Consider the following 72,089-nt stretch of genomic DNA (forward strand, 5'->3'; position numbering starts at 1 on the left):
TATTATTTCATTTGAAAATTCGGCAATTAGTCGCATTTATTTAAAATTTGCATTAAAAATTGAAATATGTGATTTGACGTTTTTGGTGCTTACAAATTTTGAAGCCCGGGACCATTGCTCTCTTCACACGGCTCTACCTATATATGTACAGTGCCCGTCAGAATTAAGTGGACACTTTTTATGTGTACACAAGAACGCGGTTTTCTCAAAAAGTATTTAACATAGAGCATTATAGTTTTCAAAAATTAAAAGGGTGCTATTTTATTATCCTAATTTAGACATTTCGTTTTTTTCGCTTTATAGCTGTTTCGTTGACATTGCCGCATTCGTCACAATTCAAAAATTGGGTCGTGCGTTCATGCGGAACGAATGTGTTTGGGACCCTGTATTTCAGTTACTACTGATACGATTTCTTCAAATTTTTTTGTGTTTTATCATTCTATCTTTTGAATTGGTAGTAGACAGTTGTTTTGTTAATATTGTTCCCGTCTAGTGTTGTAAAAATAAAATGTCGAAAAAAATCTGAAATTCATGTTTAAGTTCGAAAATTTGTGGTAGAAGATGATAAAATTGGTGTGAGTTTTTGTGATATCGCGAGTAAATATCGTATTTCAAAGTGCTGCCGAAAAGATTTGGAATAAATTCAAAAACCATGACACTGTTGAGAATTTACTGGGAAGAGGAAGAAAAAAATGAACAAATCGACGGGGTGATCGTCTGATTTTTAAGAAAGTAAAGCAAGAACCGACGAAAACTTATCGGGAAATTAAAGAAAACCTGTCGTTGAATATCTTGGAGAAGACAGTGTCGCGTAGATTAAAAGAAGCTGGCTTAAAAAAATGTAGAATGCGGCGCAAACCTTTAACCAGCAAGGTGAACCAAGCGAAGAGATTAAAATTCGCCAAAAAATATATTGCGATGCCTTTATCGTTTTGGAAACGAATTTTGTGGAGTGACGAACGTAAATTTGAGCTGTTCGGCACAAAAAGTAAAAGAAAAGTATGGAAAAAATTCAGTGAAGCCCTCAAAAACAAGTGTGTTGAGAAAACGGTGAAATATGGTGGTGGCTCAATTATGATATGGGGCTGTATTTCCTGGAAAGGCGTCGGAGTCCAGCCAAAATAGAAGGAATAATGGACTCCGATATATACATCGATATAATCAAAGACAATTTGGAAGAATCAGTCGAAAAAAATGGGTCTGGGGAGTACTTTCATCTTTCAACAGGACAACGACCTAAAACACAAATCGAAGAAAACAATGAAATTTTTCGAAGAAGATACAATTTAATTAATTGAGTGGCCTCCCCAATCACCAGATATTAATTCCATAGAAAATGAGTGGTCTGTAATGGACCAAAAAATTTAAAAAATTAAAAATAAAAATAAAAAATGTTTTTTGATGAATTGTCCACTAATTGAAAAAATTTAGATGCTGACACACCAAAAATTAGTTGAAAGCACACCCAATAGACTGCAGGATGTAATTAATTCCAAAGGATCTCATACAAGTTTTAAAAAATATATATATCTCAATTTCTCTCTGTCCTCTTATTTTTGTCTTTACTGCTCATTTTTCCGTATTTTGCTCATTTTTTTTTTTAATAAACGATATTGTTTTTTCAAAATATTTTTGTATAATTTTTTAAACCATGAATTTATCATGAATATTACTGATTAATTTCTCCACTTAATTCTGTCGGGCACTGTATACATGCATAAGAATAAGTAATTGCAGATCGCGCGGTTAAAAGGTCACACGGTGAAATTACCATAAATCAAGCACAGAGACGAGGTTAGCTTTGGCGGAATCCAATTGCACTCGAATTTCGTATCTCACATTTACTTGTTTTTCTTTAGTGGTTTTGTCTAACTAGCTCGATAGAATACCGGGACAACTGGCCGGGACACTGATATATAAACCGGGGCATGTCCTGGTCTACCGGGACGTGTGCAGTCCTACATTAGAGTGATCAAAATATAAAAATGTACGTTTCCACAAACATTTATGTTGATTAAATTACTAAAGATAATTTCGAAGGGTTTAATAATACATTTATCACTCGGTATATGGAGGACAATAGTAACGATCGCCACTGCCTTTAATTAGCGAACATAGTAATTTTGACACGTATAAAACCTTAGAACTTTCGCTCTGTGTGTTACCCATTAGAATAGTTTTACTATATGTAGGTGCGAAGAGACACCTCTGTGAGGGACAGTACATATGTATATGTAAGTTAATTATAAATTTTAGAGTTAAGTAATAAAGATGTATTTTTTAAATTAGCTTGATAGCTAAGATATATATATATATATATATATATATATATATATATATATATATATATATATATATATATATATATATATATATATATAAAAATAAATAAAAAAATATACATTTTGTTTGGGTTTGGTGCAAACGATCGAAAAGCCTCAGACAGATTGAACCACAGATTAACTGGATGGCTGCTTTAAACGCAATTCTCGACATCAAGAATGAAAAATTGTACATCAGATGACGAGCAACCTTTCGATGTGCACAGATGCAATTATTGAAATGGTAATTATTAAAATTGAGTTGGATCTTTCTGGCGAATTTTTAATAATTTAATAAGGAAAAATTCGGAACTAAAGTATCAGAAGCACAGAACGTATACAGGGTAGGTATGTCGGGACTTCGGGTAGATTTCGCTTAGTGTAAGTGCGAGCAGTGCGCACGCATAAGGTACACGTGTCGTTAATCTGTGGTTCAGTCTGTCTGGCGCTTTTCGATCGTTGGCACCGCATCGATTTTGTTTGTATCAATCAAACAAAATAATTTAGCTTTAGGCATTATTACAGTAGTTATTAACCTTTTCGAAGCCACGGTGCACTTTTGACCATGAGAAAAAATTGCGATGCACCAGAATACAAATTAAACAAATTACATAACAGTTAAAGAGAAAAATAATTAAAGAAAAGATATATATATATATATATATATATATATATATATATATATATATATATATATATATATATATATATATATGTACATATACGGAAAAAGGAGTTCGGTCTATCGTGTCATGCGGGGAAGACGTGCTTCTGCGTTCTCCCCGCTACTACTCGCTTAAACCCGGCTATTGCACGAAATTAAATCTAAAAACTTAACCATCCACTCACTTATTTTACTAATTGCATCCTAGTATAATTTAAGTGTAAAAATAATCAGCAGATCGGTCGTAAAGCGTATTTATATCAGTGAATTCGTAAAATTTTGTCATATTAGTTTTTTTTTTTTGTGTCTAAAATCTGTGCAAAGTCAATACGGCCGGGGTATATTCGTAATATCTCCCTACCTGAATACAAAAAAAAAGGTCCTTTCCCATCAGTCAATAGTTTGTCCCACAGAAGCAATAAATCTTCCACATAATTGCTTCCAGCAAAATTTTTAACGAACTTTATTTAATAACAAGCAGAAACAGTGTTTCCCAACTGTCTATCAGTTCTTTTTCAAATTTAAATTATATCAAAGCAATTCGTGTAATTTTATATTCTTTACTAAATTTATTATTAAAATATTAAATTGCAAACCGCACTCACACATATATAAATCCGTTGTCTCCAAAGAGGCGTCTCACGATAAAGATCTGTAAAAAAGTAGTATTACAATTGCTAATCTATTATTATCATAACTAACTACTTTCACTTACAAAGTAACCCTGTTAAATGGCATGTAATAACTCATAAGTGAGCCAAGTGATACCTAGGATGACTATCTGTCAAAGCTGACCACAGAGAAGAGTCTATGGCGGTAAGAACTCACTCCTTGAATGGAAATCTCTCTCAAGTACCGCCTTTTTCTCAACACATCTTGGATAAATGCGAGAAAAATAATATCCAAACCTCCAACAAGGTAAGAGTGACGATGGATGATAGCTTAGCTAATAGAAACCTGTATTTAGCCACGTACAATGTAAGAACGTTATCGAGTGAAGGAAGTGTGCTTGCATTAGAGAATGAATTAGAAAGTATCAAATGGGATTTAGTAGGACTTAGCGAAGTAAGACGAAAACAGGAAAACCAAATAATCCTAAAAAGTGGTAACTTTATCTACTGGAGAGGGCTACCAAATGGTAGAATAGGATGAGTAGGGTTTCTTATCAATAAGAGAATAGAAAGAAATATTATAGAAATAAACGACATATCGGAACGTATATGCTATGTAGTATTAAAAATCTCGAGCAGGTACACTTGTCAAATCTTCCAAGTGTACGCCCCCACATCTAGCCACCCAGACGAGGAAATAGAAGACTTCTACGAAAAACTACAGGGCGCATACGATAATAGCCGCCACCACTTTAAAATAATCATGGGCGACTTTAACGCAAAAATAGGACAAAAGGCAAACACAGAAAGAGCAGTAGGCAATTTTGGTACCGGCCAAAGAAACGACAGAGGCGATCGCCTCATAGAATTCGCAGAACACAACAGGCTCTTTCAACTAATTCATTTTTCAGGAAAAACACCAACAATAAGTGGACTTGGGAGAGTCCTAAAGGAGACAGAAACGAAATCGATTTCATCCTACCAAATGCCCTGCACTCCGTTAAAGACGTTAGTGTTTTAAGTAAAGTAGATATAGGTAGCGATCACAGATTAGTCCGTGCCAGGATAGCCATTAATATAAATTGCGAACGTTGGAAATTAATAAAAGGATGCAGTAACTCTCCAGATTTCGCTCAACTAAGGTCTAGGAAAAAGGAATTCGAACTCGAACTTGGAAATCGATACGGGAAATTAAACCCAGAAGCAGACATCGAGGAATTGAACACTGTAATTAGTTCGAGTCTAGCCTCAACAGGTAAGAAATTAGTTGGACTCAGGAAACAGATTAAGCTAAGCAAAATTTCAGAGGAAACCAAAAATCTAATTAAACATAAAAGGAAGTTAGATAGGGATAATAATAAGCAAGAATACAATCTAGTAAATAAGGAAATTAAGAAGAGAATAGTCAGGGATGTCAGGGATTTTAACAGCAAGCTAATAGAAAATACCATTAAGAATAACCGTAGCCTGAAAAAGTGCAAACAAGATCTTTTCTTAGGCAAAAACCAAAAGATCGCAATCAGATCAGAGAGCGGAGTAATAATTAGGAATAGAGAAGAGATCATAGACAGAGTTTATACGTTCTATGCAAAACTTTACGAGAACAACAACGGTCAATTTCCCGCTCCGGAATCGACACACGGCCAAAGGGTTCCTGCAGTATTGCCTAGCGAAGTAGAGGCCGCGCTAAAAACTGCAAAAAACGGTAAAACCCCAGGGGAAGATAATATTCCCATTGACTTACTAAAATGTGGCGGCCCCCCCCTAATTAATATCTTAGCTAGGCTTTTCAGCAAATGCATCCAGAACCAAGCTATACCAGAAGGATGGAATAACGCAACTATCATTTTAATACACAAAAAAGGCGACAAAAGCGATATCAAGAACTACCGAGTAACAGCCGGAGTAAGCATCAATGGTCGCTTTTTGAGTCACCTTCGGTTCGCAGACGATATAGTTTTAGTAGCTCGTGATTCAGCTGACCTACTTATCAGACTAACACAGCTGGACAGGGAAAGTAGAAAAGTAGGATTAAAAATTAACGTAGATAAGACTAAACTAATGTTCAATAGTTATTGCATGCCTGATAGCATCCCCTTAGATGATAAACCAGTAGAAGTAGTAAATAGTTATTTATATTTAGGTCAAATAATTGACATGTCTGGTAGTAAAAATGAAGAGATAAAGAGACGTATGAAATTAGGATGGAGTGCATTTGGACGGATGAATGCTGTTTTTAAAGCAAAAATGCCACTCTGCCTGAAGAAAAGGATCTTTGATCAATGCGTTTTGCCAGTGATGACGTATGGATGTGAAACTTGGACACTGAACGCCAAGATGCAAAATAAAATCTAATGCACTCAAAGAAGTATGGAACGCTGTATGCTTGGCATAACGAGGAAAGACAGGAAGCGGAACACGTTGGTGAGAAATATGACAAGGGTAGTGGACATAGTGGATAGAGTGAAGAGATTGAAATGGCAATGGGCGGGTCACGTAGCTAGGAGGATGGACGAAAGGTGGACAAAAGAAGTGCTTGAATGGTACCCGAGAGAAGGCAAAAGAGTAAAAGGAAGACCGCAAGGAAGATGGGTGAACGAAATTAGGAAAATGTGCGGAATGAGATGGATGAGTGTTGCGCAAAACAGAGACGAGTGGAAGCGTGTTGGAGAGGCCTTCATCCAGCAGTGGATGGCGAATGGCTGTAAATGATGATGATGATGATGATACGGAAAAACTGTAACTAAAATTTCTCTTAACAAAATGGAATTTATTTGATGTAAAAATCAACTAATGTGATAATGTGAGCTTGTCGGATGTTGCAGATTTCAAAAATATTAGGTGGAATATTTGATATACAAACATTGCTACCCTCAATTCTTCGTCTAAATTCTCGTTTTTTAGTTTTTATATTAGTTATTGTTGAGAAACCGAGCTCACCCAAATATGATGATGAAAACTGCAACAGAATTTGTAGTGCCTCATGTAGAAAACTGGATATTCCTCTTGAACATAAATTCAAAATTCCTCCATAGTCATTTCGGAAAATTGAATTTTTAGGGTACGGATCTGTCCACATTGTGAACTCCACAAGGAGACCAATTCTTTTTCTTCTGGGTACGATAATACACAACTCAATGTATCAATTCGAAAGAGACTTTGTAAGTATGTATGTAATGTTGGTCGGTAACAACGAAAACAAATCAATATTTCTATGACAACGATTCGATTTTTTTTTTTCGATTCAAATAAATTTATTAAAAAAACCAATGAATATATATTATTAGATTTGCCATGTTTAAGCTTTTTTTAATACAAATACTGAGCGAAGCCGGGTAAAACAACTAGATTTCTATATTTAAGGAAGGAAAATAATATGCACTATTTATTTTCTTTCAATAAAGTTAAATTATTCCCTCGGCAATTTTTCCTTTAAGTGTAGGAAACATCGCAACTTCGCAAGTGAAGGAAACATATCTACTTTATTTTTCTCTATTATTTGATTTTTCCGGAGTTTTTTTTTTCGAAATCCTGTCAATTTGTCAGTGGATGTCAACATTTTTCGTTTTTTCCTTGAACGCTCGTATTAACGTTATTTAAATAATTAAAAATATCTGCTAAATATGCCATTTTAGCACACCAATCATCATTCTAAAGACATTTTAAAGCCAGCAGTTTGGCTTAATGGTAGCGTATATATTTAGCACCACTGCGATCGCTGGTTCGATTCACGAAAAAGCTGCTGGTTAGATTTGGGGGTTTTGTGACTCCAAATCGATCGTTTCTCTATCAGAGTTTGCCAATTTTATCTGATCATTGTTGAAACGATTCCTGAAAATTGTAGAAATTATGCACAGAAATCTGAAATCTATAGATGTCTCTATAATTTCGTCTATAATTTCGTGTTATTGTACACTCGTCGCATTAGAGCAATCTGTAATGACGAGTGTACGTACATATGTAGATTGATTGTAATGAAAATAAAATAAAATAAATTTTACGAAATCATCCATACCAAGGCATTTCGGAAAAAGATTAACAATTCGTTCATAAGTTTTGATTTTTAAATGCTTTTTATTATTACGAAATTATGTTCACAATACATCTTATATCTATTTTAATAGCTACTGATCATTTTCTATTTTACAATTTTAATTTAATTTTTTTATTAATAGGAAAAATAGCTCAAAAACCTTTTTACAATATTACCCCTAGATAACCACCCGACTTAAGTGTGAAAAAGCAAACATTCGTACTTTTTCTCAAACATCCTTACATTCGTAAGTTTTTTTTTTAAATGCGTGTTTTTAAAGGTTTCAGTGTGATGAAATTTACCATATTTACAACTTGGTCTAGTACAGGTTTTAGTGTTGCTTTTTTCGAAACTAGAGATTCTCTATGTAAAGAACAGTGCGTAGATAAAATATTAGGGTTTCTTGTCTTTGCAAGGGTAATAAATCCTTTAAATAACCCTACCATTAACGGAGCACCATTCGTAGAAATTCCTACGCATAACTCCCATGATATTTTAAATTGTTCTAAATATGAAGAAATAGAATCAAAAACATCTTGTCCTGTCGTACGCTCGGTAAGTTCTTTGCAGCATACATATATATTGATTCACTATTTTGTTTTCATTTATGAAACGAGCGAATCCTATTTTCACTATTTCGTGGATTTTTGTTTTTACCATTTTTTTCGCGGTGCACTAGGTGCCACTACATTAACCACTACATTAGTACAATGTAACTCAGGATAGTTCTTCTTGGAAGGTTCTCATACATACTACCAGAAAATAAAATAATAAACATATATAAAGACGGACGAGATGTATGTATGTTTGTGGATATGTGGCGGACGCGTCAACGAACAACCAACTCCTGATATTGAGCGCCGAGTGACGGGTGACGTCAGCGTCAGATGCGCCTGAGCATGCACGGGAGCGTACACACATCCACGAAGGCACACAAACACGTTCATTCTTCATTTCGAAATGGTGAACGGGTTGGATCGACGAGCTTGTAATGCGCGGTAATTGCATTATTAGTCACATCACGATCGCCTATCACAATTTGCCATGAAAATCGCGAATGCGGAATATTTGGCACTCAAGTTCTCGTTAGTATGATGGACTTTTCGGCTGCCAGATGTTCCGTTCCGTTTTCCGAGGTTCCGTTATAGATTTTGGGCGAGCGCTTTGTGACCAATCATCACCGAACCGTAATACGTGAGCGCGCACGCCTATAAATTACCTTACATTATATTTATGTCGTTTAATTATATGAATACTAGCTGAACGCATAACGCAAGCAATTCCCATTACCGTTTCTCGGTGTGTTTCGATAAGTGAATGCTTCAGTTTCAAATTAATACTTAATAATCAAATTAAATTACAGTAATGATAATTTAACGCTAGAAAAACGAAAAAAAAGGCAGCGAACACATTTGCAATTATTCAATTGTTTGATTATTTACCCTAACAACGCAGGTGGCGACAAGGACACATTTGAAATTATTGCGTTGCAATGCCACTCATTTCCGTTCCCGTTTTTGGGGGATTTTTTTTACAGAAACCATTGTTGGCATACACATTAGGGTTTCTGATTTCCCGGACTTTTTCAATTCCCGGGACACGGGACGGAGCCCGGTTTCGTTCCCGGGATTCCCGGGATCCCGGGACACATGTAAAAAAACATTTTTTTTATTTAATATATTTTTCATTAATAAAAAACATATTTATTTACGCACAAAATATAAAAAAGTAAACAATACATAATATATCTATTAACTGGAAAAAATGTAATTATAAAAGTAAACTTATTTAAAGTAGCTTCTTAAGAATACTAAAATATTTAAATGAGAATTCGAAAGCCTATTTTTAGATTTGGTACAAAAATTTCCAGCAATGGAAACAACTCTCAGTTTCGGTCGAAGTTTTTTATAAATTATCGGTTTTGTATATTTTAATTTCTTTTTTAAAGTCGAGATTATTTTTATTTACGTTATTTTGTATATTTGTCTTTGATAACTCCTTATTTAATTCTTCATTCATCGTCAAACACACAATTGTTTCATCTTCATCCGAATCTAAAACAGTTTCTTCCATTGTGGAATCGTCAATACAAGAAGGATATACTCGCTTCATAATAGTTTCACCGTAGGAATTCGCTTTTATTACAACATTTGAAGAATGTTTTGTTTTGTATAATATTAGAATTATTTAAAATTTGTGTTAAAAAATCAGTTTTAGGCTTCTTCTTTCTTCGATTTTAGTTTTCAATTCTGAGAAAAATTCATCGGTAAGGTCAAGTCCTTCGGTATTGAGATTTTCCAAAAATAGAATTAATAAAAAACGATCTTGTCCAAACGCACAGAACAAACGCTCATAAAACTTCCACGTTCGAGGAATGCGCTGTACTTACTGCTAAACAACAAACTTTTGAGAATATTTTACGATTCTTTGTGTATTTGATTTATTATTTCCCTATGTGCAGTCGTGAAAATGTTGTATATTTTCAAGATTTTTTAAATCGAATTCCCGGGATTCGAGATAAGAATTCCCGGGAATGTCTGTCCCGGGTCGACCCGGGTCAGAAACCCTAATACACATAGGGTTGTCAGCCGTCCAGATTAATCGGGATTGTCACCAGTTTTAAGTCTCGTGTCCCGGTGTCCCGAACAAACCTCTCGGGACGCTCAAATGTCCCGGTTTACTACTTTTTAAATTCCTACGTTTTTAACTCGGAATTAAAAAAAAATAGTGAACAAAAAGTCGATGACAGATGAAAGAAATAGACAATTGAACAATAGAAAATTGAAAGTATTCTAAAATGCATTGAAAACTATGATTTTTTTTTTTTTTTTACATACATACATATATACAAATATACCAGGAAGGCTTAACAGGTAAACCCCAAAAGCACCTTCCTGGTCCACATAATTATTACATAGATACATGTAAATCTAAACAATATCTGACATCTATCGTCAGATATTACAAATATCGTATTAGTACGATAAATAACTTTCATGTAACAATACGAATTTTATATTCGATAAACAACCACAGAGACATCTATGTATGGTGAGCAATATGGCGAAACCTAAGATATAACAATAACTAAAGGTTCGCAACAGAAAATTGGGAAGTAAACGCCAATTTTACAGGAATCGTTTCAATGAAAATCAGAAAAATTGGCAAATTCTGATAAGAAACGATCGACCTTGACAAATCAAGGTCTGGCCAATAACGAGACTCGTAACATCAAGTACGAGATAATTCAACATTCACCACTAGACCACGCTACTGGTTAAATTATTGCCTATAGATTTAAAATATTTATCTAATTAAACAAAAAATACTATTGCAAAAGGCCAAATCTAAAGAAAAATATAAATTTTAGAAACCTACTTTTAAAAAAATTGTATTTTTTTGTTTGTATTATTTGTATTTTATTTAATTTAGATGTTTATGGTTGCTTTTGTTCCTATTCGTTGGTTTATATTATATTGTCAATTGTTTTTAAATTTAATTTATGACTGCTTTTGTTCCTATTTAAGTAATTAATATAATTAAATTATTCAATATAAATTAAAAATTATTTGATCTGATTTTTATTGACGGGGGGGTATCCCGCTTTGACTTGCATGAAATCTGACAACCCTACAAACACACAATAACTCCTGTTAGTGTCATCGCAATCGGTTGAATGGTATAGGAACGCATACGTGACAAACAAACAGACATTGATTTTTTTATATACATATATAAATAACGATTGAACCGATCCATACAGAATGTATGTAGTTTTATTCCACATTTGAGCCGTTGAAACGTCGTGATCGACTGCAATCATAATATAAACATATGACGTATTGGGGAAATCTAATATTCATTTTGCCCGGCCAGTTAAATCTGATAGTTAGTCTGCACTTTGTTCTCATTTACATTTTGACAATATTCGCATTTGAACTTGTGGATCACAGTCTGCAAGCTATAATCATGGTTGATTGTGATTATACCTTGCTTCCATTTGGCAAAACATCCCTTGAGAATAGCCCCCCCCCCCCCCGTATACATACATTCACATATACATAAATGTTAACGTGTAGAGATAAAAAGGCTTAAGCATTGTTGAAGATATTTTTTTTATTGACTATAAAAAAATAATACATTTAATAAATACATAGCAAGTACAACATTTTATATTTCGCATAAAAAGAAGCAATCTTACGTACGAATCGAATGACAAATTTAACAGAAATATAAACGAAACATAGTACTATGCGTACTCGCAAAAATTACACGAGAAAAGCGTGATTATATTGCAATGCAAAATTTATAAATCATACGAGTCGGTGAAGTCTTTAGAACTAAGAATTTTGAACAAATTCGAGTGAATATTCAATAAACAAGGAAAAATTCTAGGTTGTTTGTGTGTATATAAAAAAAGAGATGAGCGTGTTTATATTGATTTCAGAGATGAGTTTGACAACGTTTGGTTTTTCAACATACTATAGATTAACTTGTACTGTTACTTACAATTAAGTTTTCTAATTTTGGGATAGAAAAAAATCAAAATACCAAATTATTCAGCAAAAATTCAACTAATGTATGATTATATCAATTTTTAAAATAAATTTTGAATGTCAACAGGGAAAACACTAGATATCTATATTATTTTTACATTATATACAACAAACCAATTTAAAAATTAAATAAATGCCTTCTCCATGTTTGCTAAATTTGAATAATCCTATGCAGCAGTCTATCATACTCAAAGTCAAATCATAACAATTCCTCTTAATAACGTTAAATCGCGTATACATATTTACAAAAATAAAGTACAGAGTATTAAATTAAATTAATATAAAGTAACAAAAGAAGCGCAATGTTCGTGACCTCACTTAAGACTAAATAAATACCACAATCAAAGGAAACCTATCAATCTTTGCATTTAAAATACACATCTTCGATAAAGTAGAGAAAATAATCTTAAAAATAAATCTTAAATATGTACAGATTAGTATTTATAGTCTTCACTTTTCTTTGTTAATCGAAAGTATGAACTCTTCGAGCTTTTCTTGAATGTGTCGCACTTTTTCTGAAATGACAATAAAATAGTACAGACAGACAATAAAATAAAATAGTACAGACAAATCGTAATACGATAAACGAGCTAATGAAAAATTTTAGACATACTTAAATCTTCAGCGAGGACGACTCTTCGACCGGTCAACAGTTGCTTTTTCCTATCGCCATCTTGAGAATATTCTTCTAAGATGTCTTTCAATTCCTTATCTAAACGACGAGCTACAATTTCACAACACAGCCGATTAGATAAACGATAAGTCTTAATTATATGAAACAATAAGTGAAACACACACCTTCTCTGTTAGTAATCTGTTGTCTGAGCGCATTTGCCGTCATCTTCATCATCTTTCTGATTCTCCAAAAGAGGATAACATCACTACAGTCCATCTAAAAAACGAATTATAATAAAAACAATTTTAATAAATAAAACAACATATTATTATAATCAATATACTAATAAAATAATCAATAACCTCTATATCCATTCCGCTTTGAACGTACAAGTAATAACCTTTTCTACAGTCGTATGCTCGGGAAAGTGCCCTTTTGAGGAAATGTCTAAAAATAATAATAAATTGAATTAAATCAAATTGAAAACACTGTCGAAGTATTTGCATCATTGCTTACCTCCTATAAACTTGATGCCATGTATCACGAATGTAATCAGAGTCTACGTCTAAATTCTTATTTTGTAACGTTTTCCTAATGGCGGCTAATTCTTCATATGAGAGTGTGGGTGGATGTTTTGCATTGTTCCTTGAATAGTCGTGCTTCAGCGTGTCTTCGAGTTGAGATATTACAGCTTTACGTCTCTCCTGTTCATCGCTGGTATTCTGCCAATAGAACCACCTGAAAAATTTAAAAAAATAGTATCAAATAAAGCTGTATATCGCAAGCATTTTTATATGCATATCGAAACATGCAAACCTTTCTTTGAAAGACGGTCCAGTCATTTCTTTGAGATTTTCCTCAGTGCATTTCAAAGACTCGTTGACGGATTGTTCCAGGAATTGAATCGCTTCGTCCCAGTGTCGTTTGCTACTCAAAGCACGATCCTGAAGAGCATTCAGTTGCAATACACGCACCATCTCCGAAGCTTTATCTTCCCATTTGTGCCTAACATAAAATGAAACATTAAAAACTCAAAATATTATCATTTAATATGATTTTTTTGCTAGTGTACCTTCGCACGGCCTCTTCTACGACGGCTCCTTTTAAATTATCGAAAACGTCATCGTGGTTTGGTGAAAGTTGAGCTTTTCTAATGAACTCTTGGAATTCTAATTGAACCGTCTCCCAGCCGCAATTCACAGACATTTCGGGAAGGCTCTCCTCGGCCCACTGCTTCAACTTAATATCAACAGTAGTGTTGAATGTACCTGGAAGAATATTCAATACAAATAAATATCTAAACATTAAATGAAATAACTAGTATTGTGGAAACTTACCGGAATTCGGAGACATGGCGGCCGGCAAATAAATATTTTCGAAGACGTGCGTCCTTGTTTTTTGCCACAGCGAGTCTAAAAGCCTCGTCTCCCATATGCTGGGAGCTACCATCGACAAGTTGACGCTCTCGTCTAAAATTTCACCACGAGCACGCTCGAATAACTCGTCACGATCGAGTTCCCTTGTTCTAGAATAATTAAAACGGCGAATTTAATTCAACGTGGAAAATAAGCACAGCTTGATGGTTGCATCAATGCTAACCACCGAGAGGTTGCCAGGAACGTTCTCAACACTAGTAAATAAATAAAAGGCGCCACTACCTTGGATAGTTGTTTTTCCATTCGGTCTCCAAATTAAATCTCATCGCTTTGAAAGCGTCAGCTTGCTGTTCAACGGAAGCGAGTACCATTTTCCAGAAGCAATCGGCGACGGCCAATGATAGATTTCTCGTTGTCAATTGACTAGACATGATCAAACCATCTCTGTAAACAAACAAAAAATACCCAGTTGCAATAGACGTTGACAAAGCTTACATTGGCCAAGTATTTTACAAGTTACATGAAAATAAAACGGATAACAACGCACGCAAATCTTATTTAAAATCGCAGTAACCAACAATTGACACGAAAATATTGTATTTTAATAGTTTAACTACACAAAGATTATAAAAATTGAAACATAACGGAATCTTTGTGTATGTTAAATCATTATGAATACAATAAAGAAATGTGACATAAATTGCTAGTTTAATAATATATATTTATATAATCGCATCGAAAGCAATAGAGGAAAAGAACATTTTATTACATCACTAAAAATAAAACAAAAGATTACTTGAAAAGTTTAGAATTGCGGAAAAATTTCTCTTCGTGCTCTTTGATAGTTTTAATGGAATCGTCTTTATGACCACGACCTGTCACAACAGCAAAGTATCCGAGGGCTTTCATTGGGAACAACTTCCCAGAAAGTATCTTACGAATCTGCAACAATCAACCACAACAATAAATTAACAATTCGTACTTGAAATACATATAATCTACGTACGCAAAACGACATAAATAATTACCCTATTAGGATCGGTCAAGTTTTCCTCGGCCATATCGACTTTGGTGAGGACAAATATGGTTCTTTTGCCAGAAGGATCGCACTGGGATACGAGATCAGTTACATTGCTCCTTTCCGCGTCAACAGAACCATCCTTTTAAAAAGAAATACAATCATTTATAATCACAACACATACATACATACAATACAAATAATACAAAAACCTTAACGCTCATACTTGTATACACAGAATAATAGCATTCGGATTGTTCATATAATCTTGCGTTATCTTTTTAATTGAGTCTTTAGTGTCCGATGCCATATCTACGGTTTGAGTCTGAAAAGATGTTCAATACTTAAAAATTCAACCTAAATATGTAAATTGTACATAAAAAAATAACTTAAATCCCACTAACGGAAATGATTCCTGGCAAATCGACGAGTACCATTCTGTGCAAACCAGGCCCTCTTACAGACATGGAAATAACGTCATGGGATACAGTCCTACCGTTACGTACACTATTCCGCATCCTCAGCTCTACTTCCCTATAAAATTAAATTAAAAATTTACATGCATCCTGCACATCAGATTTATACAATACGTTATTATCGTACCTTCTAAGTTCTGATAGATCAGACTCTTTGGTTAGGTCGAATTCTCTCGTCGAATCGCGGAATTGAGCCACATGATACGGACCTTCAGACAGTGTCACCTTGACTGGAGCACTGAAATATAATAACGCTGTCATAACATTTGTTAAGTAAATATAAAAATTCAGTAGTGAGTCAAGTTTGCATATTGATTACCGAGTCATCATTTCGCCAGCACCTCTTGGGAAGATGCGAGCCTGTGCTACCATTTCTAAGACGCTCGTCTTGCCGGCACTCTGATCTCCGACTACAACTACCCGAGGAAGTTGATCGGTGCTGCCCAAGCCACCACCATAGCCAGCCAACTCGTCCAAAACTTCCGAATACATTTCGATTAAGGATTTCTGAAATTTTAAACTCCAACATTAATTCATTTTTACGCATTGTTGTATATGTATTTGTTAAGTTTGTATAAATACCTTTGTTTTCTTTAAAGCAGCTACATCTCTACCGCCGCGTAGAAGTAAATTTTGTTTTCTCAATTCTCTATTCTCGGATTCTAGCTCGTCTAACTTGCGCTGGTAGCTGGCTTGCATTTGCATCATTTCTTCGTACATAGAATTGGACGGCTGAGGATATTCTATAATTTTTGCAGAGAAAATACGGTTCAGTTTTAATATGTATTAAAATTACAGATACATATACGACATTGATCGATAGATAGCTTACCATTGGAAATATCATGGACTTTTGCATACACTGTGCTTGAATTGGAAATATTATCCTTGACATCTGTTTAAATTAAAGAAGAAATATTCAATAATCAAATATCATTTTATACTGATTTGATAGTAGGAAGTATTAAGAATGAAAAACATTAATTAGTTAGTTTTGACAAAGTTAGAACAATGTTTTCGTATACATTGACGATTTTGTATTCCTTGTTTCGTGAATGAATAAAAAAAATGTACTAAAGAAAGAAAAAAATGTACTGATCAGTTTCATGTGAACGTTTAATCTACCATGGACTACATTTTTTGAATGATTTTTTCCGCATTTTATTACTTTAAAAATGTGTTTACCTGAATAGACTTTTGAAATTAACTCTATCCCTTCATGTGTTACACCTAAGGAGAAAAAAAAAATAACGCTTAAAATATAATACAACACATTAAATGAAAAGTTTGTTTCTTTTGAAGGAATACAAGGAGTGGACGTGGGAATTTCTATGTAACGAAATAAAAAAATTTAGTTCGATGAAATTTATAGATTAAATAAAGGACAAACGTAACCATTACTGTATACATTTATACAGCTCAAAACTATAATAGTGGGAAACAAAAATCATCAACATCATTCAATAAAATGTATACCATGTATCGCATAAGAAATATAAAAAAAAGCACTGCATATTTCACATAAAACTAGCAAAAACAATTAAGCGAGTCTATATGGGGGTTTTTAAATCAATAGAATGCGAGTGCAAAACTAGCCGATGTTTCCTTTTTTTCAAATTTAATAAGCGACAGAATGAAAAAAAAATCAAAGTATATTACTTTCAGCATTTCTCTTCTCCGCAGCTTCGATTGCATTTTCCCATCTCTCGCCAAACCACTGCTTCACTTCGTAATATTTGTTTTGACTGAGAGCTTTCAATCTGGAATCTAAAATCCAAAAATTTTGTCAGCATTGATATTTTCATTAAAAAAAAAAAACTGAAATGGAAAAAATAAACATTACCAATTTCAATATTACTGATGTTATCTCTCATCGATATGAGTGTTCCGGTAAACTTATTCAATTTTTCAGCATCGGGGAGCACATCGTCGAGCCAACTAAGATCGGGAAGATTCTCCTGCCATTCCGAGTATTTCTACAAAACAAATATGACAATTAATTAGAATTTCACAGATTGTGAATGCTCAGCCTGGAAGATATTTACCTTTTTGAGTGTGACACCACCGCCGACGGCTCCACCGAGAACCCAATAGCGAAGACGCAGAGCACCGCGTACTACAGACAGCATCGTGGTGTAGCTGAAAACAATATAATTACATATAAATAGTATCATATAATTTCTTTTTAATATATACAATTAAATTATGGATATAAATGTTCATTTATCATGACAAAAGTTGTCACAAATCCTGCCTTCTATCGTTGAAAATGGAATGTGAAAGGTACTCCAAAGTAAAATAGAGTAGTTTCTTATATCTATGTTTATTCCAATTCATATTACCCTTAAAATCAACGAAAAAATATGGAAATTACAGAATAGTCTCACGAGCAGAGTAAAGTATTGCTCTATACACTGAAGGCAAGACTGAAACAGTACCTTGACTGGCAAATTCCGGAAGAGCAAACTAAAGGCAGAGAGAGGCATGCAAGAACAAATTTTAAATGTATGACAAATAATCAAAGAAATTCTTGATCTTAAGGTTCCCGTAACACTGGTTTATATATTAAACAAAAGCTTTCGATTGTATCAATTGGAACTGTCTACGGAAGGTCTTAGAGGAGATGGATATCCCAAAACAATAACACTCATTTATAATCTACATATTTATTTATTTATTTTATTCTAAACAGACCATTGTGGCATAACAGGAATTCCTAAAGCGCCACAATGGTCAAAAAATATAACACAAAAAAAAACAAAATAATATACTCATCAATTATACATAAAAAAAAATACATTTGAACATAAATAGCCAGCAGTATGGCTCGGTGGTTGGGCTTTTGCTTAGCGCCAAGAGGATGTCAGGTTCGATCCCGATCGACCTCGATTAAAAATAATTTATTTTGAGTACTTTCTGTAATGCTGCTGGTCAGACTTGGATATTTGTGACTCCAGGTCGAACGTTTCCTATCAGAGTTTGCCAATTTTTCTGATTTTCCTGCTAAAAACCTTACTACTTATTATGTCACCACTATATGATCATATACACTGTGATTAATGTGCAATAAAAATTTATGTTCAAATTCATAGATGTCTCATTAATTTCGAGTTTTCAATGTCTCGTGATTCAACGACTTGTGTAATAAAAATGCTGCTTTGTTTGTAATTGACCAGGAAGGCGCATTGGGGTTTACCCGTTAGGCCTTCCTGCTATATTTGTATATATGTACAGAATGCGGCAACAGTACATAGGAATAGACGAGTTTCTTTTGGAAACATTTCGAGTGCAAAAAGGCATCTGATAGGGATACTTACTATCTATTGATTTTTTTAATACATATATATGGGGAATATGTAATGAGAAAAGATTTCTAATATAAGATTCGCGGACGACACAGCGTTAATGGCCAGCAATGAGGATGAAATGGTTGAACTCCTTCGTAGAATAGAAATAGAGAGTAAGCATTTGGTTTGACGGTATAGAAGTGGTGGATAATTTTTTCTATCTGGGATCACTCATGTCCAACATGGCAACGGGTAATCTTAGCAAAATCGGCAATGTCACAGCCAACGAAGATTTGGAAGAACAGAAGCATTACAACCGCCTTCAAAATCCGTCTCGTTACGTCTCTTTTTTCTGTCTGCTTTTATGGAGTCGAGATGTGGACTATAAAGGTGGCGGATAGACGGAGAATTAACGCCTTCGAGATGTGGCAGTTGCGCATGCCTTGAACCGACAGGCGCACAAATGTGTATTTATACAATTTTCCCGAGACGTGTATTACAATTCTTCGGCCATATTGCACGAAGAGGTGAAGACAGTCTGGAAAAATTGGTTGTGGTTGGTGGTGTGGAGGGCAGAAGAGGCAGGAGTAGATCCTCAGCACGCTAGAGTGACCAGATATGTACAGCGATGGGCTCTTCCATAGTGGCAAATCTTCGTCTGACCGAATCCAGAAACGAATGAAAGCAAATAGTTAACTAGACATCATAGTCACTATCCTCAGTGATGAGGCATACGACTCTTAATATACTTGGGTTGACAGATTCGAATCTCTCATATAGTCCAATGCCTTAAAAGACTATGAGGAAATCAATGAATCAATCTACCTAGGTGCCTTGATCTCAAGAGAAGGATCGGAAGGCAATCGGAAATCTGCAGAAGAATTGCAATGGTGAAAACGGCGATGATCAGTCTGACAAAGATATAGATATAGAACAACTGATATTGAGATAAAGGAATTCTGTTTGGTGCGATCTCTGGTGATCCCTGTTGCATTGTACGAAGTCGAGACATGGACGGTTAAAAATAGAAAGGAACATGTTAACTGATTTCGAAATGTGGTGTCGGAAGCGGACGCTGTGCATTCTATAGATTGCAAGGCGCACAAACATCTCCATCTCCAAAGAGCTGGCAGCGTCAGAGAGACTCTTCACAACATAAGGAAGAATGTGGAGTCTAGAAAAGCTGTAGTCACCGGATCACTAAAGAGGACGGTCTCCCGTAAGATGATCAGATCAAATTAACTTTCAACTTGGCACAGAACCGGAAGGAGTGGAGGCGAATTGTCCACTGGATTTCAGATGATATCAATGACCACGACGCTCAGCATTGAGCGAACGAGAAAGATATACAGAAAAAAGAAAAGATATACAAAACAGTATTTAGAGGTTAGGACGAAAATGCCGCAATCAAAATCACCCCCAAGAAACATGTCTCTTGTGAGGGGCAAATCTTCTGACACGTTAATACTGAAATAAAGTAGGGGAAAGATGGTTGAATAAACATCCATAAGAACAACCGTATTCGAAATATATTAATTATTTTTTATACCTCTAATCAGTATTGACCAAGCTAACTAAATAGTAAACATTCTGTTACAGTGTAAGGTACTTTGAAGATTCACATTGATTTCAATTCGCGTATGGCGAAATTCCAACCAAGTGTTTATTTTTAGTTCGAACGTATTACCAGTGTGCAAATGAGAGGTTCGCGTATTCAAATGAAGCTTTGATAACAATGATGACTGATGGAACGTAGCGACAGATTATGTCACTCGATAAGCCGTCGACATAACCTCAAAGAGCGATGAGCGAATCGATCGGTTGGGGCCATGTTTTGTGGAGTTGAGGTAAAATTTCGAAACGAAACGAAAGGTAGAACTGGTGGAATGATGGTACTTACGTGAGTTGATAGACCGCCAATCAGGCGAGAATAGTCGGTGACAGCTACTCGCGAAAACCGAACATCACCTGTGAACAATGTTGCCACACTCGGGATTCTCCAACGTACGTAGTGCTACCAACCTGGGCATTATTACAATTAACGCTTTCGTGGACACTTCAAAATTACTTGCGCCTAGCGCGTGGGACACCAATTATCGATGCATTTCATGAACATTTAAAACATAGATAAAACATCACTAAAACCCACAATTATCGTATATCGCTTATAGTCGCTTCTACTTCGCCAGAAGGCCGCCGGTCGCCGTTGCGAATGGTCGTGCTTGGTGATCGTGGTCATATCATATTTGATTTGATGTTTGATTTCAGCATGGGAAGTGGGGGGCGTACAACTTCGTAATTTTAATTTCTAATTTCTAAATAAGATAAATTAATTTTGATGAATAATTTGATTTTTGCGATACATCGACTGTACATACATACATATTATAAACATCAACTAGTAGTAAAAGTAATAATAATCAAAAGCAGTTGTTCTAACTATCTAATTTATACAAAAAATCGTATGTATTGTCGTGGAAAACAACTGAAAAACACTATTGTGAAAAACAAATGAAATACACTGTTGTGATGTGTAGGCATACCAACTTACTTTTCACTCGCGCCTGTAAGCACAGACTTGTCGGGCGCAGTAAACATGTATATGTACATACATATATAAAAAAAACAAGTGGACGGTCCGTTACAAACGGTTTCGCGACAACTGGCTCACGGTTTCGCGACAAACGGTGTTACGCGCACGAAATTTCACTCACGCGACAACAGCTCAAAACAGTTATTTTGACAAATCTGCGGATTTTCAAAAGCATTTGTTTAGTTTGTAGTACCGGTAGTTCCAAAGGTTTGTTTTCGGTCAAATACTGATACCACCAGTATCGGCACATTCGGTAATGCCCGTGAGCCAGCTGTCGCGATTGAAATTTTGTGCGCGTAACACCGTACGCACACACGGACACACGCACGCACGCACGCACGCACGCACACACACATCGAAATCAAAATCGCACGCACACACACACACATTGAAATCACACGCACGCACGCACTCACACCCACACATCGAAATCAAAATCGCACGCATGCATGTACACACACACATCGAAATCGTATCACGCACGCACGCACGCACGGATGCACGCACGCACGTACACACGTACACACGCACACACGCACGGATGGACGCACGCACGCGCAAACACACGCACGGCCGGACGGATGTACGCACGCATGAAATCACGCACGCACGCACATCGAAATCAAAATGACAACAAGTGACAAAAGTGTGTGTTTGTGGGGGGACGTAATTGTTGCAAGTTTATACAAGCTTACAAACTACATAATTGTCACGCGCGCCTCTATGGCACCGTCCACACACACGGTATTTACCGGCGTATCCAGTTCCCATATTGCAACCTGTGGTTGCTATTTAGGAACTGGTTATGGAAAATATCGTAAATATCGCCGGTAAATACCGTGTGTGTGGACGGCGCCTATGCATTATATGGCTAGTCCGGCGCAATAAACAAGTTTTATGTGACGACTGCAATTGCAGTCGTGTCCCACGAGCATACAAAAAAATGACTGCAATTGCAGTCGTGTCCACCAAAGTGTTAATGACGATTGGATGGTAAAGGGACTACTAGTCAAATGTGAACCTGTCACAGGACAACTGGTCGCTCTAGATCGGTCACTCGTGATCATCCGTCACGCTAAAACTGGTCACGAGAAAACTAGTCACACGCTAAAACTGGTCACCCGCTAAAACTGGTCACACGCTGAAACTGGTCACGAGAAAACTGGTCACACCCAAAAATTTAAAATTGGTCACACAAACAAAAATATTCTCAAATACTTTTTATTTACGAAATTTTTATTATTATCGACTAGACATATGTTCGAGCCAAAGGCCCTCGTGGCCGTTGTTTGTGGTCTTCGCGAGGAGTTCGCGGGCATCTGTCAGCCCATCTGACGATCGCATCGCTCGCATCCGAGAAGGTTGGCAATCGCTTTTGCGTTCATTTCACTTTGACAGTTCGAATGTCAAATCAAAATTTAATCTTAATTCACCGTGTGACCAGTTTTCTCGTGACCAATTTTAGCGTGTGACCAGTTTTCTCGTGACCAATTTTAGCGTGTGACCAGTTTTCTCGTGACCAGTTTTAGCGTGTGACTAGTTTTATCGTGACCAGTTTTAGCGTGACGGACGAGTGACCGATCTAGAGCGACCAGTTGTCCTGTGACAGGTTCACATTTGACTAGTAATCACCGAACTCGATTGGATACGTACTCGGTACTACGGTAATTGGACTATTCGTCACATTGGGGTGGTCACAAAGACATTTTTGCCATGAAAATCGCGAATACACAATATTTGGCACTCAAGTTTTCGTTACTATGATTGTCCGAGCCAAAAACCCACATGGCCGTGTTTTGGACTCTTACGGGCGCGCGCTCATTTTACGAGGCGCGCTCATCTGTCAAACTCTGACGCCCGCCATCCGCCGGCCGGGACGGTCTTGGCGTAGCTGGTGGCTGGTCTACCTTGCCTGACCAGCTGCAGCCAGCGTACTCATCCACAGCCCCCGCCATAAAGGGGCACAGGCGAGAGGCGTCGAGAAACTCCCCGGCTCGCCATCTACTCCTTAATAAACGAGGATAAACCGACTTGACGTGTCTAATTCCCCACCCCGCCCTGTTCCAGCACGTGCTCCAGAGCGAGCTGAACACACACAGAGCGACGACACACACACACAGCCACTGGTCACCCATACATATACACACATTACAGCTCCTGCAGCTATCGTACAATGATAGTTATCGTTAGTATGATGGACTTTTCGACCGCCATATGTTCCGTTATAGAGATTTTTGTGACTTTGTGACCAGTAATCACCGAACCCGGTACTACATAACAGGTCTACCTCACGGGACCGAAAGTGAAAAGCCCGAAAACTCAAATATCGGAAAATCGAAAGCTAAAAAAAGGGTCTCTCCCCCCGTCGTACATACTCACTTAATTTGCCCGAGCAGGATACAACGGGAACAAGAGGAACAGGCTTTTCCTCCCGCATTCTGCGCGTGCACATTAAACAAGGCTGTATGACAAAAAGAGAGATAATTTCACCGCATGCCACTCATATATATTATATAGGGCGTTACACAACATATAAATAAAGATAGACAATGGCGTCACAAAGCAGATGCGGGGGGTGCGAAGCGCACCGGGTGTCCCCATCTAGGGAGTAACACTAAATGAAAAATACACACAACTATCGTCATATTTATAATGGTAAATAGATTATCACGCATATTGCGATCGCCCAAAAGACAATCTGCCACGAAAATCGCGAATACGGAATATTGGACACTCGAGTTCTCGTTAGTATTATGGACTTTTCGGCTGTCAGATATTCCGTTATAGAGATTTTAGTGACTTTTGAGCGAGCGTTTTGTGCGTAATAATCACCGAACCATATATAATATCGCTATTCTGTTTGTCTGTCTATATGAGATAACACTCGCCGTACTATAATAGTCGTTTCGATTCGACATATGTACATATGTACGTCACAGCTAAACCACTGCCAAAACATAATACAATAACAAAAGAAAAAACTTCTATATATACTGATCGCTACTTAAGTCTCCTATAGGCTGAGAATTGACCACCGTCTTTTGAAAATGTATTTAATTAATTGATTAATTTTTCTATCGGTGTTTTATATTGTTTATATGTAGGTAGGTAGTTTTTACCATTTTTTTTTCATATTAAACAAGTAAATATAAATAATAAATTAAATATATTTAAAAGGTATTTGAAAAAAATTCGACCACGTGGGGCTCGAATATATAAATAATTATTATGACAAATACATTATTTAAATATTTTTTGTCTCAAATATTTGGACTAATAACATTAACATATTACCTATATTGAACTTATGTATTTATTTTTCTTCAGGAGTATAATTTTCGCTGTCCCCAAAAAGTCTCTTAAAATATTGAATGTTGTATGGAATGATTCAATGTTGAAATCAATTATTTCATGTGTTTTTTTTTTTGTGTTTTACATTAATAAATACGTATGGTAATTGGATTATTACGATTTTTAATACGTTTATACGAAAACCCAAAATACGATTTTTGCCATGTAAATCGGGAATACAGAATATTTGGCACTCGAGTTCTCGTTAGTATGATAGTTATCGATACTGTGATAGACTTTTCGGCTGCTAGGTGTTCCGTTTTGTGGGCAATAATCACCGAACCAATGAATATATATATTTTGTTACGATTTTGAGACGCCAGGAGAGACTCCGCTGGTTCACATTCCATCAGCATCTTTGACTTTTCGATTGTTTAAAGGCCCTCTAACACATTTGATCATTTCAAATTTTGATTTATGGAGGCTAAATTTTATATTATGAGCAAATAAAAAACACCAGTACACATAAATATCAGGAAGGCTGTCAGTAATGTGTTGATTCGTATCTGATGAAAATTTAAGGCGACCTAGGGTTTTTCTTTGGGATAGATCTAATTCTACATTCGCGAACGGCCACAGGCCCGAGCTTAATGAAACAAAACAAATAAAATAAAAAATCATGTCTTCGAATAATGTGTAAACCAAAGCTGTAAAGTTTTGTAAAATTTCAATGACTTTTTTCGATTTTAAATAACTTTTTAATATTTGTATAATTACACGATAATGTGTGTGACATTGTATAAGTAAAACGTCTGCAGTGAGCTGAATCATCAAAAGAAAAGCAATATTTTTATCTTTGTCTTTTTCTCTTTTCAGGTAAACTCGAAAAGTATGTACATATAATAAGAGTTTGCCTATCCATAATCAAACATATATGTACATACGTTTGACTTAATTCAACCATACTAACCATATCGAATTTTCAAAACTAAATTAATTTATTCAGTCATCGAAAAGATCGCCAATCAACTGAACAAATACGTAAGAACATACATAACTACAATATCGAAACAATATAATTAGTTGTGTGTACAAATATATGTATGTATATTGAATGTTATAGTATAACTGTTCCAACTATGTACATACATACATATTAATCTATATTATTTGTGTAACTCCTCATGTATGGACGTGTACAAGTACGGATAATGATTCATTTTCAATAAATACACTTGTTTTCAATGAAAAAATATATTTTGAGTGACACTTCAATGGTTACATTATATTTCTTATTATCTAATAATACTTTAAAGGTGGGGACACAATTTTAAAACTATATATATATATATATATATATATATATATATATATATATATATATATATATATATATATATATATATATATATACATATATTCAAAGTTATAATCATTTTTAACAAGTATATGTATGTATAATAATCTTATTGGAACAACTCAATGTAATGTAAGTTCACATTATTTATGGAAATTTCACTACTATATAGTCACGGTCTAAATGGGTTGTGTACATCTCATAATCTAAGACTTTGTGTTCAGAAAACAAATGCCGCAAGTATTTTGTTTTTGTGTGAGACCATACACCACATAGCTTGCACTGCCTTGAGTTTTCAATAAGGTCATTCCGAATGTGTATATTAAAAAAAAATCGGTCAAGAGCTTCCGGAGAAGTAACACGTAAATTATCTGAATATTTAGGTGCATTGGGCTCAGATGAATCGGGTTTAGAAGAATCAGGTGCCAATGAGTTGAGTTTAGAAGAACTCGGTTCTGAAGAATCCCCTTTAGAAGGATTGGGTGCCGAAGAATCTCCTTTAGAAGAACTCGGTTCTGAAGAATCCCCTTCAGAAGGATCGGGTTCCGAGTCTGAAGAACCGAAGATGTCTGGAAGATCGGGTTTAGGATAATCAGGGAGAAACATGAACTTCAAAATACTGCTGTACAATTTGCGAATATGCTGTAAATAGTTGTTATTCAATTCCTCCATATTCATGGCGTTGAAATCCTTTTGTGCCGTTTACTTAATTCTCAGCAATATCTGAAATAATTGTAAATAATAATAGGCTTGTAAAAATAGTATCAAATTGCTGATAGTGAAAATTTTAAATATTTAAAAATTTGTTTAATATATAAAAAAAGTGCCGATAAATAGTGCAAAAATTTGTTTTGACTCGTGATTTAAAATAACACTTTTGTTATACGTATCAGAAAAAAATACTGAAAAACATATCTCACCCGATTGTTCCTTTCTTTGTTTTAGCGGAAACCAAAAACTATCACAACTCCGTACTCTAGAAATCAAAGCTGCAAAAAAAAAAAGTTTTGATATACAAAAATCACAATTATTGCTATAGTTCTATTTTGTTGCAATACGCATTGGCGTATTGCAACAAAATATTTATATTTAAATAGGATACACATATGTACACAATACAAAATAAACCATTTCCATTCGCAATGCCAAATTTCACACAAGGTCGCACGAGAAATACAATTTTACATACATACAATCAACGCTTAAAAGAATGAAAATATAAAGACATACTCGCATTTAGTATAAATAATACATATTCGCATTTAGTATAAATAATACATATTCGCATGAATAAAGTAAATCGCATATGTACATAAGTGTGGAAATTGAGATGGACATTTGTAAGACTCGGTATTAAAAAAAACTGCATACGAAGAATCCACCAACTGGTTGAATTGTATTGTGAACAAAAGCGTTCTGTTACAATACAAAATCTGACAGATTGCTTGTCACTAGAATGACCAAATCCTCCATTTGTAGGCAAGTGTCAAAGTGAATAACCAAAAATATGCGTAGATCGAGCGGATTTTATCGATGTGTGATAGTCGAACAAATTGATCAGCTCAGGTTGACACATTTGACGTGGGAACAAAATAGTAATCAAAATATTGTATCACCGTTCTCTCGTTATTCGCTGCTGCCGTTGAGACGAACTTCTCGCTACTGACGTCACGGGCGAGGTGTGACTCTGTGACACGAGCTTATCGCTTTTCTGAAAGGTCAAGAACATTCATTGAAATGAAGTAAAACGATTACAATACGGGTCGGGTAATGTCAGATGACAAGATCAACCTAGATGAAGGATGAGCCGTGTCGGAGTTGGCGCCATAGGAATCGGATGCTCACGTTTCTCACTTCGATTGAACAGTAAAACTAACATCACGTTATACGACCATTACGTTATTAAAAATCGTCGCAGATTTTCTCGATGTAAAATATCGATCATGGAACGTCCGACACTTTAATGGTGCTTACGACCAAACCAACGACGTCTTCTGGGCCAACTTTTTAAACAAGTAGGATACCAAACATCGAATTAAAAATTAAATTAAAAAATCAAAATTAAGCTAAAGAGCGAGATTGAGCTAAAATTAGATCATCGTTGATGTTTTGAATTACAACAATGTTTTGAATTACAACGATACGCATTTACAACCAGAGAGATATTATAATTTCTCTGCTTACGAGCGAAAAATAATCTTGTTATTATTTCTTAAAACTCGTGCTATGTATCCTGCCGTCGACATCGAGTCGACAAAAAATCGACATCGAGTAGAATCGGTAATTTGCCAAAGGGTTTTTTTTTCTTTTGTCGAAATAAAATCAATAATCACACATTATCCGATAAATTTTACCTTTGAGATGATTTAATTATTTGATTTATTTCGACGAGAGAAACAATTGAAGAATAAAAAAATCTGTTTGATGTAATCGACAACACCCCGGGTTAGTGACGATCGTTGGATCACCCATACTAATACATGATATATTCTCAGTAACTGTGCTTTACGGGGAAGTAAAAATAATAATTCTTTGATTTTTTTTTCGATCTTAGTGCGTATCTTTAAGTGAAAACATCTCAAGTCGAGGATTACCTGTATGTGACGGGTGATCACGTGTGACCAATCTAGAGCGACCGGTTGTCCTGTGACTGGTTCACATTTGACTAGTGATCACCGAACCACCAGGATAACCACCGATACGAAAATCGCTCGTGCGGATCTCCTGTCGCATAGGAAAATTGCCGTAAATAAAAATGCCTAAATATTGCTCAGCAAATGTTTTTTTTATACGAGAATTGGGCAGTTTTGAACAATATTTTTTTTACAGTTTTCTGTATGGCAGTTTTCAATTTCAATTTTCTGTACGGCAATTTTCCTATGCGACAGGAGATCCGCGCGATTTTCATAGCGGCTGTTATCCTGGCAGTGATTCACATTTGGGATGTGATCACCGAACCTTTAAATATACTGGGCAGATGGGATTTACAAGAATCCTAACCCAATATCGAATTAGCGATACGTATATTTATCACAGTGCCTGCGATAGAAAGGAGTTTTAGTATATTAAAAGTTATTTGATTTTATATTTATTTACGTTTGTTACAAATCGAAACAGATAGTGGACCACAAGGAGAGTGAGAATGGACAGGAGCTGGGTCGCGAGGAGGGCTGGTGAACACGAGTTCGGTATCGGAGTGGGGATGGAGAGGAGCAGGGTTGCGATGTGGGGTGGCGCGATTCGTATCGGCGACGCACTATCATCATCCTTCTGAAACATCTACTGTTAGATACAAACATCACATATGTGGATTCAATAAAAATATGTGATAAATAAAACACAATTATAAATGACAAATTACATGTATTTGAATATAATATGACATGTGCATAAGTGAGGAATATTGGTGATGCAAAATTTGAAATATTGAGTAAAATTTCAAATGAATGTTAATGAAGTCAATTTACATACAGCACTGAACGTACAAAGTGTGTCAGAATATGATCGATCTGTGGATATATTTTTTTTATTTTCTATCTAATTTAACCATTGTTTATTCTGAAACTATTGGTAGGGTTTATCAGACAAATTGAATTATGGTTTAGACTGACATTATTCAATCTAGGCTCTGCAAAAAGTTTGAAAGGTTCCGTGAGTGATTTTTCTGGATTGAATTCAAGAAATATCTATCTAATACTTTTTAAGTACAAAATAAAATTGACGCTATTGTAATAAAACCAAAATTTTTGCAAATTTGCAAACTTAGACAACTTGAAGACTACATTGTACTATTTAACAAATGATTTGCAATAAATTGTTTCACAATACGAGAGATATAAGAAGACCCCAGAATTTCAAAAACTATTGTTTCTGAAATTCTAACTAAATATTTGGGCCGACATGTGGAAGAGTGGTGACCGAGTCTTCATCACGACACTGAAACGTTGCAAATTGTACAAAAATATCTGGTGAAAATGGCATTGCTAAACTAAAAGTGAAAAGTCTAGTAAAAAGAAAAATATTTCAGGTTGTAGAAGACAAAACAGAATACTACAAGGCAGGCTTTTGCTATTTTGAAAGCTGAATTTAGTTCTTTCTCCCGTTACACCACAAGATCGGTTACATTATGAACACACCTTGTATACCAAATAATTTAAAAATATGTAGTAGTAAAACGGTCGTCAGTGAGTTGGGTTGTAATAATGTCACGATATTATGACAAGAATAAGTAATCATAACATTCCCTAATGTAATTAATTTGTTTTAACATTTTATATTGTATCTACCAGATATATCATACCCATTTTTCTAGTTTCAAAATCCTCTTCTGCAATAATTTCTTTATAAATACATCATCATATTGATTATTACAAATATTCAGTGTGAAAATTATTACAATATATCAAAATAAAAATTATCAAAAATATTTGGAATGCTCTATTATGCCAAAGGAAGCACATAAGAGTATATGATGAAAAATTTTACATAGAAATAATATAAAAAAATTGTGGGGATCTGGATCGCTAAGATCCATAAATGCCAAATATGCAAATACTTTTTGTATCTTAAATCTTCGTAAAAGTCATAAAGTTTTATGAATTTTATTACATTATAAAGTAAGTAATTGAACGAAAAAATAATGAAACAATAAAATCACTATTTCATGTATCATGAGGGTTATTTGTCCAAATGAGAATCATCTATATATTATTAACAAGTTGGTGATTTAAAATAAAAATCTAGTCTTAACTAGAATATAAATGAACTATTTAGCTATTTGTCAGTAACATATAAGATCAACAATCTCACCAGTTAAATATCTAAAAAAATTTGTAATAGTTTTGATGAAAGGAATTGGATAATGCTCCATAATGACTATTCTTCTCGAATCGATCATAATGTTAGAAAACTGGAGACAGAGTTCTTCAACCATTTTCACAATCTTTTTTGGTGTTTTGAGGTTTGGATTATTTAAAAAAATAGTTCAAGATATGTATAAGTACATGCGTACATATTTTCATTGTTATAAAATTATTAGTTCAAAACGAATCTTGCTCAAAAAAATTACCCTCATCGGTGATACATACGTACATACACAGATATAATTAAATAAATAAACGATTTATCATGTGACTGAATTAAATTTACTATATAATTCGATAAACTCAAACAAAATAAAAAAAATTTCAATAATTATATTTTATGGGCGTATTATTAAATTTAAAAGATGAATTCCATTGAAAATCATGTCATTCCAAGATTAAAGATCAGTATTATATATGTAGGTACAACAAATATATAATTGTAAATAGGTAATCAAACATTAACAAAAACTCACTACATCCAGAGCAGTGTATACATAGTGAAACGTCACTGACAATGTGTATAATTGATATGGTGGAAATCCATCAGCAAATCCAGGAAGCATACATCGATTAAATACACATATATGTACATACATACATGCAGAAGCTACAAACTAAAATAGTTGAACTATAATTTTGAGATGACAAATTTCTTCCCAATCTGAAGATGTTGAGAGACAATCTTTTTAATGCTATGTATGAATTTCTAGAAACAGTCACAATTTTTAATACTAAAATTGACAGATTTACATACAATCTCAATTCTTGTTATATTTATCTAGTTTTCAATTCCAGCCGTGCAAGAGTGCGTATTCCAGTATACATTCAAGTATAATTGTTCGATAAAAACTACAACAATTAGCTTATATATGATATTGAAAATATCTCACAGTGCAGATCTATTATTATTAAAAATACTTTAAATTTTTTATGTATAATATGGAAAGAAAACTAATGATAATACATACGTATGTATACTGTAAGGTTTCCAACAGGTCTCTTTTCAAAAACACCTCCTTTTTTTCTCCTTTGTCAAATATGCTTAAAAAGTTCTCTTTTTTGATTTAGCCGACTTTTGAATATTTTGTATGTAATGATTAAATAAGCATTTACAATATTTTCTATAATTAATTATGCATTAATAATAGTTATTAATTCGGAGCGTTCATATTGTGTAGTTCCAGGATTATTGAAAGTCAACGATCGCGTTATTTAAATATCTATTAGGGTTATATAAGAAAATTTAAATCTGATATAATCAACATTTCATTTTATGGATTACTTTTGATTTAAGAGTTTTAACTATAAAATTCACGTTATATATACGTAGATAACATTTTTCTAATGGCAACGAGAAAGTAAACGCACCAACAAATATGCAATGAAATTTCAAGATTCAAGAATTATTAAATAAAATGGAAGATTTTTGATCATTATTTTACAAATTTATATATATATATAATTTTCAAAAACCCTTATAATTGATCTGCAGGATTTGAAATTAAGAATTTTAGTGGTCTTTGATGCCGTATTGTTGGCAACTGCAGTTCTGAACAATCATATGCAAAATTTTGTATATTGATTGTAATTAAAAAAAAAAAGAATTCAGTGCTCATCAATAGATGGGCGTGCTTACCAAAGGTAAGCTGAAAAAAAATGCGATTATAAAAAATAAATAAATATGTTATCCAGTGTGTTGGCATGTATCCATGTCTACGGCAGCATTGAATCAATTAAAGAACAAACAATTAATATTTAGATTTGAAAGATTTGATATAACAAGGAGATTACATATTTATACATTTACACTAATAAAGTGGAATTCCCACATTAGACACATTGCCAGCAACTTATATATGTACATACATATACAGACAACCAAAAACAGTTGTACATATTGTTTTCAAACTAAAAATTAAAATAAATAATCATTGGAATTAATTTCAGTGTGCAATTTGTGCATCAAAAACTACCATATCATTATCAGGTTAATTTAATTATTATATTTAAATTTCAATACAATACCCATATTGTTCCTTTTGTGCGTTTTAAAAAGTTGGTACTATATTTGTTTGCATACATACATATATGTATGTGTGTATGCATATAATACGTGTAGAGGTATAGAAAAATATTGTAAGGCCACCTTACTATTGACATATAATATGTCAGTACCAAACTTATCAATCAACATCGTTCAAATGATGTAATCAAAACAGCCGTGTGGTTTTGTTTTTGCCAGCGCTTCTTCAAATTCACATATAAAAGCCAGCCAAACATTTATACGTGTTCGAAGTGGCCGATGTTTAATTATTATCAGAAACACAAAGAGTTTGAAAGTTTGCGGAATAGTTTCCGTAGTCAACAACGAAGGATGTTTGAAAAATAAAGATTATGCAAAACCACACAACTTTTTTCGTCGACCCAATACATTCACATGTGGACACGTTCTAAAAAAAAAGTTTACATTTTTAATAACAATTTTAAATTGAATTTATATATTATAAATTTATCTAGTCAAAGATTTTTATGACAATTTTAAGACTATCGATTACAATAGAAGATACATTTACGACATTTAAACATTGAAAATAATTTCATTTTACTTACGACATTAAGATAATTACATAAATTATTATATATATATATATATATATATATATATATATATATATATATATATATATAAATAGTATATTCATGTTATAGAAAATATGTAGGGTAACTTAATTTGTCAGATACTGCACAGATAAAGCTAGTGCTTTTTGAATACTAATTTATTTAAAGTAAATGGTATCCCAAAACTTGTGCACCTTCAAAAAATGTTTTTTTCGAAGATATGCAGCAACCCTACAAAAAATTTTTTTTTCCATCAAATTACGTACATTATGGATAAACTATGACCAGATATTGATGAATAAATCAGTATCGTAATACAAATACACAATACAAATAGTTACAGATAAACTACGGAATCGATTATTAGATTAGTCATTTAGTTATAATATGTTTAACGTGTTCTGTGAAACAACACTTATCTATATATTTAACGGTAACACACATAAATATATTTACGTAACAAAGAGCAGTATATATGTAAAGAGCAATTGATTAAAATAGATGCACATTAACGTTATTTAAAAGCGAGATTATACAAATGTATATAACCAGCCTACCATTCGTCCGACGGTAAAGAAAGCTCATCGATGTTCACTCTTTTTAATCACTTCACATTTAAGCGAACATCAAACGCCGACTGTCTCAACATGTTGTCTTATTGCTAGATTTAATAAGCTGATAATTAGCTGAAAGTAAACTTCCGATTATCTATGATACATTGGAGACAAATAATTCATTAACGAATCTACAGTAAATTTTTGTACATTATAATACAATGAACGTAAAGGGAATTTGTAAGCTCTGTTACTCTAACTTCGTAAACCTCGTAAATTCACTCTGTCAAAAACAATTTTTTAAGTTTAGATATGCTATTTTGAATCCACATCTGCGGAATACTTTTAAAACCCATAAAAATGTCAAAAGGTTTCAAATAGGGGGATAAAAATAATGATACAATATAAAACTCAATATCCCTCCCTCATTCGCACTAATAAAAGCGCGTATTTTATTCCCTTGAAAGTCTCCATAAATGTATAAGATATTTACGATTACTGGTCACTAGTACAATTCTAATGTACACATATTGATTTTTACATACCTCTTATGCATTTCACATGGTTTTCGTTTAAGTCGTCATTTTTTATCTATACATTTGATAGTGCCCAATATAATTTTTAAAATACGCCTTCAAGAGGTGAAAAGACTACTCATGAGTTTTTAAATCAGTGTTTTTTAAATATGGTAATACACAAACAATTGGATAACATATGCAATTGTGTTTCAAAAGGTTAATTGAGTGCCCAATAAAATGCAGCATCAACGTTCCGCAACTCAAAAATAATAACAGCCAAATTACATCCGGATAATCGGTAGTTTACACATTACAATGTAAAAATATGGACAAACGATTACCATTATATAAGTTTGATGGCCTATAATGTATATACATTTGTGTGTATAATTATATATATAAAGATATATATTTTTATAATATATAACGACTATTATAATATTTTAAGATTGTATATGTAAATAATCTGGTTAAATATTTCATCATTATGCGTTTCTATTACTAACATTCAATCTATGTTTATCACATTAAGTCTTTCGAAAAATCAAAATGAAAAACATGAGGTGAGAACAAAAATTCCCGATATTTAAAAATGATACAACTATCACAGCAATGAATGCATTGAGATTGGACATTATTCAGGTCATGAATATGTTTGTTTATGAGAAAATGAAATGCTAAATTTTACTGCTTATAAACTAGATGTGAAAAATATTGTAAAATCTCACATTTTTTTTAAACTAACTTAACTATGTATGACTTTAAGAAACGGTTCATTTTTTTATTTTAAAGGGTAATCATAACATTTCTACTTCTAAATAAATATAGAAGAAGCGGGTTTTGTCTCAACCTTAAACTATGCAACATATAAACGATTAATAACATTCAGTGTAAGTAAGTTAAGGTATGGTACTATTATTAAGCTATATTACTATTATTATATTAGTTTCAGGTTTATGGATTTTGTTTTATTACACACCAAATACTAAGTTTAATACTTCAAATAAACAACAACGGCTTTTAAGTAGCTGCGTATAAAACTTTTGTAGTAAATTATGCGGTGCAAACTGCTTATGAAAATAAAATACATAACAAAAAGCGTAACAAGTAAACATACTCAGTTTTTAAACTAACTATTATAAAAACGTTAACATTAAGAATACACAATAAGTAGTATCATTCATATGAAAAGTCAAACCATTTGTTCATATGAATGATAAATAAATATGAAAATGTTCACAATTTTGTATTTATTCATAATATATGTAAATACCGTAACTAATTGAAGCACATCAATTTTAGTTAAATGCAATTAATGCTTAATATATGTATAATGTATATGAGAGAATACTTAATGTTAATATTATTATTATAATAAAAAAAAGTTTGTAAAAATTCATTAAAATTATAATAAAATCAGGTTGAAAAATCGCTTTCTTTGCGATTATATATTAGAAGTCAACTAATTTAAGGCATCGAAATGCCATTTTTTATCATACACATACATACTATATTCATCGTGAACACAAATAAAATAAAAAAATCTCACATCGGTGATGTATTATATCTATGGAGGGCGGTCCCAAAGAGTACAAGTCAAAAGTAGGAAAGCAAACAATAAAATAAGCCTTACACTAATAATTTCAAATTCTCAAAAAAGTAGCACTTTTTTGATGTTCCTAATAATCACTTTCTAATGCAGTCATAAATAATGAATTATTTTAAACATTAAAGAATTAAATTAATCACACTTAAATTGGTAAATTGAGCAACGTAAAAAATAATGACTTGTTTTGTAAAACCAACTTTCGTATTTGATATACGGAATTGATTTGTGATATTTAGAAAATTAATTTACATCGAGGTTTTGTAGCCAGTCCTGTTTTGACCTAAATCTAACTTACGTTCGCCCACCATAGAAGTATGTCGACGCGCTTAGCTCAGACATGTAATATAAATATAGAATAAAGACAAGCTAAAAAGCTAAATAAGAACCAACTCCTCACCAAAATGAGTGATCTTATTTTCAATCGTTCCGTTGTAAATTTCAAGTTAATTTTTTCGTGTGCATTTAGACAAAATAAGAAAATACAGCTTGATCAACTTGTCCGCTATAGTTATTGAACCGCGTACAATAATTGATCTAGCCAAAAATATGAACGATCAGAAATACTCGCAAAAAGGCCTACATGCAATATTAAGTGAGGTGATCAAAGTGTCAATATTTAAATTTGCGAGGATTGACAAAGATGCATCAGCATCCTCGTCGCTCGCATTGTCTGTATGTCAAGCGGTGTTTTTAGTGATCGAGATGAAAACGAGCAAAGAAGACAATTCCAGCTCTTCGGTAAAGCCGTTGCTCAACGGGACACTTCTATATCCTGTTCTCAAGCAGTTGATAGGGAACGTGGCCTGACCTATGAAGTTTGGTTCGCCAAACATATCTTCATCTTCGACCACGAATCTCAAGAGTGCGAAGTCCGGATTCGAGACTTCAAATTCGCAAATGTCGTTCCAAATTGGATTGAAACCATTGTCAGCTGAAATTAAAAATTTAAAATGCATTAATTAACTTTGGACTATAATTTACATGCGTGTATTATTCATTTGTTTTATTTATTTATTGAAAAATCAACAGACATCAGATGTAGAAAATAAAAATAAATAATAAATGTAATAAAATAAAATAACATCTGAGCCCAATTATAGATTTTTACAAATAACATAAAATGGTACACAGAGACAAAAAAAAGAAAAAGAAAAGAATAAAAACTAAACCATGACTAAATAGAACAGTAAATAACTAAACATGAAGTGATATAATATTGGATAAAGATTATACCTATATCATAGAAATAGAAAATGGATCAATCAATCAAGACTCTGCTGATGGCAATCCTGAATTGATGCAAGGAAATACCGAATAGATCAACGTCATTCAGCTCCCCGTTAAAAACACGATAAACACGCTGTAGATAGGAATATTTTAGGGAATTGGTTTTGAAAGGATTAAGTGAAAAGAGTGCAACGCGTCTAGAATACCTAACTGGGATTCTGAAACCAACCTTACTCAGTAAATCGGCACAATCAAGGAAACCATTTACGAGCTTAAAAAATAATGTAGCATCAGTGAGTCGTCGCCTGCCAGAAAGATTGTTAAAGGATAGGAGTTTTAAAATATCGGGAACAGTAGTGTGGGGGTAGATAGGAAAAAGGTAGCGTAAGGATTTGATACATTTTAGTTGGACTTTTTCAACACAATTAATATGAGATATATAAAAAGGTGACCAGATAATTGAGGCAAATTCAAGGTGACATCTTACAAGGGAAAAATAAAGTAATTTAAGTACATGAGGATCATTAAAGGGTTTAGTTGAGCGGAGTAGGAATCCGAGAGATTTATATGCTTTATTAGTAATGAAGGAAATATGTTCAAAGTAATCGAGCTTATTATTAAGAATTACACCAAGATCCTCAATAGAAGAGTTCATACTAACATATTGTCTTGGTGACTAGTTTTACACCAGTATCGTAGTCGGCACCCAAGACTTCCACTTCAACGAAAGGACTAGCGGTGCCTCTGCCAGATTTGCTGAGGTGACGAGCGCTGATGATCCTCACGTGTACAGTCCAAGGATAGTATTCGTCGCCGAGCGTGTTCTTGTCGTACGGACTAAAACTATCCAGGAACATGAAGTCCGGACGGAGCACATAGCCGCAGCCACCGTTCTCCTTGAACTTGGCCATGTTGATTTGCATCGGCTTATCGGGTGTTTGGTAGTTTAGCGCGACCATCTGCGAGCCGCAGTTCCACATTGGTATCGGATGATAATTAGAGGAGTCAATCCGTTGACCCTTCGGATACACCCGGCTGAATTGATGTCTGTGGTATTTGAGGAAGAAGCTGTTCTCCTGTTGGCATATGAGCTTCTCTGCTTTCGTTTCGGGGAATGATGACATCTCGCTGAACGTGAATCCCTTGGTTTTCAGGCGCTCTAAGTTGAACGCGACCGATCTGCAGTATATGATCAGGTCGGACATGGTTTTGGCGATTCTCCAGGCACGCTCCATTTCGCGGTGTTGTAAGGAACGAGCGCTCGCCGTCTGAGCGGCATCTTTGATGGCAGTGTGCCACTCGTAGGCGACTTCCCGTGAGGGTGCGGCCATGTCGAACGGGGTACACATCAGAGGACTCTGGACTCTCACCACCCATTGAGCAGTACTTCCTGCGTCGTTTGACACCACCAGATCTACCATTGCACCGACAACGTCGATACTTCCCTTTTGATTGATACCCAGAGCCACATTTTCTCTTTCAGCCCCCTATGGAAATAAAATAGAATAAACAATTGCATTAATCATATTTAAATGTACATATGTCTTTCGTGATATATATTAACCCTTTGAATGCTGACCAACGCCGATCGGCGTTTTGCCAACAAGTTCATCAGCCTGAAATACGCCGATCGGCGTTCTGTTTTATGTAAAAAATAAACAAGATTACTACCCGCTAAACCTTTCCAGGTAGCATTGAAAAAAAAAAATGCATTAAAAATAGGTCGTGTAATCCGTGTCAATGTTTATAAAGAATGGTTTACACAGGAATTTCTGAATTTATAACCATAGCAGAATTTCCCGATAGAAATCCCTAACTGCTGAGTATTTAAGATTGTGGCTTGGCATTTAGATTGTGAGCATTACACATTTTAACAACAATGAAGAAGATGGAACTAGTTTTGGAAAAATACATTCATTAATAGACTTCCTTTGTTTATTTTATATTGTTGCAAGACAAACACACCTTTACAAAACTCGAAATCCTCAGCAATCTAAGCTCGTGATCTATGGTTTGTTTGGATTAGCTACAATTTTTATACCTGCTTTCTATTGGATTTCTAAATAATTCTAGTTAGAAATGTTGCCGAAATTTTCAGCGTGGTGGGTTTTTAACAGAAAAGGCGTCAGCACACAAAGGGTTAATAAGTGCTCTACTTGCATACATATTAAAAATTGACGTATGCACTGGCTCACAAAAAAGTATTCAAATACAACCATTATGACTAGGCATTCTGATTTCTCGATGAAGACAATTTTTAATGCTTAAGTAGCGACAGCTGTTGCTGCTTACATGAACACCATAAACAATAAGCCTTTTTGGATTATTGAAAAAAAAAAGCTTTTAAAAACGAAATTAGCGCTAAATAATTTTGTATTTTGCCGATTCTCTCGCAAAGTGTTTTCTTCTTAGATTACCAAAAGGAAGATAAAGTCGGATAGAATATTATTAAAAATTTTTGCCATCCGAATATTTTCGACCTAACAAAAAAGTATGCATATTTTCAAACATCTGGCACAAACTTTCGTTTAAACTTACTGGTTATTTTATTACCTAAGCAAAGATGCGAATGCTAGATAATTTTCAACAAATTTTGCAATCAAATACTACAAACCCACCATTTCTTATGCAGCGGCATAAAAAAAGCTCTTTATGCAAAGCTTTTAAACATATTGGTGCAAATTTAATGTTTAATAATAAAAATTCTAGAGACATCTAGAAATTTCTCGAGAAATGAGAATTCTCGATTTGATATTTTTCTCGAGAAGAAACACTAATTATGACTTCGCCAACGATCATTGTTAGCAATTCTCGCCATTTTTACAAACAACGATATATCGTTGTTTAGCATTCAAAGGGTTAAGAATCATTATTGTATAAAAATTTGATATTTAATTAAAAAAAAGTCATGCTGATCATACATTTAATTCACCGGCGCTCGGGTGATCCACTTCTTGGACGTAATTAGCGGGAAACCATTGCTGACGTTTGCCACCATAATCACCGCGCCACCATCCAGCATCGGGTTTGCTAACATTAGTAATGATGGCGTGTTTACAGAATGACAATTCATCATCTTGACGGGCTTTATAGTCGTAGAGAGCCTTAACCATAATCTGTAGAAAAATTAATGAACGAAACTGGTGACATTCATGCAAATAATAAAACACACGACATTAAAAAATAAATATACATACAAAGATGTAACAAAAGTCCCTATACTTAATTAAAAAAAAAAGTCATTTTTTATTTTACAAATTTGAGGAATGCATAAAATTCATAATTTTGGTTTATCAAAAAAATTGATACATCGTTGAGAAATTTTATAAAATACACTTTGCCGATTTTTACCGCATACAAGTAGCGTTACAAAATGGCGGCGGAGTGCAGAACGTCGAAGTACATATATAAGAAAAATGGTCAGAACCGGAGACAATACGGTTTGTGGAGCAGCATATTAATCTTGTGTGCTTTTTGTATGCATCTTTATCGTCCTGCTAAATCTCACAACGACAATGATTACACACATCCAATTCATCATATGCGGGTACAAATTCACCTGTTTGCTTAACAAGAGAGAGTTTGATGAATTTATCCTATACCTTGAAGTATCAGATCTGTCATTTTGATATTGTTAACCACGTTTACAAGTCACTTGGACGTTCATGTTACTCGTATTGTGTCAACCCAGAAAACAGAAAACATCACAGAAAACAGCAAGAAAGATAATGCTTTCAACTTAATTTTTTTGTTTATTACAATTTGTTCATAATTTATAGGAAATATAAGTAAAGAGACTTGCTGCACTTTGTATTGTATGTTATATATGCATGTATGTATATAAAAGAAACCTTTGACGAGAAAGACGTAGGATCCATGTATCCAGGAGTTCCGTGAATAGAAGAATCATCAGTTGGCTGTAAAAACATTACATCAAACTGATTAAATTATTTAAATATAGTCGAATGCCTGGCGTTACTCAGGCGTCAAGTCAAAACTCGAAAAAAGAGGAAAAATGAAGCATTTTCAGAAAATTTGGTAGTCTTCGGTCTGAGTTAGAGTATTGTAACTACACATATTAAATTAAATGTTTTTTGTTTTGAAAATTATAAATGTACATATTTGCATAGCAGACAAACAAACAAACAAGCCAACTGTTTTTATATGATAAAAGGAATGATTTAAAACTTACCATGCCGTTTCTTCTTAGTACATCTTCATTGACCGGATACCAAAGTTTGATTTTTTTATAAAGTGGATGTTTTTCATAATAAGCGACAAGCTCGACGAGACTTTCAAATTTCACAGTACCGATCGTATACAAGCGACCTTCTAATTTTATTCTGCAGTGTTTGATGGTTTTTTCAGCTCTAAATTGAAAAACACAAAAACTCATTAAAATAGACCAATCATGATTTTTCGAAAGCTGCATAAATTTAATAAAAATATAATATGGTTAAAAGAAACTAGCAGTTTAAATGAAAACACTTAAGTTACCGAAACGAAATGGCAAACGAGCCATTGTCTTTTTCGCTGGGTCGCACTAGGAAAGCACCGTCAGAGGGCATGCGTCGCAGCATTTCCTCGGCCATGATACGTGTGGCGTGTGGATGGTACCATTCCTTGCCTTCGTGTTTGTTAGGTTGTGGTACGGGTTCCTGCAATGTAATCAAAAATTCCTGGAAAAAGAAAGACTGTTATAAAAACTTATTGCGAACTAAGCGGGTAGTAATATGTATGTATGTGTGTAATATGTACCTGACTTCTCACAGGATGTTGTCTATGATGTGTTATGAGACTGTACAAGCTGTCGAAGCATACGGAATCGATAAGATAGTACTTAGTGACTCCTTTGTCATGCTTCAACCGAATGCGGCAATGGTTGACTTTACCTTGGCGCCAGAATGACAGGCAGTAATCACCAACGAACGTTACGCTTTCTCTGACCAAGAAGGTGCCATCACCTAGATAAGAATGAGCGTGCAATAAGTTTTCCGCTTCTTTCCGATTGCCAGCGAGTTTTCCATGGAACCAGCACTCTCCGAAGTGCAGCTCGTCTTGTGGAACATCGTTGTTGGGTCTTTCTCTATCGCTTTCACTATCGCTGTCCACTTCACCTTCACCCGGTGGGCGGTAATTGTCGATGTAGAATAATTTGTTCTCGGTGAGAACGATCAGATGCGGATTCCATTCTTTGTCGACGGGATCTTCCAAGAATAGCACGCCATTTTTGATAGACGTGCGCAGATCTAAGTCGCGGCCTTCCTCAGCGCGCAATGCAAAAGAACTCTCGTCGGCACCATCGGGTAACTTCTTATGTTTCAATATTATTCTACGTTTCAATTGCGCGGGAGATGGTAGGCAGTTTTCGTTCTTCTCGAACGGTTGCATCAGCAGCATGTCTCCAAACACTTCTTGCAGCAGAATTGCCATTTTGCGTTGCTGTGGAAGGGAGCAATTGTCTTCTATGGAGAGGATCAAAGGATATTCTGATTTTACGAAAGCGTGTTCTTTTATGACGCGCAACACGTCCATTAATTTGATTTTCGTAGTCAACGTATGGCCATGGTATATGAATGGTGTACCGTCGGGACCGTCCCAACAATCTAACTCAATGCAACGACAGCCCGCTCGTAAGCACCTAGCGTAAGCTTCGACTGAAGATTCACTTGAAAATTGATCTCCAGTTAGGTATCTAAAAATTAAATTATTGTTAGTTGTAATTAAAAAAAATTAATAGAAGGAAAGTCTCAATAAATGATTACGTATTATGGGAAGAAGAAATCCAGTAATGAGAGAGTGGTCTTGTCATATCTTGTGTGACGGTGTTATTCTTGTCATCCCAAACGCTATTTTGTTTTGAAAATAGATATTCTATAAACTGAAAAATTTATTCAATGAGTTTCAAAAGTACATATAATAAAAACAAAAAAATTATATATAGAATGAAATCACAATTTTTTTGATTACAAAAGAAAGTTTCAAATGTACGATTTCTTCGACATCAGTTAATCTAATATATTACATATATAATTTCGAAAGAGACTTTGTATGTAAGTATTTTTGGATTCAAATAAATTGAATAAAAAAACAAATGAATATTTACTATTAGATTTACGCCGTTTATATTACAAATACTAAGTGAAGCCGGGTAAAACAACTAGTTTATAATATACTAGTGTTTTTACCCGTCTTGCTCGGTATTTGTAATATAAACCGCTTAAACATGGCTAATCTAATATTAAACGGTTTATTTAATTTATTTGAATATTCATTTGTTTTTCTACAAATCAACAATAGTTACACACAAAGTCTCTTTCGAAATTATATATTAGATATAATAAATATCATCACATCAATTTGAGAATCTTTTTGCTATAGATTTTTGAACTAAAATTATAGATGAAGAAAAGGAGGATAAAAATAATTCCTTTAAGTTCAAATCAAAATGATAAAGATTATAGAGAAATCCTGCTTGTGATATACTCTTCGCGTTTGAAATAAGACGAATGAAATGAATAAAGCAATAAAGGAACACAATTTTGAGTACTAAAAATCACAATTTTTCTTAATATTTGATAAAACAATATTTTTGTAATTAAAAAATGGTGTTAATAGGTATAATTAAACAGTAAAACTAAAGCTGTATAATACCTCTGAAAGAGATAAACAAGGTTCTTGAACATCACGTTGAGGATCTGATAAGTAATCTCTTATATAAGAAGATACCTCGGCGTCACTATTACCCATGAGGTCGCCTTGCTCCAGTAATAGAAAATTTTTAAACTCCTTAAAAGAAACCATCTTACTGTTGGATGAATACAGCATATGTTTATCAAAAATGTCATGTACATTCTAAAAAAAGAAAAGGAAATTAAAATAACAAAACCGATGCATTTTTGGTTAGATGACCACTTACAAATAATTATACATACATTTTCGTCAAAAATTACTTTACGGTAAAATGCAACAAAGTCGTCGAATCCTATTTCACCTCGTTTACGGGTGTCAACTTCTTGAAACATATCCCTGAGCTTGTTTGTAGATATCTTGCAGTTAATTTTGGGCAAGAAGCTTTTAAGGTCTTTTAAAGAGATCCTGAAATTAACAATACACAATATATTAAATTACATTTAAAACAAAAAAATCTCATCCGTATCAAGGAAAAGTAAACATCATATACAAACTTACATCTCCCTGCCGTTTTCCATAATGTAAAATTCACGTCGTAGCCATCTATCAATCTGAAGGGGATAAGACGAATTAATTGCACATTCAACTAAATGTTTCAAACCTTTGATCCATATCTCGCATTCATGTTCGGATAATGCTGAAAAATAATTAAAAACTTGCCATCTTCTATTTCGTAGATATATGTACAGTGTGCATCAATAGGTTTTGAATGTTCTGTGCGCTATCCGGCATCACAGATAGCGTTCGTCAATGTATGCAAGAATGTATTGAGCTCATTAATATATCAATCAATTTGGTATTCAAAACTTTAGATTCGTACGAAATGGTATATAAATATAGATTAGTAAAATAAAAGACAACTACGTCGAATAACATTATGCCACAAAGTAATTTTTTAATGATAATGTCAATCAAATGAGTTCTATCAGACGTCAGGCAAATCATAAGACATTGTTGGTTATAACCAGGCTGTGGAATTGGAGTTGCGGAGTCATAGAAGTCGTAAAAATGCAACCGACTACATACTACTCCTTTTTATTATTTTTTTTTAATTAATAGTAATATGGTATGTGTTCGCTTAAAGCCTTCAAATTTATTGAAGAAAATCCATTAATAAATTGAAATGTAATAATTTCTTTATAAAAATCATGAATTTAAATTACGTTATAAATAAAATCGTTGAATTGCACGTATTTTGATCATTTTTTTTATTAAATTGATTTTTTTGTGTATGAAATTCCTGTCTCCCTCACGGGACCGAAAGTGAAACGCCCAAAAACGAAAAAAATATCGGGAGGCAAAGATCGAAAATCGAAAGATCGAAAAAAAGGGTGCACGGTAAACGGTACTATGTATCTGTATCTTCTAATGTATAATTTGGAAAGAGACTTTGTATACATGTATGTATGTATCCTTGGTTCATCGTCCGTAGATCGGTGACGTCATCGAACACATGATTCGATTTATTTTTTTTTCGATTCATAGACGCCGATTTGATTTTTTTCGATTCAATGGATTCACCCCCGCGGGGGCGCAAGAGGTGTAGTTTCATGGGGCCCCGCCAGGGTCACCACAGGGGGCGCAGCCCCAAAGGCGGCCCAGGGGGGCGCATCCGTCATCGAACAAATGATTCGATTTATTTTTTTTTCGATTCATGGGCGCCGATTTGATTTTTTTTCGATTCAATGGATTCAAAGTCTCAGCGGGGGCGCAGCCTTATTGGGAGCAGCCTCATGGGGCGCAGAGGAGCGAAGCCCTTAACGGCAATTGCTCATGGGGGCGCAGAGGGGCGAAGCCCTAAACGACAATTGCTCATGGGGGCGCAAAGGGACGAAGCCCTAAAAGGCATTAGCTAAGGGGGGCGCAGAGGGGCGAAGCCCTAAACGGCAATTACTCATGGGGGCGCAGAGGGGCGAAGCCCTAAACGGCAATTGCTCATGGGGGCGCAGAGGGATGAAGCCCTTAACGGCAATTGCTCATGGGGGCGCCGAGGGCGAAGCCCTAGAAGGCAAAGGCTTAGGGGGGCACCGAGGGCGAAGCCCTAGAAGGCAAAGGCTTAAGGGGGCACCGAGGGCGAAGCCCTAGAAGGCAAAGGCTCAAGGGGGCACCGAGAGCAAAAGGCTCAGGGGGGGGGGGGGCCGAGGGCAAAGCCCTAGAAGGCGAAAAAAAAAAATTTTTTTTGATTTTTTTTTTTTTTAATAAAATGTTTACTATTAAGTTATTAGTCATGTTTAAGCGGTTTATGGGGCGCAGCCGTCAACGAACCAATGATTCGATTTTTTTTTTTTCGATTCATAGGCACCGATTCGACTTATTTTTTAAAGGCCAAAGGCTCAGGGGGGCGCCGAGGGCGACGCCCTAGAAGGCAAAGGCTCAGGGAGCGCCGTGGGCGAAGCCCTACAAGGATTTTTTTTTTTTTAATAAAATGTTTACTATTAGATTAGTCATGTTTAAGCGGTTTATATTATAAATACTGAGCGAAGCCGGGTAATACAGCTAGTATATAATATATATGAGTGGCATGCGGTGAAATTATCTCTCTTCTTGTCATACAGCCTTGTTTAATGTGCGCGCGCAGGATTCGGGAGGAAAAGCCTGTTCCTCTTGTTTCTGTTGTATCCTGCTCGAGCAAATTAAGTGAGGATGTACGACGGGGGGAGAGACCCTTTTTTTATCTTTCGACTTAGGATCTTTCGATTTTCGATCTTTGCCTTTGCATATTTGCGTTTTCGGGCGTTTCACTTTCGGTCCTGTGAGGTAGACCCATGAAATTCATACACATATGCACACTATGAATGTACTTACTTTATATTTATACCTATTTCAATAAATAGTAATTTTTTTTTATACCTTTAATTTTTTATTATATTTTGAAAATCGCTATTACTTTTATTTCCAACAATTTTATACGTTGGCAAGAAAAGTCAATCTTACTAAAATCGTTAAATTTGTAGTCGGAGTCAGAGTCGAATCATAAGATAAAGTCAGAGAGGGTAAATTTTAAAGCAACTCCACAGCCCTGGTTAACCCATAATTTTTCTCAACATAACCTCTAAGCTCATTTAAAATTTTTGAATGGTAATTCTAAAACTATGGAATGGCATGGTCCTAATAGGTTGAAGTATAGCTGGATAGATTGCACAAAGTTCCATCTGAGAAATTTTTCTGCAATATTTCTCATGTTTTGGAAAAGTCGTCTTTTCTCAATTTATCAAGCTAGTTGAAGTAAAAAGCATATTCAGTGTCTTCAAACCATCCAGAATTTGGAAGATAACATCCAAGAGGAAATTCAATGAATATCAGAGGCTATGCTAAAAAAAGTGATGGACAACTCTACATGTTGAGTTCAGTCGAGTTACATTATCTTCATTATATTATCGTCAGAACCTATTGGCGCAGGCCGTATTAAGTCAAAGAATAATAAAAGAAATATGCATTAATACAATCAGAGATATTTAGACGTGAAGATTCAACGGCAAAGCGACAAACCTGCAATGGACAATGTTCTCAGTTTGAACTCGGGTCCGTAGAATATTACGAAACATTTCATATTTTCGACCTTTTTTAAGTCGTCTGGCCATCTTTCGAAGTCTTTCGAGACTTTGCCGACGCGCATTTCCTTGATCTCGCGCAGCTCAAGGCAGCCCTCGTACGAGTGCTGCTGCGGCTGTAAGCTACGGGACCACATGAGCTGGTAAGTCTCGCGTCTGATCGAAAGGGTTTTGCGTTCGGGTCGTTTCCGAGGATAGAACTTGGTGACCAGAGTGCCTCTCTCTAGTTGAGCGATGATCTGCTCCATAGCGTGTATCAACCCGCCGCACATTGCGTTAGCAACGTCCGCTGTCGGTTCAGCTGCCATATTGATCTCTTACTGCGAAAATACCACCACTTTACAATTTAGATGGTACATCGTAAAAACATAAAACATAAAATAAAAAAATTATATTATGCATTTCGCAGTTCAACACTCGGAATACACAAACAGTCGAACGCAAAGTATAAGAATGAATGAATGAATTTGGTAACGCAAGCTGCATAATCTTTATATATACATATTTATAAAACACCTGGTACGCATTGCAATGTCACATTAATGCATGCAATTCCCATTCCCGTTTCCGTTTCTAGATGTGTTTCGATAAGTAAATGTTTCAGTTTCAAATTCATACTTAATAATCAAAATAAATTACAGTAATGATAATTTTTCGGAAAAACGCAGGATAATTTGTCGGAAAAACGCATCGCGGACATGCACACAATAACTCATGTAAGTTTCATAGCAATCGGTTTAATGGTATAGGAATGCATACGTGACAGACAGACAAACAGATGCACTCAAATTGGTATGGATCTTTTCATTTCCAGTTTGACAAATAAATAAATTTACTGCCCAGCTTTCAGTTAATTTTGACCTTCGATCAACTTTGTTACTATTGAGAGGTAAGAGTTGATAGAAGTGCACGTTCACTTTCACACATACATATGTATTGACGTGTTTGTTTCTCATTTACACCTGTATATGTTTTTCTCTACATGCCATTTGAAGTCCAGCCCATAGACTTTTAAGGAAAGATATTAACCGAACCGATAAATGTGGAATATGTTAAATAGAGGTAAATTTTTTTTAAATTAGAAAGTATTGCATGGAATACTTTCTAATTTAAAATATCAAGTATTGCACGGAATCCAAAGCATCATAGATTCGTACACTTTCAAGTTTTATCTTAGTGTGTTGATTTTGATAAATTTATTTTTTTAAAGAAAATAACACAACATTGGAATTGTGGAGAGGAACATATTCTGAATATGAGTCGTAGATATGTTTGAATACGTATTCAAATTGGAATGCTTGAAACGCGTGCAAATATATGTGGTTCATAGAGGGTATTGAATTCCATATGTAAATATTTAAAATTATTTTAATTCCGTTTCGAGTATTCATTATTTCTGACCGATTATTGATTTCTTCGCCTCTTTTGTCAAACGTTCCTATATATATTATTCGTTTATGTCGAATGAAATCATCATCATCATCATCGTCGTCTACAGCCATTCACCATCAACTGCTGGATGAAGCCTCTCCAACATGCTTCCACTCGCCTCTTTTGCGCAACTCTCGTCCATCTCACCCTACACATTTTCCTAATTTCGTCTATCCATCTTCCCTGCGGTCTTCCTTTTACCCTTTTGCATTCCCTCGGGTACCATTCTAGCACTTCTTTTGTCCACCTTTCGTTCATTATTCTAGCCACGTGGCCCGCCCATTGCCTTTTTAATCTCTTCACTCTATCCACAACCCTTGTCGTACTTCTCACCCACGTATTCCCCTTCCTGTCTTTCTTCGTTATGCCAAACATACAACGTTCCATACTTCTTTGAGTGCAATTGGACTTTGTATAGCAACTTGCCGTTCAATGTCCAAGTTTCACATCCATACGTCATCACTAGCAAAACACATTGTGGCATTTTTTATTTAAAAACCGCATTAAAATATGTGATTAGAAATCAAATTAAAAAAAAACATTTTTGGAAATTTACTACAAAAAGGCTAGGAATCGCCAGTCTAGAGAACAAATAAGGGAATTCTAAATATATACCGCTGGAAGAGTGGCTCATTTTGGTTTGTTTTAGAGTTGAAGTCGGTGATTTTTAGAGTTTTTATTTGTATAGTTTATACATTAACGTTTCATCTCATTGCAATTGAAACAATCAGCTGAAACAACACGCGAGTTATTATATTCCGTGTAGACCAAACATTGTATATATGTAAATATACAAACATGAATACAATTTAGAATGGATCAATAAAGGTCAATTAATAGTTCAATTTATATGCATTGAATAAATAATAAAAGTCACTTTTGACGATAGTGTACGGTGAGATTTTAATCGAAATGTCGACCACAACAATCTAGATTATCAAATATTGTATATGTAGATAGCGAAACGTAACTACATACATACATATGTACACACTACCCTATATTTCGGATCACAAAAGATTTACTGATTTGATGAACCAAATCTCATCACATTATATGTAAATGAATGCAGTCTTGCATAAAAAATCTCAAATCATAGACATATGTACGTATGTATGTAATATGTGTTTCTGGAATTTATCTACATATAATATTCGTTATAATTATACACATAACAAAGGATTTGTAAAATCATGGCAAGTAATTGAAGAAATATTAAGCATCTGAGCATCGGCTATACACAATTATGTACACTAACAATTACTAGACTAAACTAGACGGCAGTTACACGAATGGCCTCTAGGTGTCGCGAACAGTTTTAGTAAAGTGACAGTACGCAACCATTGATCGATGTTACATCGAACAAAATCGAAAACAAATTTCCTAAATAATTTTACAATACATACCAATAAGATCCATTCAAGATTCTCTCTGCAACAAGGCAATACTGGCCTCCACCGACCAGAACACATGTAAAATTCATAGACATATAATATATGTATATACGTATGTCTAATAAGATTATTATTATATGTCTAATAATATTATTATTTTTCGATGTAACGTTAATCACTAGTTGCGTACTGTCACTTTACTTCAACTGTTTGCGATATCTAGAGGCTATTCATGTAACTGCTGTGTATTTGCAATTGTTAGTGCAAGTATGTACGTATACTCGGTATGTAACCTCGCCCGTGTAAACAATAAGTATCAGATTTTTTAATATATGTACATACATAATATGAATAGTGTAGACTTCGAACTCGAGAACGGGTCATGTGGTCAGCAAGAACAATTAATAGACAAACTTAGTATTCTTAAGTCGAAATTAGTTAGTGGCGTTATGCCTTCAAGCAAAATTGTTCGATTGTTGGTTTAGATTCGAACAGAGAAAACGTTTCTAATGAGAATCTGATCCAATTAGAAATAAGTCGAACTATTGACGAGGAGCCAAAACTGATTGTTGGTTTTTAGAACCAGGTTATGGAGACATTGAAAAGATTTGTATCTAAAATTGTTTTGAAATAAAAGATTCAATTTTGACGATTTATCAAAAATGAAAGTTATCATGTACAATAATACGATAAGATTTTGTTAAATGAAGGCTTTAATTTTTGAGTAAATATTAATAGACTGATTATGCCATGCCATTTATTATGTGTAGCCGAATTTTATTTGGCTAGCGAATATATATTTTTAAATTAAAGTATATATTTTCAAAATAAAAACCGTCTAAGTGTTTTTGGCTCATGCTATTATCTAACTGTTTCTGTAATAAATTTGTTCATATTTTATACCTACATATATTATGTTATCTATACAAATGGATACAATAAATTAACATGAATTTAAATTTAACTCTTTTGGAAGCAAAACTTCAAATCGAGTAATATTGTTATTATTGTTGATTAAAAAAAGTTCTGATGATTTAGAACGAAAGTCACTCTTAAAGGTATGTTAAAAGCGCTTTCGCATATTGAACAAGGAATGAAAATTCTACCTCAAACCGCTACGAAGAACTGTAAAAACGAAAAAACAAATGTTCTTAACATTTCGTATGAGAGAAAATGTATCATTATTTAGTATTACGCTTTATGGTTAACTTTGTACGAGCGAATTTATGCTGCAAATCGAGGTATTGGTGTGTATATATAGTCGCATTTGTTTTCCTTTCAAGTGAAATTTCAACATATTTAATGAGGAAACAATCCGTTTTGATCGGTCGCATTAGAAATGAAGGCATGTGAATGGAGAGGATCGAAAAAGCAATACTTTTAATACAAAACAATCACGGCAAAGTCGCACTCGAGAGGAGGCCCGACGGTGACTGTATATAATATATAATATATGGTGGATTAGATAACGATCGAATAAATTATTACCTCATTGTCGGCATTAGCCGGGGCCGTGATACGAAACTTGTACACATACAAATATTGGGGCGAAACGATAACGTACATATGTCGATTGAATAGACGCTGTGGGCGCGCGCGCAACAGGTGTTCAACAATTGGGGCCAAGCTGAAAAAGCGCACGGGGGCGATATTACAGAGACGGTTCGTTTGATGGTACGAGCTTGGTGGTGATGATGGATCGATGGGGATCCGTTGAAATGTGGTGGTGATTGATTCGCAGCAATGTGGTGTGTATGGCGCATGTGTTCGCAGCTACAGGTGGTCGCTGGAGAAGTGGTTCGTTTACCTGTTCAATGGGGGCGGTTTGATAATGTGCTCTTTCTGTGCGGCATCGTCTACCGGAAGTGTCTGCGCGAACGCAGCCACCGGATGTAAGGGATGTCTGGTAGACGATGAGAGCACAACCCCTCCCCTCGGTAAGGCGGCGGCCGCCCAACTGACAGCAGCACGCACACACGCGCACGTCGCTGTCAACGTGATTTGGCACTAGCATGTTCGGAAAGCGACCGTGACTGAATTCTACATAATTCTGTTAAAATGCATTAAAATATTGTATTCGCCCAACATAATGCTTTGATATGGATCAACACACGTTAAGAGACCCCAATACGTTACAATTACATTTTTACCTGCTTATATTTCATATAAAATATGTGTATGTGCTTATATGTGGGCGTGGCTCGTGCATAGGAACTGCGACGCTGCAGAAAAAAAAAATTACAAACGCATTTACAACTTGTATTTAGATATATTTGACATACTCATTAATAATGATTATGTCAAATGTCTAATCATTCTTATTTAAATTATATTCACAAGTTGTAAATGTATACAAATGTGATTTTTTTGTATTTTTTCTGAGGGTGCTACAGCGCCGCAGTTCCTATGCACGAGCCGCGCCTGCTTATATGTATGTCGGTGTTGCTGTACGGATGTGAAACGTGGACACTGTTAGTGGCAAGCTTGAACAAGATAGAGTCCTTTGAAATGTGGTGTTACCGGAGAGTGTTAAAGATCTCAAGAAAGGAGCATGCGCAGAACGAAACAATCCCCCCCAGCTTCTCTATTTTATTTTATTTTTTATATCAATTAATCATGCCTACTCACCTAACAGATTGCTCCAAACGACGAGTGTGCTAAACAGATTAATAACAGAAGAAAAAATACATGAATAGACGAAAAAATATATATATACATATATACATGACATAAAAATTCTTACAAGAAATAAAAGTATAACAGTCAAGTCAGCAGTTAACAATTAATATTGTCAGCTATTGCCTGCTCTAGTTGGTCGCGTTTGTATGAAATTGTATGAGATGGTGCGACTCTGATGTGCTGCGCTGCATCGCTGCAGCGCACTGTCACCCAGTGCGTTCAGACCTTTACATAACCATGACTTTGTTTATGTAATATTTTTAGAAGGGCGGAATTTTGACGGCACATAGTCTAGGGACGTCACTGCATAACAATTTTTGTAATTATATAAAGCAACAACAGAGTCGTGTAAAAATTAACGATTTTCTGGAATGACCCCACCCTTTCCGGCATACAAATGCGCCGTTGTAAACATGGCGCTCTCGTAAGCGACATTCTGGCGAAATGACGACTTTGCGTTCTCGTCAATCAGTCAAATCTAATCATATTCGATTCATTTAATCACTGCGTGAGGTGACTATTAGGCTTTTTTTACCTATTTTTTAACTATTCTCATTTTAGTCGAGATACATTGATTTTATAGAGGCCTGGATACAAATTTTCCACTGTGCCTAATTTACCGCGTTTGGTTCAAGGTTTCTGAGTTTCGCCGAATTCGGAAATTTACACGAACAATTAGCAAAACAATATCAAATGCTGACTGTTCGCCAAAGCATGGAATTAAGGAACAAAGCACATTATGAAAAGGCGAGCTTGTAATAGAATTTTGCGAATTAAAATTCGATAATAACGAACAGATACAAATCACTCAAAATCACTCAAAGTCGAATCTTTTCACGATCAAAAAACTCAGTGGCGTAACTAGAAAAATTGAGCCCGCATGCAAATGTTAGCAAAAGGCCCCCTTTAGTTTTATTTATTTTTTAAATTAAATTGATAATTAACTCATATAATTTAAATGTTCTTTAAAGACATTTTAGAAGCTTCTTCATGTTCAATCTGTATTATAGCTAATTCACTGAGCCTGAGTTGACTCATCGATTTTCTTTTATAGTCTTTTATTAATTTGAAAAAAAAAACACTATAATATATCACGTTATCGAATATTTAATTTAAAATAAAATAGCTACCCGAAAATTTCGAACAATATTAAATACGAGAACGTGATTAACGTGACGATACACAAATGAAACGAAAATATTTTACTAACCATTTTTTTTAAATTTAATATAGGGGTTATAGATTATTGCAGACAATTATTATTACTGTACCATAACAGAAATATATTAAATGTTGCGAGAAGGAGAACAAAATCGTGAAAATTCCGCAAGCAATTTGGAGAATAAACCTTAACTATTGTTTCCATTAGTCTTATGAATAATTTTAAACAATTTTTTACGACTTTTATTTGAAAAATGTGTAGTATTTTAATTTAAAATCCTTTTGGGCTCCTAAATCTAAAAGGTCCGCATGTTACGTAGTTACGCACCTAGCAAAACTTCATCTACTGATACATGAATAGAGTAAAAAGACAAATAAAATCAACGAAAGCCAGAATTTGAAGTTATATTCGATGGAATTTATTAATTACAATACGTTCTATCTCATGGATGAAATTATTAACTACAATACATTCTATCATGGATGACATTATTGTACGTTACATGTATTATATAATACCATATTGTACTAACGTGTGAAATTAATCAGGACACTGTAGAGTGTAGATAATCGCATTAGTCCTTCAATGTACATACATACATATTTCTGGAATATTGTTTCGATTACCGCCAATATGCTATTGACTGTCATTGTGTCAACTCTCCACTGCAAGTTGTAATGCCAAACCGATATTAAAAGAATTTAAAAATCGACTTTTCATACTGTGTTTATTTATGTACATACATACATGATTTTTGATAATTTGACTTTCCTGTTTATGTGGTTCAAATCTTGTAATCAACTTTTGAACCATTTATCATCTTTCTTTGCCTTGAATCACCAGTCAGTGTAAATAAAGCTGCATGTACATATATATATATATATATATATATATATATATATATATATATATATATATATATATATATATATATATATATATATATATATATATGTATTATATGTGTATTGTTTGATCAATGATATATGTTAATTAATAAGGCAATCGGTTGAAACTTTATTTTCAATCTCACAACTCAAACAATGAAGGTTTCAACATCGATACTAATGTTAATATGTGTGTATGTACCCCTTGATGGAGAGATTGATAAGAAATTGGCTGATGTGTAAAACACAAATATCTGAATATGTAATGGTTAAAAATATACATATATACATACATACCTTTAAAAGCTGAAGATGAAACGACAGAAGGCGAGAGAAAAATATATTGGAAAGCTGCGGATGTATCATACAAAGTACATAGTTTTTATTATGGATAGTTTTATTTGAAAATTGGACGGGTCGATTGAGCCATGTACAAATGTATGTATGTATGTATGTTTATGCAGTTTTACACAGCTTTTTGCAATTTTACACAATGTGTGCGTGTACATATGTATGTGTATATTGGAACTATTTTTATTTGCATAATTCGAAGTGCAGAATTCAGATCCGTTTCCGGTGCCGGTTCTCTCTTGCTGACGATATTTGTTTATGGCTATTGGAAACAATTGTTTTTAATACAACCCAATATATGCATGTACATATGTAAAAAATTAAAAATATATATATGAGATGTGATATTGCGATTTTAATTGAAATGTCAGTTTTTCATCTTTTTATGATTACATAGTGTATTTTACAGGCTATTTGAATAGCATGCAAAAAATGTTCAAATAATAAAATTACACTTTTATTGAAAACACAATTTAATATTATGGCAAAAAATACAACGCGTTCGTATATTTTCGAATAACGGCGTTCCGGCACTTTTTTACTTTTTTAACCTTGTTTTTATTTTTAATTAAGATAAATTATGATAAATTTTTAATGTGCTCCGAGGCATAGGAAACAGCCTTAAATTTCATTTAAATGAGATTTGAATATAATTTTCAATATATTTATATAAAAAGAAATAGAAAACAGTAAAAATTAAACAACAAAAGAATATTTGAAAATGAAAAAAAAAAAAAACTAAAAAAGTGGATACATTGTGCTTGGTGAAATATTGAAAATGTCAATATGATCACTAGCCAAATCGTACTTGTCCACATTCTTAGCGATTTCCATCGTTCCGCTAATTTAGTGGCACAATTTAGCAAGGAGGTATAAAGTTGAACTAAAAATTGGACGTGACTATCGCAAATGCGTTAATTAAATGCGAAAAAAAAATAAGGATATTTTAATCACGTAATTGGTCGGTTTCAATTACGTTTCGTAAATGACGCAACCGAAACAATGCTCTGGAGTATTGCGTGCTCGGGTAAAAATACATCAAAAATAAATATATTCAGATCGAAAACATACGTATAGAGTAAAATATAAAAAGGCTACATATATCTATTATATATTCTGAAGGAGGCTCACCGAAAAGGAGTTAAGATGTATGTTAAAAGTCCATGTAGTGTTCAACAAGTGGTCGACGAGCGGGAAATATCAAAAGAACCGATCGTCAATCGATACTCGAGTCCATTGCGTCGTATTTGTGCGCCGTTCTGGAAATTCCCAGGTCTCGGGGGGTGGTGTGCCGCGGGCTGCTGGTCCGTCGGGGAGGTTGTTCTTCTCCTTCGTCTGCTGGGCGAATAACAAAATGGAGGTTTTTCCGGCCACAGGAAAGGCTCGGAGTTATAAAGCGCATGTTCAGACCGTCAGCGTTTTTTGAGCGTGGTGAAGTATTGTACACGGGAAATAGATTTTTTCTATTATGAAATGCGCATTGAAATGCGTAGTTGTGTTTTCATGCTAAGGTTTAACCTCGGCACATTCATTTCGCTCTGCCGAATGATGGATGCAGAATTTTGCAACAGTTTAGTGTTTAAAAGCAAGCATTCAGATATTTATTTATTTATTTTACAAAGATATATACCAGGAAAGCCCCAATGCGTCATCCTGGCCAATAACAAACATTATACTATATATAAAAACCGACTGTTGATAAATATATTTGTACTAGTGTTGGACCCGTTGATTTCAACGGGTGGTTTCGAAAAGGAATTGAAACTCGAATAAAAATAAAGTTAAAGATATTGAATCGACTGGTATCGGAAAGAAATTGATGCACGAATGACAAATTACGAAGTGATTACGAATTACGAATTACGTTTTGTGCATCGCCGACCCCCCGACGCCTTTGCCCCCAGCGCCCCCGATGCCTCCGTCGCTCCGGGGCCTTCGGCCCCAGCGCCGCCGACGCCTCCGGCGCCTCTGGCGCCCCCAGCGCCCCCGATGCCTTCGGCACCCCGGGGGCTTCGCCCCCAGCGCCGCCGACACTTCCGGCGCCCCCAGCACCCCCGATGCCTTCGGCACCCCGGGGGCTTCGCCCCCAGCGCCCCCGATGCCTTCGGCACCCCGGGGGCTTCGCCCCCAGCGCCGCCGACGCTTTCGGCGCCCCCAGCACCCCCGATGCCTTCGGCACCCCGGGGGCTTCGCCCCCAGCGCCGCCGACGCTTCCGGCGCCCCCAGCGCCGCCGACGCTTCCGGCGCCCCCAGCGCCCCCGATGCCTTCGGCACCCCGGGGGCTTCGCCCCCAGCGCCCCCGATGCCTTCGGCATCCCGGGGGCTTCGCCCCCATCGCCCCAATGCCTTCGGCACCCCGGGGGCTTCGCCCCCAGCGCCGCCGACGCCTCCGGCACCCCTAGCACCCCCGATGCCTTCGGCACCCCGGGGGCTTTGCCCCCAGCGCCCCCGATGCCTTCGGCATCCCGGGGAAAAAATGAAAAAACTGAAAAAATGAAAAAAATGAAAAAACTGAAAAAATGAAAAAAACGAAAAAACTGAAAAAATGAAAAAAATGGAAAAAATGAAAAAAATGAAAAATATGAAAAAAATGAAAAAAAAAAATAAATGAAAAAAAAAAAAAATTGTACCCCATACTAATGGTTGATCGTCCGTCAGATACAAATATACAAATATACAAATATACAAATATATATATTTAGCGACAGTCCGTTTTTATATATAGTATATTTGTATGTGACGGAGGATCAACCATCAACCAGTATGGGAACAATTTTTTTTTTTCATATTTTTCATTTTTATCAGCTTTTTTCAGATTTTTCTATTTTTTCATTATTGTCATTTTTTCATTTTTTTCATATTTTACATTTTTTCCAATTTTTTTCAGCTTTTTCAGTTTTTTTCATTATTCGGGGCGGGGGCGAAGGCCCCGGGATGTCAGAGGTGCTGGGGGAGCCGGAGGCGTCGGGAGGGTTGGGGGCGAAGGCCCCGGGGCGTCGGGAGCGCTGGGGACGAAGGCGTTGGAGGTGCCGGGGGCATCGGAGGCGCTGGGGGCGCTGAAGGCGTCGGCGGCGTTGGGGGCGCCGGGGACGAAGGCCCCGGGGTGCCGGAGGCATCGGGGACGCTGGGGGCGCCGGAGGCGCTGGGGGCAAAGGCCCCGGGGCGTTGGAGGCGCCGGGGGTGCGGGGGGCGAAGACCCCGGGGTGCTGGAGGCATCGGCGGCGCGTCGGAGGCGCCGGGGACGAGGGCTCCGGGGTGCTGGAGGTATCGGTGGTGCTGGGGGTAAAGGCGTCGGGGCGACGGCGATGCACAAAACGTAATTCGTAATCACTTCGTAATTTGTAATTCGTAATTTCTAATTCGTGCATAAATTTCTTTCCGAAACCAGTCGATTCAATATCTTTAACTTTATTTTTATTCGAGTTTCAATTCCTTTTCGAAACCACCCGTTGAAATCAACGGGCCCAACACTAGTAGTATATAATAGCAGTTTCGATTCGACATAAATATGCATGTCACACCTAAAACCAGGGGCGTCATTTCAGCCTTTCTCAGGGGGGGGGGGGGGGGGGGGGGGCAAAAATTTTTGACCAGTAAGGAATGACTTTCTAGGGGTTGTATTATATTAAAAAATGAGTGTATAAAGTACAATATAGTCCTAATCTTGATAATCCTGAAAATCTTTCAAAGCAAGACAAACAATAAAACAGAATATATTTGAGAGTGTTTTAAAGAATTTCAATATTCTATTTTTGTTGGTTTAATATTTTAATTCAAATTCATAACAATACATTAAACAACGTGGATAGTCCCGTTCAAATCTAGGGGAGGGGGGGGGTGGTGGCTGCCCACCCCAGCCTCCCCCAAATGACTCCCCTGGCTACAACACTGCGAACAATGTGTACGAATATGATAACTCTGAGCATTTATCGCCATCTATTGAAAATTTATTTTAATTAATTTTTCTATTGGTGTTTTATATTGTTTATATGTTGGTAGGTAGGTAAGTAGTTTTTATAATATTTTTTCATATTTAACAATTAAATATATTTAAAAGGTATTTGAAAAACAATCGACCGCGAGTGGATTGAACACAGGACCGACATGTTTCTTTTATTTATTTTTTATTTAATAACCTAATATTCCAACACCCTTGCGATGATATTTCATCGGGTAGAACACTAGTATAATATTGTTACGTACGGGTGGGTGGAGGATCCAAGTAAAAGCCAACAGTCGTTTCACAGCATTTATTGATGATTCAGGAGATACACGTATTGCCAGTGTTCAGTCCAGAATGACCTGATATCGCCTACGTACCGCCTTATAAGGGGTAGATCTCTCAGGACGTCTAATCTGTTTACCTACAGTATAGTCACGTATTCGGATATGTATTCCCACGGTATGAGAAGTGCAATCATTGTTTAGCTTTCATGCACTTAGCTTGTCGCTAATCCCTAAAACCACTTACACCGGTCTCACGGTATGCATTTAGTTAATCCGTTAACAGATATCCGTTACAGATAATCTTTGAACGGTCACAGTCTCTGGGATTCTATTCGCTTAATCCGCGGCGTACGTTACAATATAAACAAAAGTATGAATAAATAAAACACTCAATGACTGATGATTTTGAGTCCATGAATAGCATATCTTCTTGATATCAGGCACAATATTGGTAAGTTGCATTCTAATATCTGGTGTGGTGTCGAGTCTGTTCTTGCACTTTGACTTCGTTGCAGCATAATAAGAAAATCCCTCTTCGCATAAATAGGTTGTAGAAAACGGAAATAAAACAATAATAGGTTGTTTTGAAAAATTGGGGTATTCTTCTGACAAACTCACCCAGAAATCATTTAAAGGCTGATCTTTGTATTTTTGTTTCAAATCAGAGTCACTAATTAAATCAATTACATTTCATAGTCACTTGTGATTAAGCTTAATGGTTTAGCTGTCACAGAAAATAGATTCCGAACCCAGGAATCGTCTTTACTAGTGTTGCGTAATGATAGGACTATCAGTGCACGCCGCCCAATCAGCGTGCGGCACTCATCGTCCACTCAGAGAACACAACTCATCGACCAATAAAGACCGCGCATATATCGACATGCGTTGTGCGCCCAATGTATATAAATATGGGGCGCTCTCTAACAGTGGCATTCGGAACCTGGCCAGCACCTGAAGTGCAGCAATAAAGACCTGAAACCTACCTGCGTGTTTTTTGTACCTCGACCTGACTCGACTTACCTCTGAATACTCTTCACTAGTTTTCGGAAAATATTGCAAACGAGTTGTTTTCAAGTTATGTAGGTGTTCTAAAAATACTTTGAAAACTTATTTATCTACTTTAAAATTTAATTTAAACATCAGTGGAGATTGATCATCACTCGCCTTTCAATGTGAAGTAGAAGATCTTTAATGTATTGCAGTGTATAAAACCTTTCTAAATTGTCGCAGAACACCTATTCAGGTTCAGCGGAACACTGGGTTCCGCTGAACCTGAAACCCTAAGAAACCATGCATTAGATGATAAAATAATAGAAGTAGTAAATAATTATTTATATTTAGGTCAAATAATAGATATTTCCGGTAGTAAAGAAGAAGAAACAAAGAGACGTATGAAATTAGGATGGAGTGCATTTGGACGAATGAATTTTTATTAGGTGGGTGGATGAAATTAGGAAAATGTGTGTGGTGAAATGGATAAGAGTTGTGTAAAACAGAGACAATTGGAAGCGTGTTGGAGATGCCCTCATTCAGCAGTGGATTGCGAATGGATGTAGATGATGATTATGATGAAATTATATTCAAATAGTGGTGACATAGTGGGTAGGATGGTTTTTAGCCAATTTGATGGAGGAACCGTTTCAACAATAAAATCAGATACATTGATAGGAAACTCTGTTAGGAAACGATCGACTTGGAGTCATAAATATCCAAGTCTGACCAGCAGCATTACAGATTATACTCAGAATAAATTCTTTTTAATCGAGGTCATCTCACGGGATCGAAGCTGGCGACCTCTCGGTGCTTAACATAAACGCAACCACCGAGCCACGCTGCTGGCTAATACATGACTGAACAGCGTGGAACAGCAGTTAACGGAAAATACTACTTCTATTCATACTATACAGCAGTGCGTGTTTAGGTAAGTTTTGGCCGAGTGCAAGGCAAAATCAACTTACGTATTATATGGATTTTTATTTAACTAGAATATTCTATTGGTGTATTCTATTCAATTTTTGGTAAAATTCTATTCCATTTTTGAAATGAAAAAGGGTCGATTTGAAATGAAAAAAGGTCAATTTTAAATTAAAAAGGGTCAATTTGGAATGAAAAACCCGTATTAGATTCTATAAAATATTGGTTGACTCCTGAATTGATAATAATAAAGGCTCTGTTGAATAAACTACCTGGTAGCAGCCTGGCACAGCAGTGTATGGATAATACTACTTCTATTCATACTATACAGCAGCGCGCGTTTAGACAATTTTTTCGCCGACTTCAAGGCAAAATCGGCATATGTACATATACTTTACAGAGCTTGGCGATACAGCGCAATATATGTAGCTTACATTCTATTGTCGAGTCGAAATGACGTTTCTGAAAATACGCATGTGCAATTTCATTAGTACCCGTGCACTCGCTACTATGACGCCAAAGATTACTCTTCGTACTGCTGTTAACGTGCAGTTGCCGGCCTGAGCTGTGCCAGTATGAATATGCCTTAATCTGTTAGCAGAGAATTTGTTGAAATTTAAGTAATTCAAAGATAAATCACTACGTCAATTAGTGAAGTACCCTTAATAAGTACCATTCTTTAAATATATTGTTTTTAACCAATTCAAAATCAGTTTTCGGCATTTTGATGTGTAGAGTTTTTTTTTCGCACTATTATTGATTCGCGCTAGGAAAAGGGGCGTAAGATTTCCTTCAATGTATGAGATTTTTGTAATTATTTTCAAAATTCGACATCTCCGACGCTCCCGGGCCTTCGCCCCCAGCACCCCCGATGCCTCCGACAATCCAGGGCCTTCGCCCCCGGCGTCCCCGGTGCCTCCGACGGGCCATTGCCCCGGCACCCCGGGGCTTTCGCTCCCCACGCCCCCGGAAATTACGAATTACAAATTACGAAGTGATTACGAATTACGTTTTGTGCATCGCCGACGCCCCGACACCTTTGCCCCCAGCGCTTTTTTTTTTCCTCCGTGAGAGGGGAAAACCTTGCATAGGCCCCCCCGGCCCGAATTCCAGGGGGAGTGTGAGATTCTTACGCACTAAAAACCCCTCTCTCTTTCAGATGCTGCCGGACCCGCACTTAAGCATTACCAGGCAGCAGCTGGCCTTGCGAAATGCGCTCACACAGGAGACGGCAGAGGCCCATATCAGGTCGCGGTGCTCTTATCGAGTCCTACGACTCAGAAGCAGGCTCCTGGCGTCTCCTTTCCCTTTCGGACTGCAACTTCTCCCCGATCACGGAGGCAGCAAAGGCCTCCCAAGCCGACCAGCTCCCTCTGTCGCGGAGCATGGAACCCATCACCATCCCCATCCATAGCGTTTCCTCCCCGATCGCGGCTTTGAGGGTCTCTCTCGGGGCATCCCACGCACGACAGTGAAGCAATGTATGCTCCGCATCATCGTCAGCTGCCTCACAGTGGTGGCAGCTTGGTGTTGCTTCTTTCCCTATCTTGTGCAGATAGGTTCCGAAGCAACCGTGTCCTGTCAACAACTGGGTGAGGTGATAGCTCAGGTCGCCGTGTGTCCTTCCGCACCATTGCTTCAGGTCACCGACGAGCCTTTGCGTCCACCTCCCCCCAGTAGCTGACTCCCACCGCTGCTGCCACTGTATCATGGTGGCATTCCTCGCTTCGCTTCATTTCAACCCGCCGTGTGTCGCCTTTCGCTCAACCGCAAGCAGGTCCACAGGCGGTGTGCCAGCAAGCACCAGTGCGGCATCTTCCGATACCGTGCGGTACGCCGAAACGACCCTCAGAGCGCTCCGTTTCTGCACTTCAGCCATTTTCCGCCTAGTGCGCTCCACTTTAAGGGAGTCACACCAAACGGGAGCGCCGTACAAGAGTATGGAGTGGACCACCGAGCTCAGGAGTTTCCTCCTAACACTCTTAGGTCCACCCACATTTGGCATGAGGCGGGTTAACTGACAGGCCGTCACGTCCACCCTGGCGGATGCCCGCTCCACATGCTCCGTGAACCTGAGCTTTCGGTCGAGCTGGATTCCGAGGTATCGCACCGAATCGCGGAACGGCACCTCAAAACCCTCCAGCTCCAATTTCGGCGGACCGAAACCTCTTCGTCTGGTGAAGAATACTGCCTCCGTCTTCTGGACTGCTAATTCCAGCCCAGCGCGATCTAGCCATGTCTTCACCCGATAGAGCGCGTCATTGCCGCAGATCTCCACGCTTCCGAGGGATTTCGAAACCACCATGATTGCGACATCGTCAGCAAAATCAACGGCGCTGGCACCCTCCGGGAGCTCCACCCTCAGTAACCCGTCATACATAGCGTTCCACAGGACTGGTCCGAGGACAGAGCCCTGCGGGACGCCCGACGAGAGTCACCGCGAGGAGAGATCACCGGTAGTGCCGCACCGGTACTCCAGCAGTCGGTCTTCAAAGTAGCTCTCCAGCCGTCTCATCAGGTAGCGGGGCACCCGATAGTCCTCCCCGACGGCTCTTAGGATATTATCCCATCGAGCCGAGTTGAAGGCGTTTCGGATGTCCAGTGCCACCAGAGCGACATGCTTGCTCCGCTTCACGGATCCTTCCCATGCCGATCGTACTGTTCCGACGACATGGTTGACGGCGTCGATCGTTGATCGGCCCCGCCTGAATCCGTATTGAAGCGGGGAGAGTCCCGTGGCGTCATCTTCGAGGAACGGCTGAAGTCTCTGGAGAGTCAGTCTCTCCAGGAACTTCCCGAATCCATCGAGCATACACAGCGGCCTGTAAGAGGACGGTCCCACCGCAGGGCTCTTCTTAGGTATTAGCACGAGCTTTTGCCTCTTCCAAGCCCCGCCGAAGGTCCCCTCCCGCAGGCACGCATTGTAGACGTCGAGAAGACATCGGGGAAGGCCCTCCCTACCGCCGAGACTATTTCGTTCGGGACTCCATCCAGGCCCGGAGCTTTGTGGGCCTTAAGGCCCTTCAGGGCCCGCTCCAGTTCGCCCTTTTGGAACAGCGGGCATTCCTCACCACCAGTTGGGACGTCAAGCGCTCGCGCTCGCTCCGGGTGTTCCGGAAAGAGCCCATCGACCACAGTTTTCAGATTCTCCGGGTCGTCGAGATAGGGATCGGCCGACTGACCGCTCAGCTTCTGTCGCACTATTTTGTACGGCAGTCCCCATGGATCGGTGTCGACCATCTCACACAGCTCCCGCCAGCACTTCTTTTTACTGTCCTTGATGGCACCCTTGAGTGCCTTCCGCGCATTTCGGTACAGTTCATCCGCCTCCAGGGTGTGCCCTACTCTCTGCGCTAGCCTTCTGAGGGCGAGACAACTCTTACGGAGCCCAGCTATGGTGTTGTTCCACCAATACACCGGCCTCCTCATAGTGCCCCTCCCTTTTCGAGTCATTGCAGAGTCACACGTGCGTTTGGTCAGCACGCCGAGCGCCTCTACCATTGCCTCGGCCCTGGAAGCAGAGTAAACTGTGCCACCACCAGCAGAAAACGTCTCTTCGAGTGCCAGGACATCGAGACTGCGGATGCACCAGCCAATCTCGTTGGCGATTGGGCCCCCGCGACCAGCCGGGGCACCCACGATCTCATACCAGATGTACTGGTGGTCGCTGTGTGAGTAGTCGTCCAAGACCTTCCAGTTGTTGATTCTGCTCACAATGCCGTCGTCAACGAAGGTGACGTCAACGACGGAGCCGCCGGCTCCCCTGTGAAACGTGAGGTCATTGCCCACATTTGCCGGGGTCAACTGGAGGCTAGCGGCCAACTCGCTGAGGAGGATTCCCCTTCGATCCGTGATCGAAGACCCCCAACTTGCCGACTTGGCGTTGAAATCTCCGGACACTACGATAAAAGTTCCTCTCTTGACTCCTCTGAGATCAAATTCAAGACGACCCAAATCGTCTTCGAACTGCGGTAGGTCCGAGTTCGGGGAAAAGTAGCAGCTATAGATCCGCAGACCCGCTAGCTCAACCCAGACAAACCCACTCACCGCCGGATCGGATGAACCGATTACTCGATGCCGGGTCGAGGGAACGTAAATCGCTGCCGTGGCCGAAGCATCAGAGTACCAGGAGCTAGTCCTGTTCCTGGGTGTCTATAGTGTTGGTGCTGGTTGTGGTTGGTGCTGGTGGCTGGCGGCTGGTTTTGATTGATCCTGTGCCTTTGCTGGTGCTAGTGTCAATTTCGCAAGCTGTGTTGTTATTTATTTTATTTTTTTATCTATTTTTCGATCTACAAGTGATGGTCGCTTATCTGTGAGTATTGTTGTAATTTATTATCGTCGGTGCGAGACCACCGTTTAACTGCGGTATTGTTTCGTTTCGTTTATGTACATATATGTATATATTGTTTATTCATTTTTTTTTTACATTACTTATTGCTATTGATGTTGATCTTTTGACGGGCTGTTGTTTGTTTGTATTTGTTTAAATTAATTTTTGGTCAATGGAGAAATCGGTCTCCGTTGATCTTGATGGACTCCTGGTTGCCACTCACACGGCATTGAATGAAATTTCTGTTGGGTTATGGACCGCTAAGCTAAACAATGAATTCAGGGAGAAGGTGATTGCTTCCTCGACTATCGTCAGGGATGCGATTTCTCGCCTTGCGTTGCGTGCGTCCAGATGCGATGCTTTGGAGCACGAGTGTGCCAAATTGCGCTCGCGCGTAAATAATGCGAGTGTTGAGGGTGCTTGCTCGTTCGCCAGGGTCGCTGCTGGTCCTCCTACAATATCTAGGCCAGGAGTTAGCGATCGGAGTTTGCCTGCGAGACCACCTAGACCTGCTGTATTGGTATACCCTAAGGAGACAACTTCGTCTTCGAGTTCCGAAGCTACCAAGAGTTTGTTAACCTCTGCGGTCAATTTGACCAATGAGGGTCAAATTGACCGCAGTACGTCAGTTTTTGGTCAGTGCGTCCGATCAAAAGCGCTAGCAACGCGGTTTATCCACGTACAGCTCTAGAAGCCTCTAAAATGGCTTCTTCAATCACCTCAAATAGCAATTTGGGGTTAAAGGCCTCGGTACCTTCCGCCAGGAAGCCGCGTATCGAGATATTGGAGGTTCCAGGTGATATGTCTGACGGCGACTTGGTTTCGGAGTTGTTGAGGGTTAACGCTGTTGACTTCAGTGGCTCTGATGTCAGAGTCGTTAAAAGGATAAAGCCTGGTACCAGAGGCACTGGTAGAGCGATACTGGAAGTTGTTCCTGCGTTGCGACATTTGCTGATCGCCGCCAAACGCATATTTTAGGGTTGGTCTTCTTGCCGTGCTAGGGACCATATAAGAGACTTTAGATGCTACAAGTGTCACGCATATGGCCATTTTTCTGCGAGATGCACTGAGAAAACCTGTACCTGTTCTCATTGCGCCAATACTGGACACGAGAGACAAGATTGTCCTAAACTAGCTGATAAACCGACTTGTGCCTCTTGTACGCGTGACAAACGTGAACCCAAACATAGGACTGGTGGATCGGATTGTCCTCTGTTCCGACGCTTTATGGATATGGAGAATGCTCGTACTGACTATGGCGCATAATTACAATTTTCGTTTCGGGCAAATAAACTTGCGAAGATCTCGTGCGGCTACAGCTCTTATCTCGCAGGTGATATTTTGATATTTTGCTCATCCAGGAGCCTTATTCTACTGAGGGTAATATTCGTGGTCTGGGGCGACACGTTCGTGTTGTCACTGGACACAAATCTACGGAGTACCCTTGGGCAGCTGTTGCTTTGTTTTCTCCTAATATCTCTGTTCTCTCCTTAGACCACCTGTCTGGATCACATTGTGTTTGTGTAGAGCTGTCTCTCAATGGTTCTTCTTTTTATTCTATTTCGTCTTATTTCCAACCATCCATCCCTGTTGATATCCATATTCAGACATTAGATAATATTTTGTGTTATCTGCGGCCTACTTCTAAAAAGATCATCATTGGTGGTGATCTTAATTCTTACTCCCCACTTTGGGATCCTTGCCCCACAAATGATAGGAGGAGATGCGTTTGGGGTAGCGCCCTTGAAGACTTTATCTGTCAAAACGATCTATATATCCACAACAACAGAGATGATATTCCGACGTTTGAAAGTCCTGCTGGCTCTTCTTATATTGATGTCACTTTTTCTTTGGGTTTAGATGCAGGTGATATGAAAGATTGGGGGGTTCATTCGGGAGAAACTCTGAGTGACCATAACTTAATTACTTTCGATGTAAACTTTGATAGTCCTATTAATTTTGTGTCTGGTTTGCCCTTACCTTTTCGTAACGGCACCAATCTATCTTGGATAAATTTCAAAACTCGTCTCTGTAATTTCTTTGACAGATATTCTGCTGCAAACAGTTGCCCTGATTTTTGTGATCCCTATTTGTGTGCTTCTGCAATTAACCTTGCCACTATTAATATAGCACAAGATGTCTTTGGTAGAGTTGGTGCTGTAGGTAGGCGCTCTACTCCTTGGTGGAATGACTACCTGGCATCCCTTAAATCCTTAGTCAAAAGGGCTATACGTAAATCACGCTCGGCTAAGCGTCGTGGTGTTGGTCCAGATTTGTTAATGCCCCTTGGTATCGAGGTTAGAAGAGCTTCTGCACTTTTTAAGCGTCAAATTTTGGTGTCCAAAAAAAAGTCTGGGGAGAATTTTGTTAGCTCGCAAGCAGGGTCGGGACCTTGGGGACCAGCTTATAAGGCCATCACTAGGGACCCCGCTTTTATTATGTGTGGAGTTCGTAGTCCTCTTGATGGTCACCTTGCTTTATCTAGTAGTGAAGCGGTTAATAATCTTGTGAATGCACTTATCCCTGTTGATCGTTTTGACAATGATCTACCTGCTCACGTTCTTATACGTAATATTGCTTCTTATGTTACTGAACTTAGTTGCTATGAAGACCTTCCGACTTCGGAGGAAGTTAGTGCGATTTTTAATAACCTGGCTAGGGGTAAGGCTCCTGGAGTTGATATGATAGGCGGAGATATTGCCAGAGTTGTTTGGTCGGTGGTTAATTTTGAACTTCTCAATGTTTATAGAAATTGTTTTAAATTTGGAACCTTCCCTAGTTGCTGGAAGGTTGGAAAATTGTTTGTCATTAAAAAACATAATACTGATAGACTGGCTAGTGACCCTAAGGCTTATCGCCCAATCAGTTTGTTGCCTATTCTTGGGAAGGTCCTAGAGAGGTTAATTTCGAGTCGGCTCAATAGTTTCCTTGACGTAAACTCTGTTTTATCCGGTGGTCAATTTGGATTTAGATCGGGAGAGTCTACTGTTGACGCAATTCGCTGTGTCTTGAGGGAGTCTTCGGACTCTCCATCCAAGTATGTAGTTGCTGTTTTGTTGGACGTTGCTGGAGCGTTTGATAATGCCTGGTGGCCTATGCTATTGATCAAGTTGCGTCTGCTGGGACTGCATCCGAATTTACTATGCTTACTGCAGAGTTACTTGTCGGATAGGAAATTGGTTTTCGAACTCGGAGGACAGGTTGGTTTCAGGGATCTCTCTATTGGATGTCCACAGGGCTCCGTTTGGGACCTATCCTTTGGAACATTCTCGTCAATGACCTCTTTACAATCAATTTGCTGGAGGGTTGCAGGGTGGTTGCGTATGCTGATGACATCGTGTTGTTAACGCACGCAAAGTCCCGTGTTGAGATGGAATGTAGAGCTACTGCGGAAATTCACCTTCTAGACGATTGGGCCATAATTAACAAACTTTCTTTCTCGCCCTCTAAGTCCAAGTGCTTACTATTAAAGGGTTCTCTTGTTAGAGCCCCTAATATCAAACTCGGAGACTGTAAGATCAAATTTGTCAACGAGTACACGTATTTTGTCAACAATATGCCTGAAACGTATATTGCAGTTCTTCGGCCACATTGCACGAAGAGGTGAGGAGAGCCTGGAGCGTTTGGTTGTGGTTGGTAGCGTCGAAGGCAGAAGAGCCAGAGGCAGATCCCCCGCACGCTGGACTGACCAAGTATCTGCAGCGACGGGCGCTTCCACGGTAGCAAGTCTTCGCCTGGCCGAATTTAGAACTGAATGGAGGCAGCTGGTTGAGCGCACATCATAGTCACGATCCTCAGTGATGAGGGAACCGACAGCAATATACACGTATTTAGGTGTTGTTCTCGATGTCAGGCTTACATTCAATGGTCATATTGGGAGAGCATTAGATAAAGCTAAGGTTTCCTTTGGTCGTATTGGTCGCCTTTGTGGTCGCTCTTGGGGTTTGGGTTTCCATGAAAAACGCTTGGTATACGATGCTGTGTTTGTGAACTCTTTGACGTATGCATCTAGCATTTGGGGTCATCGTGTCGAATTAAAGACGGTCCGTCGTACATTAAATAGTGGTCAGCGTTTTCCTCTGATCGCTCTTACCCAGGCTTATCGCACTGCGTCTACTGACTCACTACAGATTCTTGCGGGTACTTTTCCACTTGACTTGGTCGTCCAAATAAGAGCTGCTCGAGAAAAACTTCGTGGTGGGTTAGATGCTTCCGTCTCAGGCGTCCTTTTCCGTGCTCCTAATCAGTCACAGTGCGATGATCCTCGATTCTGGCGAAGTTTGAAGTCTGTTATTTTAAATTGTGCTATTTCGGCTTGGCAACTTAGATGGGATTGTTCCTCTAAAGGTAGCCAAACCTATTTGTTTTTTCCGAGGGTCACTTCGCGCCTTGAGCGTGATTGGCTGTCGCCTTGTTTTTGACCAGTCAATATTTAACTGGTCATGGCCACTTTAACGGCAAGCTCGCATCTATGGGCTTGATATCCGAGTCCTTTTGTCCGTGTTCTTTTCCGGAGCAGGATGCAGATCATATTCTGTGGTCCTGTCCTGGGATGGAGGCTGAGAGGAGGGTTCTTTTAAGGTGAGTGTATCTATTTGTGGTTTATGTGTATGTGTTTGTGTGTGTATATGTGTGTGTGTATGTGTGTGTGTGTGTGTGTGCGTGCGTGCTTATGCACGCATAATCATGCGTACATGTATGTTTACTTGAGGTATGCGTGCATTCGCACGGCACATCTCAGGTTTTGTTTCCTACCGCATGCGCGCTTTATGTGTTCATGCGTTGTTGTTAATTTTGTACTTGGTTATGTACAGTGTGGTTTTTTTTATTAGAACAGTGATGTGCGGTTGTTCTTGTGCGATATTCAAGAACAATCGTCTCGTTCTCCGACGAAAGGGTCTCTTGGACTGTATTCGTCGGGGGGGGGGTGGTGGCCTCATGTTGAGGGCTTTAAGGGTTAAATTCCGTGACCTTTAAAGCACTTTCGCGCAGACAGCACAGTGCGGTGAGTTGCTGCACTCCGCCGCTCTGTGCCCCGTCTTGCCGCAGCAGTTGCAGAGCGAAGACCTATCTTCACCAATGCAGCCAGCAGCAATGTGTCCAAAGGCTCGACAGCGGTACCACTGCTGCAGGTCTACTTTTTCTCTTACCCTGCACCTGAGGAGTCCGACTCGTACGCGACCCTCCTTGAGCAGCGCGTCGGTCTCGGTGGTGCAGGGCAAGGTCACCGTGCAGGTGAGCGTACCTCCGGAGGCTGGGCGCAGCTTCTGAACTCGCACCTGCTCACGGCACGTGGTGCCAAGGACCCGTACGAGGGCATCCTCCACGTCGCGAGATTCGAGACCCTCATAGAGGTCCCGGACGAAACACTGGCGGGTGGGGAGTGACCGTCGGACCTCCGCCGCAATTCCTGCAGCCTTCCGAATGACGTCCTTCAGGGCACCGCCGTGGTTCTGTCTTCCTGTCAAGCGGAGGATGAGAGTGTTTTTTGCGCCTCTTCAAATGGAGCGGATCTCCGGGGGCTTCTCTTCGCCCTTCCCCCATTCCGCTTCATTCACGGCCTTGAGTATGGCCGAGTAAGAGAACGGAGTGGTAGTGACATCCGTGCCAGTGGCACCAGCAACCTTTGTGTGTGGCCTGATGACAATTGCTTCCGTCCTCTCACGTGGCTTAATCCTGGACTTGGGCTGTAACTTGAGCTTCGGCGGTGGGGGTACACTCTGTTTTTTCTTTTCTTCCAGTGGCAAAGGGCTGGAGTCCACTGTCTTCCTCTTTTTATTTTTGGTTTTCGCCTTTTCTTCTCTTTTCATCTTGCTTTTGTCTTCAGTAGATGTTTGGCAATAGGCGTCATATCTGTCTTCTGCCAGTTTTCCAATTTT

General features: G+C 37.2%; 3 protein-coding genes across 4 annotated transcripts; all 3 read right to left on the reverse strand.

Annotated features, from left to right (window-relative positions):
- Positions 1-11,724: 11,724 nt before the first annotated feature.
- Opa1 (Opa1 mitochondrial dynamin like GTPase) lies at positions 11,725-20,958 on the reverse strand. Of its 2 annotated transcripts, XM_077445287.1 has the most exons (22): positions 20,859-20,956; positions 17,717-17,810; positions 17,515-17,647; positions 17,331-17,438; positions 16,857-16,901; positions 16,504-16,566; positions 16,254-16,414; positions 15,991-16,178; positions 15,799-15,909; positions 15,600-15,729; positions 15,422-15,520; positions 15,206-15,337; positions 14,974-15,119; positions 14,460-14,621; positions 14,139-14,326; positions 13,874-14,069; positions 13,618-13,806; positions 13,318-13,539; positions 13,164-13,248; positions 12,984-13,077; positions 12,799-12,909; positions 11,726-12,700 (listed from the first exon to the last, which is right to left on the reverse strand). In XM_077445287.1, the coding sequence occupies exons 2-22, from the start codon at positions 17,798-17,800 to the stop codon at positions 12,636-12,638; spliced, it is 2,712 nt and encodes a 903-aa protein (XP_077301413.1). In that variant the 5' UTR covers positions 17,801-17,810; positions 20,859-20,956; the 3' UTR covers positions 11,726-12,635. The 2 variants fall into 2 exon arrangements, with proteins under 2 accessions (XP_077301417.1, XP_077301413.1); XM_077445291.1 differs by lacking the exon at positions 16,857-16,901 and having other exon boundaries at positions 11,725-12,700; positions 20,859-20,958.
- Positions 20,959-36,815: 15,857 nt separating this feature from the next.
- On the reverse strand, positions 36,816-52,669 carry sl (small wing phospholipase C gamma 1). Its single transcript, XM_077445266.1, has 13 exons — positions 52,468-52,669; positions 47,774-48,155; positions 44,783-44,921; positions 44,527-44,689; positions 44,246-44,446; positions 43,357-43,472; positions 42,350-43,286; positions 42,089-42,270; positions 41,784-41,961; positions 41,443-41,508; positions 40,513-40,707; positions 38,253-39,078; positions 36,816-37,295 (listed from the first exon to the last, which is right to left on the reverse strand). The coding sequence occupies exons 2-13, from the start codon at positions 48,141-48,143 to the stop codon at positions 37,042-37,044; spliced, it is 3,627 nt and encodes a 1,208-aa protein (XP_077301392.1). The 5' UTR covers positions 48,144-48,155; positions 52,468-52,669; the 3' UTR covers positions 36,816-37,041.
- A 10,481-nt stretch (positions 52,670-63,150) lies between these two features.
- On the reverse strand, positions 63,151-63,591 carry LOC143922261 (uncharacterized). The gene has a single exon (XM_077445486.1). The coding sequence runs from the start codon at positions 63,589-63,591 to the stop codon at positions 63,151-63,153; it is 441 nt and encodes a 146-aa protein (XP_077301612.1).
- Between the last annotated feature and the right edge of the window lie 8,498 nt (positions 63,592-72,089).

Source organism: Arctopsyche grandis, chromosome 2 (genome assembly GCF_051622035.1).
Source record: "Arctopsyche grandis isolate Sample6627 chromosome 2, ASM5162203v2, whole genome shotgun sequence".
NCBI lineage: Eukaryota > Metazoa > Arthropoda > Insecta > Trichoptera > Hydropsychidae > Arctopsyche > Arctopsyche grandis.

What these genes read in the sequence shown, in the direction of transcription:
- sl (XM_077445266.1), bottom strand. Translation starts at nt 48,143, where the DNA reads ATGGCAGCTGAACCGACAGCGGACGTTGCTAACGCAATGTGCGGCGGG. An exon ending in AAGTAATTTTTGACGAAAAT is followed by an intron (nt 44,447 to 44,526) that starts GTATGTATAATT and finishes TTCTTTTTTTAG; the next exon opens with AATGTACATGACATTTTTGA. An exon ending in CGAGCGCCGGTGAATTAAAT is followed by an intron (nt 39,079 to 40,512) that starts GTATGATCAGCA and finishes TTATTTCCATAG; the next exon opens with GGGGCTGAAAGAGAAAATGT.
- LOC143922261 (XM_077445486.1), bottom strand. Translation starts at nt 63,591, where the DNA reads ATGATACAGTGGCAGCAGCGGTGGGAGTCAGCTACTGGGGGGAGGTGG.
- Opa1 (XM_077445287.1), bottom strand. Translation starts at nt 17,800, where the DNA reads ATGCTGTCTGTAGTACGCGGTGCTCTGCGTCTTCGCTATTGGGTTCTC. An exon ending in CTATTATTCTGTGTATACAA is followed by an intron (nt 15,338 to 15,421) that starts GTATGAGCGTTA and finishes TCTTTTTAAAAG; the next exon opens with GATGGTTCTGTTGACGCGGA. An exon ending in CGTCCTCGCTGAAGATTTAA is followed by an intron (nt 12,701 to 12,798) that starts GTATGTCTAAAA and finishes TTGTCATTTCAG; the next exon opens with AAAAAGTGCGACACATTCAA.